This window comes from Lissotriton vulgaris, chromosome 5, assembly GCF_964263255.1.
Source record: "Lissotriton vulgaris chromosome 5, aLisVul1.2, whole genome shotgun sequence".
NCBI lineage: Eukaryota > Metazoa > Chordata > Amphibia > Caudata > Salamandridae > Lissotriton > Lissotriton vulgaris.
This window is the reverse complement of record NC_141693.1, coordinates 1,085,945,692-1,086,017,780: the sequence shown is the minus strand read 5'-3', so window position 1 is coordinate 1,086,017,780 and position 72,089 is coordinate 1,085,945,692. Positions and strand designations below refer to the sequence as shown.

General features: G+C 44.6%; 1 pseudogene; it reads left to right on the top strand.

Annotated features, from left to right (window-relative positions):
• Window positions 1-44,245: 44,245 nt before the first annotated feature.
• LOC147712039 (uncharacterized) lies at window positions 44,246-45,166 on the top strand (annotated as a pseudogene).
• Window positions 45,167-72,089: the final 26,923 nt, after the last annotated feature.

Sequence of the window (72,089 nt, the reverse complement as noted above, 5' to 3'; positions counted from 1 at the left end):
AATCTGATAGGTTCTAAGGCGTGGAACAAACTCCCAAACCAGCTCCACCAGTTTCAATCCAAGACACTTTTCAGGAAGATTTGGATTTACTCAGCCTCCGATGCCCTAGGCAGAACTCTTATCTAACACCTTTTCCTCGCTCAAAGCCACCCAGTACGTTTTCAACCCCGGTTTCCGCTGAGGGCCATGATGCTCCTCGGGTGACATCTGCGCTCTACAAGTGTCCAGTTACATTATATTACATTAATTATATTAGCACATTCCCCAAAGGCTTTCAGCTTCACATCAGTTTGTTTCAACACAATTTGGATCATAACTTTCAAAACATATGATCAGAACGTATTGTGATGGAGAGCCTGAATCGGCCATAATTCCTGGATTTACCGACCCAATCATTACTTCACATAAGGGTCCTTACATTTTCTTTGTTTAGACTCCAACATGTCTGCCTCGACTGTTATTAATATATTGTTAATATCTTTTCATAACTGATCTTCTTCCACACACTCCTGATATTAGGTTTGCTAGACCAATGCAGAGCCTGAAAATGTCCCATTTAAAAAAAAAAACTACATTTTTTACCTAGAACTGACCATGAAGAATTATTGCCTAAATTGAATTTGGAACCACATTAGTAACATTTTCTTAATCTTACTCTTATTCATAATGGCAGACACTTATACCATTCCGTTAGTCTTACAATCCTGCAATAACATTTTTAAGGAAATGAGTGATCGCTCTATGCTTCTAGCTATATCCATTACCTCATTCAGGGTAGGATTTTTGCAAGTCAAAATACATTCATGAATCTTTTTGTTAAAACTGTTAAAAACAAGTTGGTCACGCAAATTAATAGCTAAAATCAGAACCAAACTCTAATTTGGCTGCTAGTAGTCTTAACACTGCCAAATAATCTTTCACAAATTCCTCCAACATTTGTTTTCTTTTAAAGAAATTATGCCGTTCTAGCATAACAGAAGGCTCATCTGCATATTGTTTGCTCATGCGAGTGAGTGCCTCAGTATAGACATCCCAGGTATCATCTCTCGATGGTGCCAAAGCAGCTGGCAAATTATCAAACACCTGTTGACCAATGTCACCCAAATGGTTGAATAGTAAAGCTGCACAACGGCTAGGACTATATTTAGCTGCATCAATAGCAACTGCATAGTTCTCGAACACTCATAACCATTTCTTCCTTGTCATGGAGGGTCTCCCATGATTTTTCAGAAATGGTGGGGGTTGTACCACATTGTTGGAAAATTCCATAACAATAATGGGAAATGGAAAACAAATTAAACAAAAGAAAATCAATTGAATAATATTAGACAATTACTGTATTGCAGAACCTTGAAATGTAAATACTGGTTAATATAGCAGAGGAACAGTGTGATCAGTAAAGCAGGGAAGTAGGCAAGCAGGTGTGCCTATCATCATAAACAAATTGTACTCCGATGTGATAAAAATAAAATTGTAAATTGATACTTGTACAGCGCACTACTCACCCGGAAGGGTCTCAAGGCGCTTGTACGAATACCACTGTGGAACCCATCCTGGCTTTCCCTGTGAGGCGTCCATTCCTGGGCACCCCTAAGGTGGAGGCCAGGCATCCTTAGCATTGTGGGGGCCGTTGTGGAGATTAAGCAAGCTATTGCCGAGAGTTGCAGAGTGGGACTCTATGATTGGAATAGGCACAGAGGCGAGAATTATCAGGTCCGTGGAATTTTGAGCCCAAGACCCACCGAGGCGGGAAATTGAACCCTCGTCCCGGGCTAGACCTCTGCATCAGGGTCTGCCACTCTAATCATTGAGCCACACTTCTCTGTAAAAGGCTTTCACACGACTTGTAAATCTCACCACAATGGTATGCCAGTCACCAATTGTTAGAAATGGAGGTCTATAGTTGGCGGAGGTAGGTTCCTTTGTCCAAGTAGGGACCCTTGGTTATAGTCAGGGTAAGGGTATACACACTTTAGATAACCCCTGCTCACCCCACTCGGTAGCTTGGCACGAGCTTTGCTTATCCAAAAGGCAATGTGTAAAGTATTTGTTCCAACTAACACAGTAACAAATTAAAAACAACACAAAAGGACACCACACAGTTTAGAAAATTAAAATATCTTTATCTAAATTAAACAAGACCAAAACGACAAAAAATCAACATGCACAGTTAAAAATATGACGTTCAAAATGTTTTAAAAACTTGTACTATAGAAAACTAAGGATGACTGAACTTTACACAAACTACCTGTGGTTGCGTCAAAATTCACAAGGCCAAACAGTTGCAGAGTCGGAAACAAAGGGATGCATCACTCCTGAGATCTTGGGGAAGCGATGCGTCAGTCCCGCTTTATGCAGAGGAAGGGTTGCATCATATCCGTTCTGTATGGGGAGTGATGTGTCGATTCTTTGTGACGGTTCCTGTCCGCAAGTGATGCATTTGGAAAACTTGCCGCACAGGTGCGATGCATGGCAATCTGGGCTATGCCGGTGATCAATGCAGCGACATCCAGCAGCGCTTCATCTGTATTCTTCTGCCGTGCTGCCTCGATGCATCGATTCTTGCAGCGGTAACAGGCACTGAGTCGGTTCTCGCAGCGGCACAGAGATGCGTGGAAATTCTTCTTGCACCATGGAGTTGCATCAGAAAAAAAGCCGCAAGAAGAGTGATGTGGCGATTTTTGCATTTCTTCAAATTTCTTCTTTCTTTCAGCTCCCAAACAGCAGCAATAACCTCCAGATGTCCAAAACTAGCACAGACACCTCTGTGTGTCCCTGAGACTTCAGAACAGGATGCCAGCAGACACATGCCCTTGGAGATCTCCTTTAAGCAGGGGACACAGCACACAGCAAAGTACTTCTCCTTTCCTTGGCAGAAACAGCAACTGCAGGCCAACCCCACACAGCACACAGCAAAGGGGCAGTACTTCTCCTCAGTCTCTCCAGCTCTTCTCCTTGGCAAAGTGTCCTCTTGAATTCCAAGGATGATCTAAAAGTCTGGGGTCTGGGCCCCAATATTTATACTACAAAATACTTTGTTCTCTGGTGGCAGAGAAGCCATGTGCTCAGTCAAAACCAGTTCTGTCCTTTCTAGTGCAGCTTACTGGAAGGAGGTAGAGACAGTATTGTGGAAGGCAGACCAGGCCCATTCAGATGAAAGGCTAAGGTTCCTCTTGATTTCAAACAAGTAATCTAAAATTCTGGGGTCTGGACCCTCATTTTATACACCAAAATCTTTTGGTCTCCGAAGGCACAGAGTGTCTGAACCCAGCCAAAACCAGTTCTGTCCTCCCTGGTGCAGCTTACTGGCAGGAGGTGGAGACAGCATTGTTGAAGGCAGACCAGGCCCATTCAGGTGAAAAGGAAATCTCCTCCCTCTACTCTAAATGTAGGTCAGGTCTATTCAGCCCAGCCCTGAATTATCAGACTTCTGGACCCGCAGCTACTCTCCATCCCCTGTCATCCAAAAGCCAGACTGTAGTGTAGTTCCTATATTCCCAATAGGCTCTGCACATTGGAATAATAAAGCTTATAGATTCGACGTAGGACTTATGTCTACTAGGTCTCTATCGAATATATTAGACTTAACTGTGATTGCCAGCTTGCTCAGAGGTCGCTAGAAACTTTCTCGAATAAACAAGATGGGATTAGTTTCTGACAACTGCATAAACATGACAACTTTGTTTCCCCAAGAATAAAACTGATATTAAGAGTCATTGAAACAATAGATAGATATTTTACTGAGTCAATCATGCATGCTTCGTTTCATCAGAGGTGCAGAGAAATAGAGAGACGGGCGTTTTCAATAAAAGGATTTATTTAACAGTCTTCTTTCTCAAGCAAGTAAAGTGAATTGCTACAATCGTAATACTGGCTGCAAAGTGTAATGCGTACAGTAAGAAGAGTATTATAAAATAATACTGTAAAAGCATTGTATCGTTTCTAAACCATAGATAAATACATACATAAATAGCAAAGCTAAAAAAGTACTCAATTGGTGCTTCAAAAATACGCCTACCCCAATGTACCTAACCTAAGTCTAGTACGAGGGAAGAAGTAAGTGAGGTGTAGCATAAGTTTAGTTTTTCTTTGCCAAGAATCTAACCAAGATTTCTCTTAGGGTCTAATCAGCTCTTAAAAAACACAGTTGATGGACAGAATGCAGAACAATGTCTTACATTCACCCCAGTACAAAGATCTGGGCCTAAATCCATCGTTTTTTTGCACTCCACACCACCTTAGGTCAGACAATGGCTATATGCAAATCAGCCTTGACCCTGTGCCTCATGGGAACAGTCCAGCCCGAACTACCAAGCCATGTCTTTCCTAGACCGGAATCAAGCATCCAAGGACCGGTTTCTTGCTATCAGCCTTCTTCAGCCTGTATAGCTTGACTCCAGTGATGTGGAGAGCCTGGGACTCACGTCTGAGCAAACCCAGCCCACTCGGGGTGAAAATTGCAAAAAACACAGTTGATGGACAGAATGCAGAACAATGTCTTACATTCACCCCAGTACAAAGATCTGGGCCTAAATCCATCGTTTTTTTGCACTCCACACCACCCTAGGTCAGACAATGGCTATATGCAAATCAGCCTTGACCCTGTGCCTCATGGGAACAGTCCAGCCCGAACTACCAAGCCATGTCTTTCCTAGACCGGAATCAAGCATCCAAGAACCGGTTTCTGGTTATCAGCCTTCTTCAGCCTGGATAGCTTGACTCCAGTGATGTGGAGAGCCTGGGACTCACGTCTGAGCATACCCAGCCCACTCGGGGTGAAAATTGCAAAAAGCACAGTTGATGGACAGAATGCAGAACAATGTCTTACATTCACCCCAGTACAAAGATCTGGGCCTAAATCCATTGTTTTTTTGCACTCCACACCACCATAGGTCAGACAATGGCTATATGCAAATCAGCCTTGACCCTGCGCCTCATGGGAACAGTCCAGCCCGAACTACCAAGCCATGTCTTTCCTAGAACCGAATCAAGCATCCAAGGACCGGTTTCTGGCTATCAGCCTTCTTCAGCCTGGATAGCTTGACTCCAGTGATGTGGAGAGCCTGGGACTCACGTCTGAGCATACCCAGCCCACTCGGGGTGAAAATTGGAAAAAACACAGTTGATGGACAGAATGCAGAACAATGTCTTACATTCACCCCAGTACAAAGATCTGGGCCTAAATCCATCGTTTTTTTGCACTCCACAAAACCCTAGGTCAGACAATGGCTATATGCTATATGCAAATCAGCTCTGTACCTTGGTTTTAGAATGAAGGAGGTCTGATACCTCTGTCTTGGGACTCGATTTCCCAAAACCCGCGAGGGGAGCTTGGAAACACTGGAGCTGGATTCTCAGCGAGAGAAAGGCAGCCTCCCTGTCAGTGTGTCAGCTGGAAGGTCGGCTTCCTTATGCACTTGCTTTAGCGAGCTGCGTCGTGCAAGTGGATAGTCGAGCTGCTCTGAACCCCTGTGTGTTTGCTAGGGCAAGTGTAGGCATATTTATACCTTGAAGGGCCTAGTTTGACCTAAGGTCGGACATAATAACATCACCAAAGAACCCCAAGGGAATGGTAGTTCTTTGAAAATGCCATGATTTCTAGGACAAATCAATATTCAAGTAAGGAGATGTCCCTGACAGCTGAAGCCGAGTTTTCCAAGAAATCGTCTTGGCTTTTTGGAACTAGTGGAAGTAGCCATGCCTGTATTTGGACTGGATGGGTTATGTCTAAGTATGAGTATGATTTCTATGCCTATGTAAGGGCAATGTGAATTATAGATATATAAGGGCATGAATCTGTAAATTACGCTTGATTCTAAAATGTTTCACAACACCCACTCCACTTTATTACGTTCGATATGACTAAATTCCAAGCATCTTTAAACATATCTAAAGCAAGATGTGTAAAAAACCCTCCCAAAAGACATAGAATGTATTCGAAATGGGTGTACACGAAAGATGAGCAATGTGTGGTACGCATTTAAAAAGCAATATTTTCATTCAAAGCATGTAGTGTGAAACTTAGAAAACAATGCTTATCAGAATGAGTAATGAAATATTATTTATGAAATGGCTCTTAAATACAGAATAAAAAGTCAAGACCATTCCATGACAGAATGTATAAACTGTTTAGGTGTGGACAAGGTCAAATATTGTCATTTGGAAGTGTTTCAAAGAATTCTTGTTCTCTAAGAATAGTTTTACTTTAAGCAGGTTACTTTGTGCCAAAAAAGTTCAATTTTGGAAAAGTCAAATCGTAGAAAAAATAGAGTTCTTAAAGTTGGAAAGCTTGTTTGAAAAGTGAAGGTCGAATACATAGTCCCTTAGAACACTGTGTGCTAACTTCAAAAATCATTCTCGTTGTTAGGAGAAAACATCAAATCTTCTAAGCTGGCAAAGATATTGTTTAACTCTGTAGTGTAGTTCCTATATTCCTAATAGGCTCTGCGCATTGGAATAACATATACTATAGTTTAGACGTAGGACTGAGGTTGACTAGGTCTCTATCGAATATATTAAACTTAATTGTGAGTGCCAGCTAGCTCAGAGGTCACTAGAAACTTTCTCGAATTCTCAAGAAGGGATTCGTTTCTGACAACCCCATAAACATGACAACTTTGTTTCCCAAGAATGAGAAATCAATCTCTAGAGTTGCGAAAACAATAGATAGCTGTTTTACTCAGTTAATCGTGCATGCTTCGTTTCACCAGAGGTGCTGAGAAAATAGAAAGACAGGCGTTTTCAATAAAAAGTATTTATTGAACAGTTTTCTTTCTCAAGCATAAGAAATGTACTGCTACAATCGTAATACTGGTTATAAAGTACAGTCCATATAGTACGAAGAGTATTATGAAATAATACTGTAAAAGCATGGTATGGTTTCTAAGCCATATAAAGTAATATATAATACATACATTTTTAAATAATGACTAAAAGTACTCAACTGGTGCTTCTAAAATACGCCTACCCCGGTGTACCTAACCTAGGTCTAGACAAGGGAAGGAGTAAGTGAGGTGTAGCTTAAGCTCAGTATTCTTTTGTCAAGAATCTATTCCAAGAATTCTCTACGGGTCTAATCAGCTCCGTACCTTGGTTTAGAATGAAGAAGGTCTTGTATCTCTCTCTCAGGACTCGATTTCCCTGCAACCCGCAAGGGTAGCCTGGAAACACTGGAGCTGGATTTCTCGGCAGGAGAAAAGACAGCGTCTCTCAGCTGGAGGGTCGGCTTCCTTCAGCACTTGCTGCTGCAGGGCGCTTCGGGCAAGTAGATAGTCAAACTGCTCCAAACAACTGTGTGTTTGTCCGGGCAAGTGTGGGCATATTTATACCTTGAAGGTGCCGAGTTTGATGTAAGGTTGGACATAATAACGTCATCAAAGACTCAGTTCTTTGAAAACTCCAGGAGTTCTAGGATAAATCAATATTCAAGCAGGGGGAAGTCCCTGACTGCTGAAGGCGGGTTTTTCCAAGAAATTGTTGTGGTTTCTCGGAACTAGTGGAAGTAGCCATGCTGTATTTGGGCTGCATAGGCTAAGTCTAAATATGGTTATGATTTCTATGCCTATATAAGGATAGGGTTATTCATACCTATATATGGGCATGAATCGGGAAAATGTTACTAGTGTCCTAGATTCATATACAACACCCACTTCACTTTAATATGTTCAACATTACTAAATTATATGCAACTAAACATATCTAAAGGATGTGTTCACAATCCCAACCAAAATACATTAAATGCATTTGAAATGGATGTACACGAAAAATGAGTATGTTTATAGTACGCATTTAAAGGAATTGAAGTCATTCTTAAGCATAAAGCATGATATCGGTAATGCAACTGAATGAATCATGAAATTACATTTATGAAAATGGCTCTTGAATACAGAAGAAAAGGTCGAGACCATTCCATAGCAGATTATATAAACTGTTTTTGTTTTAGAATATAAAGCCAAATATTGTCTCTAGGAAGTTTTCAAACAAATTCTTGTTCTCTAAGAATAGTTCTACTTTAAGCAGATTAATCTGAGCCATAAAAAAAGGTTTTATTTTTGGAAAAAAGTTCAAATTTTAATCGTAGAAAAATAGAGTTCCCAGGTTAGAATGATTGTTTTTTGAAAAGTGAAGGCAGAATTCAGTGCTCATGGTACGCTGTGTGCAGATTTCAAAAGTTATTCTCGGTGTCAGGAGAAAATATCAAATCGTCTAGGCTGGCAAAGCAATCGTCTACCACAGTAGGTGAAAGTGGAACTACTTCATCAAGTAGATCAAAGATGCACAAATGAGGATCATCGCCGTCAGCGGTTGTCGCATTAGCAATGTTCGCAGTAGCTGGTACCTGGGTGCCTCTAGTTACATTTATCTCACCCTCAGTTAGACTTGTCGGTGAGACTTCAATGAATGCCGTCATCAGGATTGAAAGCCGTTGGGGGCAATACAATGCATGAGTCGTTTCTGGACCTAGCAAGGCGTCAACATCTGACGGCAGGACTGATAGTAGTGTAAGACAGATGTCTAACACACCTTCTTCTCCGCAAAGCAGGCATCGTAGAACAGGTAAGATGCAATCTTGCCAGATTGGTATGAATAAAAGGAACCAAGTGGTATTCAGATCTCTTAAACACGCCAAGCCAAGAATCTGTGTAATCCTCTCACAATACTGCATGACTAGGAGGGCTTGTTCCATGGTAGTCTGGGTATCACAGGTGACTGGACTTGCCATATCGGAGCAGAAGGAATAAAACCAGATATCCTGCTACGAGTCCCAAAATGAGAGGCAGGCCACCGAACACAGAGTGCACGTAATTTGGAAAAATGCAGAGGACTGCTTCAAATGGTCTCGAAAAAATTGTCTTAAATACATGTGCGATGTCGCTGGTATCAGACATGTTTAAGATTTGACCTAACATTTCTGCGAAATGTACTCGGCAGTTTGTTGATAATAATGCATGTATCTCTGCAGAAGTCCTTGCAACTTGTAGATCATACGTTTCTCTGGACGAGGTCAGTGGCACCGTTTTTTGCAAAAGAATGACTTTTATTCTGCTTAAAGTATCAATTTGTATAGAAAAGATATTCAGTGAAGGCCATAACGCCGTCTCCCTGTCTGTCTTGCTTTTTGGATAGAATACTTGCATACAACAAGTGACCCTGGCCGTCACACTAACTAGATACGCTCTTCCTGGAAACATGCCACAACAGCTGTGATCATTGAGGATAACGTAGCAGCCATTGGAAAGCTGCCTGAAAACAGGTTCTATCAAGGCTGCTGGTGACCCGTGCAGGTGGCAAGAAAGGTTATTCGAAGAACCTTCGCAGGCTCTGTGTAAATTAATACCTTGACATAAAAGTGTACCACTCAGTGAGTTCTTACAATTTTTACCACTAAGAAATACTTCCTTTCCCCCACTCTAACATTTGTGTGTATACGGTAAATTCCAGGTTGACTTAATGTATTCTCTACCCAACTTTTCATACAGGCCTACTGGTATGTGTCTTAAGCAATACTGAAACTGAAAAATTGTCACTGATATCGTGATGGTGCCATGTATTATCCATTCCACAATTGGATTCTCAGAAACAGTTAATAGTAATCTTTCCAGTTTTTCTATGCTCAGCACCGTATAGTCTGCTCCTCTTTGTGCCAACGAGATTTGTTTATCTGTAAGGTTAAATACAGAAAACAATGACATGGTATTGATTAGACTCATGGTACGTAGCCTGAATGGAGATTTTGTAATATCCAGCCTAGCTGCATCAGGCGCGCAACACCCATTGAACTCACCGGGCTTCAGCCCCCCCCCCCGTCGTGTGTGGCAGCCTGGGATGAGACAGATCCCGGGCACACACAGAACCGCACCCGAACGTTTCACAGGTCTTCAAAAAACGATTTGAATGTTAATTAGGCCTTGCAGTTGTTTCACCCCTTCTAATAGCCCCTGCAGCTCCACTCTGCCTACTGAATAAAAGATTCAGCCCCCCCCCCGAAATTTTTTCTTAGCCCCCCCCCAACATTTGGCTCTAGTTGCGCCTCTGAGCTGCATTATAGAACGTAAGTGGGACTGGCCATGTTGCAACATTAGCAAGTCCTGCTCTATTATGTCAATGGCAGTTGATGCAATGCTGTCTAAAGAATAAATTCTGGAGGACAGAGTCGTTAACCCATTGTCCACTACAGAGAACGCTTTCTTTAAATTAATATGATCAATTTCTAGTATTTTCTCTACAGTTTTCATTTGCGTGATTTTCCATGCTTCATTGTAAGCAGCGTGTATACCGGCATATATGAAAAGTTTTTGTCGTTGTTTGCGAGGTCCAAGTAAAAAGTCTTGTAAGTCAACGCCTTTTTTAAGTAAATATAAGTGTTGTTTAATTTCAGGAAGTGTGGATTTTCCTACCCACTCAAGGCATAGTTTTCCTACACTGTATGTTGTAACTATCCCTGGATGTTGCCTCTGGGAATATCTTGGATCTGGCCTATTCACTGTGAACCCTTTTGTTTTGTTCAGGAATCTATCTTGACAGTTATTAGTGTCTGTGGGCCAGATCAACCATTTTTTCCAATCAGGATTAGTTCTGTTGTGCTGTAAAATCAGTGTTTACGTTGACCCCCCCCTTCTGAAGTATTTTTGTTATCAGGCGTAGGTGTAGGTATAGACGGTTTGCTTAAGTCTTTTATCTTGGCTGGGCCAAGGAAGGATGTCTGTTGCACAGTTTCGTTTGAAAAAATATTTTTTGCTCAGGAATAATGCAGGCTCAAAATAAAGCTTCTATTCCCTGCACTTGCCAGTCTTTTGAGCCCCAGACAGTTTTTGTTTCTATGCTGTCACTCCAAAAGTCGAAACCTAACGAGGACAGCTGGGCATAAAAGGCTTCTGAATAAATTTGCTTTGTAATGGTCAACATACTTTTCATTCCTGTCCTATTAACATTTCTAAAGTAAAATGTTTCCGGATTTGTGGTATTAAAACCTGAGAAGTATGGACATTTTTCATAGAATGTTTTTGAGCTACCTTCTGGTGGCATTGGACAATGTTCCCATTTTTGTGCAAGTAATGATGACCATAGTGATTATATCAATACATTTGTGCATAATCTGATGAACCTTCTAAGTATTCATGTTTTGTAAATTTAGCAGACATCTCTAAATCTGACTTCATATTATTAATAGTCTCAAAGTCCCAATCATCAGAAAACGTGCTTTGTGAAACAAAGTCGCTCAAGGAAACCTTAAATTGATGTGGAATCTTCAGCAGCTCTGCCGGACCATAAATGTCATAATCAGTTCTATCCCAAGCTATACCACCAGGTATAGGAACAGCTGTGATGTTTACTGATGTCAACTCTCTTTGTTCACGATGAGATGATTTGTGTGGCTTCAGTAGCAAGTTGATGTTCTTACTTGCTGTGTCCATTTTACTATATTTTCCATTTATCAGCATCCCCAAAGTTAATACCATGATTAGCCAAAGTAGGAGAAAAGGTATGCCATGCTCAATCCAAAGTTCAACCCATGGTGAAACTAGATACGTTTTTTCAAGTTGCTGAAAGAGTTCTGTTACATGATCTTTAAAAGTTTTATTTGCTGGCGTTATTTCAGGCTCACTGGGATCCTCAGAAAACGTATCAAAGTTAATGAAATAGCCAGAGGCAGTTCTGTCAATTGTTGGAATTGCATCAGGATTTTTTTAAATCGCTGGGCCTACCGGATCCTTTGTCATATTAGTGCAGTCCAATGCTACATCATTGTAGACGGGAGTGTCTTGACGAACTGTAATTTGTGTTTCAAGAGGCACAAGTTCCATAGCTTTATTGCTTAGTCCTTTGGTTTGTGCTGCAGAGTCTTCGAATGTTATCAGTCTCTCAGTCTGAACCTCTTGGATAGTAGCAAGATTTGGTCTTCTGCTACATCTTTGTAGTCCACTGGGCCTAAAACGTATTATCGGCCACATGATGTGGTTTGACCAGGTCAATGGATAAGAACCTGTTCTCTTTTCTTCCGGCAAGGGGTGGCAGTAGCACTGTTCTTGATTCCGTGGATTGCTAGTACAGGTACTGGTTTTCTGTAAGAAGCCCCAAATTCCTTCTTATCCACGATCTTTTCTCTGATCAGATCCCCAATCTTTGGAATCTAGACAGGCCTTGCTGGGATGGGTGGTTCTCCTTCAGTGGTTGTTGGCTTCTGTATTGTGTTGCTTTGACTTCTTCTTTTCTCGTTTAACCCTTTCCCGTGACCGGAATTCCGCTCCTGTGCGGCACATTCCGATCAGGGGTGTGATCATGACGGTCCTCAGCCGTCATCAGCACACGAGCACTGTGTGCCATGACGGCTGGGGGCCATCATCAGCATCAAAGGCGTTAAGTCCGGCAAAACAGCCAAACGGTATTTGATATCAAAGGATTTCTGTTCCACGACTGAAGTGTGACAATAGAGGTCCTGGACAAGCATTCTAGTACCAAAAAGCATTTCATATGCAGTGATTCCACCCAGTGAATTTCTTGGCAGATTGTTATGACTACGTTGGACACTTATTAGATGTTTGACCCATCCGTCACCCGAGCCTAGTACCCTAGCGTTTATAGATTGCTTTATGTCACGGTTTTTTCTTCCCACAACCGAATTTCCCTCAGGATGGAATGGACTTGAATACCGCAATGCAACGCCCAGATTGGCCATGGCCTCTTTGTAAGCTTTGGAGCTAAACGCAGGACCCTGGTCAGAATGTAGCGTGCCGATTGCGTATGTGCCGATAAAGACTCGCAAATATTTTATAACAGTTTGAGCGTCAGCCGAGCGCTGAGGCCACATCCAAAGGAATCTTGAGCATGAATCCACTGCAACTATGATATATTTGTAGTTACCATCCCTTTGTAAGGGACCACAGTTGTCCAGGTAAACACATGCTAATGGTTTATCTGAAATTGAAAGGGGCGTCACTGTTGAAACTTTCAATTTTGTGCGAGATTTCACATTCCAAAAAATAGTTTCTGGTCTGTTTCCTCATGCGCGGCCACCAGTATCTTTGTTTTAATAATGACACTGTAGCGGAAACATATGCATGTGCAGAGGCTAGCCCTTCATGTGCTGCTAAAATTAGTCCTAATCTGTGTTCCAGGGATTTGATCAAAAGGAACATTATTTGTATCAGCTATATATGAGTACTTGAGTGGAAAGCCTTTTGGTAACATTTTACGGCTGTCTTTATTGGAAGTGCGACAGCCTGCATTATTTCGCTGCCTATTCTTGGTTTTGAACAAGTGATTACAGCTACGGAAGCCGTTTTCACAGCTGCCTTCGCGGCTTCATCAGCCAATAAATTCCCTGCAATGTGAACGTCATCATGCTGATGACTCAGTCTAATGATCATGTGAGTCTTTTGTAGTTCTTTCTGTAATTGAACTACTTGTTCCCAAAGCAACTTATGCTTGATTGTGTCACCTTTTGCATCTTTGAAACCATTTTGAACCCAGTTCTGCAAGTATTCATTGTATGACTGGACGCAGTAATACGAATCGCACACTATCAGTGTGGGGAATTCACAATCAGTATTTTCAAGCGCCATCTTGAAAGCTTGTAGTTCAGCTCGCTGAGCTGTACAGTCTCCCGTGAGATTGCGTTTCCGTGACCATAGGTCGGAATTTACCATCGTGCCAGCGACCTTTAACGATCATGCACGCCACAATATAAGCTTGTTTACCCCCAATTGCGGGTTGTGCTGATCCGTCTGTATACATTATACATTCATACTGCTCTAGAGGCAGATTCTCAGTTGGCAGGGGACATTCTTGTTTATATTGTAGAAATTCTTGTGTTTTCAAGTAGGGGTCAAAAACGTATTCAACGTCTGTTGCAGCAAGAGAGTTAACCCATTGTATCTATCTTGGATGTAAAGTCCAAGCATTCGGAATGCTTGCTTTTGTCACTGCCTCTAAGGCAGGTACAGGAGTAATGACCATTATGTGCTTACCCCGTGCAAGAGCTTTTTCTTTTGCTACTGCAGTTTGAACCAGAAGTGAATTTCATTTCAGCTTGTGTGTATAAGTGCGATTTGTAAGCAATTGGTACTTTTTCACCTTCATTAAAGGTTGAGTACGTAAATCCGCATCTTCCTAGGATTATACTAATTACAAGGTTGCGTACGTTTACTCGTGTTTGTAAATGTGTTGTTGCTAACATGTCTGTTTGCACTGAACGCAAAATTTCTGTGTGTTTTTGAGTCCATTTAGTAGCTTTGAAATCAGGTTTGAACAATTCATAGAGAGGTTTAACCCTCTCTGTGTAGTTTAGAATGTATGTTCTTCCGAAACATAAGCAGCGCACACTTTTCTAAAAAGTTGGCTGCCAGGCTTTTGCCTTCACTTGATAACTCGTATCCTAGAAAAAGGACATTGAGGTGGGCAATTCTTGATTTCTTAAAGTTAAATGTGTACCCTTCAGAAGTGAATCCAAGTATAATGGTATTCACTCTGTTCAAGTGCCTGTCCAAATCATCATCTGTTAGTTAGATGTTATCGACATAAGATAATGCCTCATCATCATACGTTTGTAGTAACTCTGCATCTCTGGCTGAAAATAGCCCTGGACTATTCTTGAATCCATGGGGGAGATGACAAAAGTGACGCTGTCCCCATAAGTGAGAAAGCGGTCAAGTTCCAGCTTTTAGGTGCAATGTTTTGACAGAAGAAACCGTTAGAAATATCTAACTCCGCTCGTTAGGAGCAGGCCTTCTCGCTGTCCCCAGACACAAGAAAGCCAGAATGGGAGGAAGATCCTTTCGTACTTTGGCGGCACACAAATGGAACTCTCTCCCCCTGAGCTTAAGAGTGGAAACCTCGGAGCTCATCTTCCGCAGGAAACTTAAAACATTCCTCTTTCCTAAAGACTAGCCCGTCTTGTTCTGACTGACGGAGTATCTGGCTCTTCTGACAGCGCGGGGACACACTGACAGTGTAACCAGGCGCTTTACAAATTCAGAAATAATAATAATAATAATAATAATGTGGTTTTGTATTTTTTACGCGCAATGGTATTCATCAGTGCTGCACTGTGTGCATTTTGTACTGCAAAGGTTTTGCAACAAGAGTTTAAATGTCTGTAGTCCAAAAGTAGAAGATATGTATTGTCTGGTTTGGAGACAGGAAACAATGGATTGTTCATTGATAAAGTGCATGTTTCAATCACCCCTTGGTATTCAAGGTGATCTAAGATCTCCTTGACCTGTTTTTTAGCTTCTTGCTTAGCTGGATACTGCTTCTGTGCAGTAGGTTGAGTTTTTAACTGGATTTTATGGTGAGGGGAATCCTCATCCCATCCAACAGGATTTTTCTAAAGTGCCGGAGCTTAGGCTACAGCCCATTTTCTGGCCTAGGTGTATTTTAAAGGAATTGGAACATGATTCGAGAAGCCTGGCATAATGATGTCTTCACCGTGTGGTCACCCCCTGACAAATTTTGGTGTCCAGTCTTTTACAGCTAGAAGAATGTCATAACCCTTAGAGAGCTTCTCCCAAAATAGTGCTCTTATTTTCCGAGTTATGTCCCCCTCCATACGGAGCATTACTTCATATAACTTATGGGGTACACTAACCCTGGTATCAGCTGTTTCTACTTCAATGTACTCATTCAAGTCCACTGTCTCCAGATGATACTTCAAGATCTTGTGAGCTATGGTGACCTCTGCTGCGCTGCCCAGCATTGTCTGGGCTCACTCCTACCTTTTTTTGGGTGAATTGGGTTTTCTTATTTTTTGAAACGGGTTGATCGTCTTTGGACTTCATGAGTTCTTCCTTGTGTTCTGACTGTCCTCTTCTTTCCGATTTCTGTGAGGAAGTCTGAAAGCTACGAGAGGAACGTGTATCAGTATCAGGTTTTCTCAAATTATCACTTTTCAGAGGAGACCTACCTCTTGACTGAGAATGCTTCTCATTAGAAGTTTGTTTAGTATTTTCCAACTTCTTTTTAGGAGTAGTGAGAGTTTTTTTAATAAAGACTTCCAGGATTTTCTGTTAGTTGGGGTTTAACTGGTTTCCTACCCAAATTTTCTCTTCCTAGTTCTTCGTAGGATTTTTCTATTATTCTGGCCAGTTCATATGGTTGCTCAGTTATATCTAGTTTCCTTATTTTTTGGCGGATTGCCAAGCATGCTGGTTCACCTTTAATATTAGCTAATATTATAGCTGAGACCTGTTTGAAATCTTTCAGTAATTTCATACCCAGATTTAAAGCATGCTCTGCCCCATATTCATTTTGAATCTGTTTCAGGACATCTGGTATCACCGCCATGGACGGAACACCATGCGTTTTTGTGTAGATTGCAGCAAAGACTGTACCCCAAGTGTCGCAGTCCTCCAGGTGTGGTGCGACCCCCATTGGTAAACGGATTGTTAAAATTAGTTTTTTCTCATGAGGTGTACTATCAGGAAACTATCAGAAAATACTGCCTCGATTTGAGTAATTTTTTGAGCTATCCAGAATGGAATTTGTTCCCTTTTTTGCGGGCAATTTACCAATGACTGGTTGTATAGTCTGTGGAGTGCCTTGGGCCTACCTTAGGGGTGACTAATATGTAGAAAAGGGAAGGTTTAGGGACTGGCGAGTGTGTGCACTTGCTAAGTCGTTATGGCAGTCCCAGACTGTACACAGGCTCTGCAATGGCAGGCCAGAGTTAAATTTTACAGGCTGCTTCACTGAGCGGCGCGATCAGTGCTGTAGCCTACTAGCAGCATTTGATTTCCTGGCTCTGGTCACACACTGTGCACTATACTAGGGTCTGACAAGTAAATAAAATATGTCAATCATGGAATCACTAATCCATAACATCCATTTACAAAGGGAGCACTTGCACCTTGGCACTGAACAGTAGTGGCAAAGTGCCCAAAGCATCTAGACGAGCAAAACAGAGTCCAACATACAGCAAAACACAGGAGGTAGAGGCAACAAAATGGATGGGAGACCCATGCCAATAGTGCCAGGACACTATGGCTTATGAAAAACATTATTGCTGCATGAGTTGCTGGGCTATTGCTGATATAAAAATTGATTTCCTTAAAGCAAAAATCTCATAAATCATACATTCACATAGTAGCTCCCGGAACATCGTGTGCAGGTGTTCTTCTTGTGAAAATTCACTGTACTATCAGTCAGAGTGAAGTTAGCCAACAGCAGAAGTAGCTACACCCATTGCCCCATGCTGCACTCGGTGGAAGAATAATGTGAGTGACACAACAGACCAATGGATGATTGTGTGTTTGACACTGGGGGGTGGGGGCAATTGACACCAGGGCGGTCGCCAGTAGGTAGTTATAGTTAGGATTGGCTACCATAGGAAATCCGCAACATTCTATTGGGAATAACTCTGGCGCTGGTTGAGGAATTTGTGTGTAATTTTTCAAAATTTTGGCCAGCTCCACTGCGCTCCTTCCGTGAAAGTTTTTGGCGGATTCGTGAAGTGGGGGCTGAGAAAAAAGGGGGGTTCCAAAATGTGTTTTCCCCATGTTAATTTCCATAGGACAGTCTGACAAGTCTACAGCCCGAACCGCTGAACGGAATTTCGCCAAACTTGGCAAAATTGTAGGGACTGGTACGCAGATGTGCCTTTGCTCTGTTTGGTGTAAATTGCTTCAGTGGTTTTTACGAAAATGAACTTCAAAAACACATATATATCTATAGGCGCTCTCTGAGCTCTCACAGGTGCGCGTACCATGGAGCGCACCCGGCGCGCTACGGGAGTGCGCAAGCGGAAAGCTGATTGGCTGTCGGGTGTCTGTCAACATTCTAAACAGTCAGGAGAGTCCGCCATCTTGTGTCTCGGTAGAATCGAGACACAAGAGGTGAAAAAGAAAGGGGGAAATAATTAAAAGGGGGCAGAGTAGACACCCCCTGACCCCCTAGGTTTTCTGAGGGGGGCCTAGAAGGACCTTGAAGGGCAAAAAAAGTTTTGTTTTTTTATGAAATTTTCGCGGGGTAAGCGCTGGCGCGCTACCCGGTACGCTCTCCGGTACGCGCACCATGGAGAAAAACAGTGTAAAAAATAGAGAAAAAAAAAAAGTAGAGTGTTTAGAGGAAAGTGATGCATTGCTGGAGTGTGTCACAAAAATGATGCAACTCCAGCAATGCATCCTTTCACATGGGGCTTGTCCCATGTGAAAGGGCCTGCATCAGTCTCACGCCTGCTGTGAGGCAGGCGCAAGATTAAGACGCAACAGCGTCGTAAAAGTGATGCCGTGAAATCTCACAGATTTCACTGCGTCACTTCTACGACCCTTCCTTACGTTAATACGCCCCCTTTGCATACATTACAAATGGTGCAGGTATAATGTGGCGCAGGGGTTTACAAAACGACGCATCTACCTAGATGCGTCACTTTGTAAATATGACTTAACAAGGTGCATTTTTTACACCACTGGTGCATCACAAAAAGTGACGCACCGGCGGTGTAAAAGTGACGCATGGCCTCATAAATGAGGCCTTCAGTCTTCTACTCATGGGTCATATTTAATGTATGACGCATTATGTCGCAAGGAGTTACAGATACGTCAGTATTTCTGACGTATCTGTAAGCGCAAAAGTGATGCATTGCTGGAGTGTGTCACAAAAGTGACGCAACTCCAGCAATGCATCCTTTCACATGGGGCCAGCCCCATGTGAAAGGGCCTGCGTCAGTCTTACGCCTGCTGTGAGGCAGGCGCAAGATTTTGACGCAACGGTGTCGTAAAAGTGACGCAGTGAAATCCCATAGATTTCACTGTGTCACTTCTACGACCCTTTCTTACGTCAATACGCCCCCTTTGCATACATTACACCTGGCGCAGGTAAAATGTGGCGCAGGGGTTTACAAAGTGACACATCTACCTAGATGCGTCACTTTGTAAATATGACTCAACAAGGTGCATTTTTTACACCACTGGTGCTTCACAAAAAGTGACGCACTGGCGGCATAAAAGTGACGCATGGCATCATAAATGAGGCCTTCAGTCTTCTACTCTTACTTTTTCTTTCACTTTCTCTGTTTCTTCACTGCCTTATTCATCTTGTCTCACACTCAATTGTCTTTATCCAGTCTGTATCTCTACTCTTTCCCAAATATCACTCCTCTTTTCTTACCCTTCCACACCACCGTTCTTTTACTACATTTTCTTCACTTATCCACATTCCCCATGTTCACTCTCCTTCTCCTCACTCTCGTTCCCCACACTCACCTTCTTTCAGTCCCCTTACTTCACTTCCCTTCCCCTCTCGTCCCTTTCTTTGCTTTCTCACTCATTTTCCTCTCTTCTCTCATTGCACTCCACTTCAGTTACTCTTTTTCATTTTTTTAAGAATACAGCTCTTTGATGAGAATTGAAGGTAGTTCTGAAAATAATTTTTTTTTCTTCTTTTTTTCCTTTTTTTTAACAAAAACAAAAACAGGGAATAGGAAACTGCTCAACAGAAGCAAAAAAAAAATCAAAATTAGGAGTGGGGTTAGCAGCGGTGGTTGTCTAATGCTCGAACCATGAGCATAAGACTTTGTTCCCCATAACAAAGTAGCTGATCACATTTTCTGCATTTAATTACGGCTTCATTAAAAGCAGGCTGAATATTAGGGATCAGCTCTTCTGCTCGCCCCCTCAACGATGTAGTTGGTCCTCCGGTTGAAGTAGAGGCACCATCCCTGGGAGCCTCTTGTGCCAGAGCTCTGACACTCTCCCAGGCATAGTTCTGGGGGTGCCTCCTTTCGACGTGGCGAATCATGGTGGATATGGAACCAAGTGAATATTTTTTGCTGGGGTCACCCCATGAGAGGACAGTGTGACAAATTCGGCACTCCACCTTTGGAGCATTTACTTTTTTTTATCATCTGGAATGGAAAAAAAATTCCTTATGAAGTGTTCTTTTACCCGGGGCTGAGGAACCTCTTCATCAATAAATCTCTCTGTGTCATCTTCGCTGCTGGATGTTCTGGCAACCATGGTAATCCAACAATGATCCAAGAGCAAACAGACAAGTCTTGCAGTCACAAAAGTGAAAGAAGAAGTGAAGGAAATGGGTGGGGATTTCATTCTATGTAAAAAAAAACTGTTAGCAACCAATGAAAAGAGTTATTTTAAGGTCACATGACTTGACGCGCTTACGCTACGCGCATCAGAGCACTTCCGGGGGCGCTTACAGGGCGCGAACGAAGGAGCTTCCGGGGGCTCCTACGCGGCGCGCTTGAGTGACGTTTTGATAGCTTTATTGAAATGTAAAATCATTTTCATTTTGTAAATCAAAAATACTGCTTTAATAAGTATGGTACTAAATGTTTTGCATTATAATTTACATTTCATACATATTTTTTTTTACAAACGCGGAAATAGCGCTCTCGGGAGAGCTTGCCGGTGCGCGCACCCTGAGCGCACCAGGAAAAAATGTTTAAAAAAAATATATACATTGAACAATTGTTGTAAAAAACAGCTAATAAAAAAAAATCGTAGGTTACAAAGTCGATATACAAAGGAAATAGCTTTTAAAAAAACTATGAAATTCACTGAAAAAACCATAAGATTCATAAACGTTATAGTTAGGAATTCGTTTTTAAAAAACCTTTGAAATTCACTAAAAAAAACATAGGTTTCACAATCGTTATAGTTAGGAATTAGCATTTAAAAAACCTTTGAAATTCACTGAAAAAAACATAGGTTTCACACTCGTTATAGTTAGGAATTAGCATTTGAAAAACCTTTGAAATTCACTGAAAAAACCATAGGTTTCACACCAGTTATAGTTAGCTGAACATTTTACTCATACAAAACAATTGAAATTCCCACGTTATAGTTAGTTGGACTCACTATAACTCGCGCGCCCACAATCCACTGCTGATGATGTCACATATTACATCATTCATGACATGGTCAGTGACATCACTGATGACATCACTGATGACATCTCAAATGACATCACTGATGACATCACTGTTGACATCATCCATGTGATAATACGATGCACCTCCTCACACTCTAATCTAAGCTTTGATACACCCAGTGTTAAATACAAACTACCATTCCTGAAATTATTGACACACCAATACCAGTAACTACGTACACACTCACTGATTTCTGAATGTATGTATGTATAGGCCTAACAATCAGTGTGTGCGTATGTAGTAACTGGTATTGGTGTGTCAATGGTTTCAAGAATGGCAGTCTGTGTTTAACACTGGGTGTATCAAAGGTTATATTAGAGTGTGAAGAGGTGCATTGTCTGCTTCGAAGGTTTTGCTCCTGTTAGACCTGTCTGCTTCTGGGAAGACTCTAACCATCATGATTTATTTTTGTCCCCCTTAGCCTCCCAGACTTTCTATTTTTATTTTTACATGTGTCCATCAGGAGGTTTTTTTATGCTGTCAGGGGGCTAGGTGTTCCTTGGCGATGACGCCATTTTTCCCTCATCACTTGTGAGGCCTAGTCACCCCCCTTGAAACCTTAGGGATCTCCAGGGACCTAAAATGGTGTCCACCAACTGTCATAACGGACACTACTGGAGGATAGGTCCATAGGATAGCATTAAGGAACTTTCTAGAACCTACTGGAGACTTCTGCAGGTCTCAGGCCAACCTATATAAGGCCAGTGACCAGCAGCCATTTTGTGTTGACCCCAGAGTAGAGGAGTGAGGCAGTGGTGAGAGGAGGTGGACACACTGAGAGCAGCTAGTTTGTCATTGAGGCTGACAGTTACTTCAGAGGATTGTTCCCCCTTTAGCCCTTGACCGATCCCTCTCTCAAGACATCAATTATTGGCCAAGAAAACAAGCTACGTGAGAAGAAAGACCCTTCTGGATCAGCATTCCTGTAAAAACTGACAGGACCTGTGTTCTGAAGCTCAGCCTTATATGCCCTGCCCAGCGCTGCACCTACCAGGGTGTCGAGCCAGTCGTGGACCCCCTTGAAGCGCCTTGAGGTGGTTGGGGAACTGCGGAGCCTGAAACGCCTGGAGGAGCGAGTGCCCGATCAGTAAGATCCTTCCTGTGAAGCCGGCGAGGGAAGTAACTGGAGAGGAGCAGCGGCGCTGCTTCAATCGGCTGTGGGACCCCGGGGGCACCGGCCGCGGAAATTGACGAAGTAAGCGCTTCCGCGCATGTCCCCCGCGAGAACACCGCTGCGGAAGCAGGCCCAGAAGTGCAGCGTCTGTGGAGGTGCAGTTTCCGGCTGTGGTTGCGCAGGCTCCAGGGAGTAGCGCGACTTGTGAGGAGGCGGAGACGACGGTGAGCTACGCGCATGCCCGGGAGACCAGCGCGCACCTCGAGGATCGTGTGAGGAGGCGTCGGAAGCTTCCCCTGGCCGCTGCAGCAACGCCGAATCCCCGGTGCGCCTCAAGCGCTCAACGGAAAGGCGAGTGTGAGGAGCCAAGACGCCAGACAGCTGTTCTAAACTCTCTCCCCGCTTGAGCGCTAGCAGTAAAAATAGCGCGAGCGGGAGAAGAGAGGAAAGTCTACCAAGTGGCTGCCGGGTGTCTGCAGTACTGAGTCTCCCCTGATTTGAAAAGCAGGTTCTTCCCCTGGACCACGCAGTTAAATCTGCTGCAAGTAAGGAGTGTCATCCGAAGGGAAGGGGAACAGCTAACTAGGAAGGGGAAAGTGGAGAGTTCTTGCCAGAGTGGGTGCAACCTCCCTGTGAGAGGAGGGACAGTTATAAGCCTGAGGAATTCATCTGCCAGAGTTAACCCTGAGGGTGGTTGGTGCTGTGAGTGTCCAGTAATGGGCATCGTGTAATACCCTATTGAAGCTGAGTCTAGAATCTGTTGAGGTGGTTAATTAATGCTCAACCTTGAGTTAGACTAACTAATTGGAAGTGTAATTTTCATATTTTTGTAAAGTGAACTGTATTACTGGTCAACTTTGAAGAGTGGGTTTACCTGATCTCTAGAAAACTGTATGAACTGTTATTGGGAATTGATTTGATAAATTGTTAGAGTTGAAGAGATTTAATTGCTGAAATGTCGATAATTTGAAATGTCATAAACTGAAAATTTTGACCACAAAGAAGATATTATTTTTATAAAATAGTACGTATTTTCCCACAATTTTTGGTGTAGTGTTTTCTTTTTGTGTGCTATTGCGTAGCTTTACTTTTGGGTGGACTGCAACCTTCACACAGAGCCTCTGTATGTTAGTCTTGCCCTAGGCCAGGCTACCCCAGGTCCAACATATTGGTGCCTAGCGGTGGGATACTGACTTGGTTGCAGCTACTCACTAGTAATTCGACGCAATACACTAAACCTACACCAGGAGTTTTCTCCTTGCGGCCCTCCTGATTTACATTTTGATTTTTCTAAATTTACTTCTGGCGGTGGGTGGAGGTTGACCTCAGGTCACTCTGTGGATTTCTCCTGTATAGCATTTTATACTCCAAATAGAAATGGAGATAAATGTGGAAGAGCTAGAAAATTATACTGTGACCCAATTGAAGGAATGGTGTCAGCAGCAGGGGGTGTTTTTCAAGAAAGGCGCCAGGAAAGTTGAGCTGCTGACCAGTATTCGGGCATGGGTAGAGGCTCATTCCGGGGAGGAGGTAGATCCTGAAGAGAGTGACAAGGACACTGTCCTGGAGACCACAACACTGTACCAGGCGGGAGGGGAGAACCTTGTAACGGGTCCTAGAACACCTTCTAGAGTGGGCAGTAGTGTGTCAGAGAGGGGCCTGACCGACGCCGAGTTGGAAGACAGGAGGGAGGAGAGGAGGATGAGAATAGAACTAGCCAGGATGGACATGGTGAGGGAGGAAAAGAGGTTGGAGCATGAGCGGACCATCAAGGAGATGGATTTGCAAGCCCTAAACTTACGTACCCCCAAAGCAGAGAATGGTGGCAGCGATAACCAAACCAACCCCCGAGAACCTAGACCGTACCTACCAAAAGACATTATGGCTTGTTATGTACCCAGCGACGACATTGCTAAATGGTTAGCCGCCTACGAGGTCTCGCTGAGGGCCCATGGGATTCTGGAAGTCCACTGGGGAGGTGGGTTATACAAATACATGCCCCCCACTGGCAGGGATACCTTATTGGCCCTTGACACAAGTGAACAGACCTATTATCCGGCTATGAAATCAGCACTGCTTAAGAAGTTTGGGTTGACCCCTGAGAAATATAGACAAAAGTTCCGGGGCAGCTACAAGCTGGGCACACAAAACTGGGTAGATTTCTTGGACTACGCCAGGAAGGCCCTGGAGGGTTGGGTAAGAGGCAGCGATGTAGGGGACTATGAGGGACTATATGACCTCATACTCAAGGAACACCTACTCGAGAAGTGTCTTCCTGAGCTTAGACAGCATCTGGTGGACAGCAAGCTGACCAGCCCCAGGAAGCTTGCTGAGGAGGCGGACATCTGGGTTAGTACCCGGGTGTCGACTAAGGGGACTGGAGGGAATTCCCAGAAGCAAGGACAGGGCGCCCCCCAGAAGAAAGAGGGAGGGGAAACTAAGAGGGAGTTCTCTAAAGGGCCACAAAATACTTCGCAAGGAAGGGGCAGAGGATTCATCCCCAAGAGTAACCCCCCTCGCAACCCTACCCCTGGCCAAAGCCAGCAGCCAAGGGTTGTTCATTGTTTTGAGTGTGGTGGTGTGGGACACTATAAAGGAGATGTGAGATGCCCAAAGAGACCACCCCCTCCCACTGGAGGAAAAGCCCCGGGAATCACTAGTGTAGTGCTCGGGGAGGAGATGCCTTTGGTTAATGGAGGGGAGCGGGCGGGTGTCACTTTAGTGTCCCTGGGAGATAAGGAGATGGTTCCCAAGACCCAGCTGCCCTCTAATACTATTAAGTATGAGCAGTGGGTCACCATCAATGGCCGTAGAGGGGAGGCTCTGAGAGACACAGGAGCCAGCATGACTATGGTAAGGAGTCAGCTGGTGTCTCCAGAGCAGGTCATCCCAGATGTACTCCATCCCGCCGTAATGGCTGACGGCAGATTGGGCCACTACCCTGTGGCTGAGGTTCCCTTTGAGTGGGGAGGGGTTGCAGGTCCACTTCGAGTTGCCGTAAGCCCTGCCGTGCCTGTTGACTGCCTGTTAGGGAATGATATGGAGCACAATGCTTGGAGGAGGGTGGAGTACCAGACTCACTCTGCGATGCTGGGACCCCCTGACTGGACTTGTGTCAGCACAAGGTCAGCAACTGCCCGAAGGGAAAAGTTGCTTACGCTGGAGCCTGGAACAATGGCCCAGCCAGCTGCCAGAGAGGAGAAGGACAAGAGGCCGGAGGACCCTGCCTCGACATCTCCGCCTCGTGAGACAGCTGGACCACCTGCGGAGGTGGATCTGGAGTCCACAGGGGAGAATGTTGCTTCCCTGGAGAACCTACCCATCCCTACTGAATGGCATGTGGAGGGAGGTCCTTCCAGGGAAGAATTCTGTGAAGCTCAGAAGGAGTGTCCTACTCTCGAGGGGCTGCGGCAACAGGCCAACGCCCAGGCAGCAGGAAACATTGAAGGGAGCTACCGGATTTACTGGGAGGATGGACTCCTCTACAGTGAGCCCAAGGCACCTGGCCACGGTTCAGCCAGAGCCTTGGTGGTCCCTCAGTGCTTTAGAGCCTTTCTACTGGAATTGGCTCATGAGATACCATTGGCAGGACATCTAGGGCAGGACAAGACCTTTGCCCGGCTTGTCCCCCACTTCTATTGGCCTCGAATGAAAGTGGCGTCTGACACATACTGTCGGACGTGTGTGTCCTGCCAAGCTAGTGGGAAAACAGGAGTGAAGCTTAAAGCTCCCCTGGAACCACTACCTGTCGTTAGCACCCCCTTTGAGAGGGTGGGCATCGACATTGTTGGGCCATTGGATCCACCAACTTCAGCTGGTCACCGGTTCATACTGGTTTTGGTGGACCATGCCACACGGTACCCAGAGGCCATACCTCTGAGGACCATCACTGCACCTGTGGTGGCAAGGGCCCTGATGGGGATCTTTACCCGAGTGGGTTTCCCCAAGGAGGTTGTGTCCGACAGGGGGACTAACTTCCTTTCAGCGTACATGCGGGCTATGTGGAAGGAGTGTGGAGTTACCTATCGGTTTACCACTCCTTATCACCCACAAACCAATGGTCTTGTGGAAAGGTTTAACAAAACCTTGAAAGGTATGATCAGGAGTCTACCTGAGAGCCTGCGGAGGAAATGGGACATCCTCCTACCCTGTCTCTTGTTTTCTTACAGGGAAGTGCCACAAAAGGGAGTGGGCTTCAGCCCCTTCGAACTTTTGTATGGGCACCCTGTACGGGGACCTCTCAGCCTGGTGAAGGATGGATGGGAACGGACTCCCAGAAAACTTCCCCAGGACGTGGTGAGCTACATGCTGGCCTTCCGGAGCCAAATGGCTAAGTTGTGGAAGCAAGCTTCAGACAACTTGGAGGCCAGCCAAGCGGTGATGAAAGAGTGGTATGACCACAACGCTCACCCAGTGGAACTGGAGCCTGGACAGAAGGTGTGGGTGATGGAACCTGGAGAGCTAAATGCCCTCCAGGATCGTTGGACAGGCCCCTTTGAGGTGTTGGAGAAGAAGGGGAAGTCCACCTACTTGGTGGACCTTAAAGCCCCAAGGCAGCCCCACAGGGTGCTGCATGCCAATCGCCTCAAGCCACATCATGAGAGGCCCGCGGTTGTCTTGATGATGGTAACCGATGGAGCAGAGGAAGAAGAAAGCGAACCTCTCCCTGATCTTCTCTCGTCCCAAGAAAAGGATGGGTCGGTGGAGGGAGTTATTCTCTCGCCATCCCTAACTCCTGAACAGCAGGGTGATTGCCGCCAGGTCCTGGGGCAATTTTCTTCTCTGTTCTCCCTTGTCCCGGGTAGGACCCACCTGTGTACCCATGACGTGGACACAGGAGACAGCCCACCTGTGAAGTCTAAAATCTACCGGCTGTCGGACAAGGTGAAGGCCAGCATCAAGAGTGAAGTCGCCAAGATGCTGGAACTGGGAGTGATTGAACCTTCTGGAAGCCCTTGGTCTAGCCCGGTGGTTTTGGTACCAAAGGCTGCCCCACCAGGCACCACACCTGAATTGAGATTCTGTGTGGACTACCGAGGCTTGAACTCAGTGACCAAAACTGATGCCCATCCTATCCCCCGGGCGGATGAGCTGATTGACCGGCTGGGAGCTGCTCAATACTTAAGTACCTTCGACCTAACTTCAGGGTACTGGCAGATTTCCCTTACAGAGGAGGCGAAGGAAAGGTCAGCCTTCTCTACACCTGAGGGACACTACCAATTTCGCGTGATGCCCTTTGGGCTCAAGAATGCCCCTGCCACTTTTCAGCGGCTGGTAAACAGGGTCCTTTCTGGAATGGAAGCTTTTTCTGCTGCATACCTGGACGACATTGCTGTCTTCAGTAGCAGCTGGGAGGACCATTTGCAGCATCTGCAAGCTGTTTTACATGCCCTGCAACAGGCTGGATTGACAATCAAGGCCAGCAAGTGTCAGATCGGACAGGGGTCGGTGGTGTACCTAGGTCACTTGGTGGGCAGAGGGACGGTGCAGCCCCTCCAGGCAAAGATTGAGGCTATCATCGCCTGGGAGCCCCCCAAGACTCAAACAGAGGTCCGAGCCTTCCTGGGCCTCACTGGATATTACCGTCGCTTCGTGAAGGGGTATGGCACTATTGTGGCCCCTCTCACTGAGCTTACTTCCAAGAAGCAACCCCGACGGGTAGTCTGGACGGAGGCTTGCCAGCGAGCCTTCATGACCTTGAAACAAGCATTGTGTTCCGCTCCCATTCTCAAGGCCCCTGATTTTGCTAGAGAATTCATTGTCCAAACAGATGCGTCAGAACATGGCATTGGGGCAGTGTTATCGCAGCTAAATGATGAGGGCTTGGATCAACCCGTGGTCTTCCTGTCCAGGAGACTACTCCCCAGGGAAAGGAGGTGGAGTACAATTGAGAGAGAAGCCTTTGCGGTGGTTTGGGCTCTGAAGAAGCTGCGACCATACCTGTTTGGTTCGCACTTCCTAGTTCAGACTGACCATCGCCCCCTTCGTTGGCTGATGCAAATGAAGGGGGAGAATCCCAAGTTGCTAAGGTGGTCTATCTCCCTACAGGGAATGGACTTTAGGGTGGAACACCGACCTGGGGCAGACCATGCCAACGCAGACGGTCTATCCAGGTATTTCCGCCTTAGTGATGAGGACTCCCAAGGGGTTGGGTAGTTCTCCCCACTTTCAGCTGGGGGGGACGCGTGTTAGACCTGTCTGCTTCTGGGAAGACTCTAACCATCATGATTTATTTTTGTCCCCCTTAGCCTCCCAGACTTTCTATTTTTATTTTTACATGTGTCCATCAGGAGGTTTTTTTATGCTGTCAGGGGGCTAGGTGTTCCTTGGCGATGACGCCATTTTTCCCTCATCACTTGTGAGGCCTAGTCACCCCCCTTGAAACCTTAGGGATCTCCAGGGACCTAAAATGGTGTCCACCAACTGTCATAACGGACACTACTGGAGGATAGGTCCATAGGATAGCATTAAGGAACTTTCTAGAACCTACTGGAGACTTCTGCAGGTCTCAGGCCAACCTATATAAGGCCAGTGACCAGCAGCCATTTTGTGTTGACCCCAGAGTAGAGGAGTGAGGCAGTGGTGAGAGGAGGTGGACACACTGAGAGCAGCTAGTTTGTCATTGAGGCTGACAGTTACTTCAGAGGATTGTTCCCCCTTTAGCCCTTGACCGATCCCTCTCTCAAGACATCAATTATTGGCCAAGAAAACAAGCTACGTGAGAAGAAAGACCCTTCTGGATCAGCATTCCTGTAAAAACTGACAGGACCTGTGTTCTGAAGCTCAGCCTTATATGCCCTGCCCAGCGCTGCACCTACCAGGGTGTCGAGCCAGTCGTGGACCCCCTTGAAGCGCCTTGAGGTGGTTGGGGAACTGCGGAGCCTGAAACGCCTGGAGGAGCGAGTGCCCGATCAGTAAGATCCTTCCTGTGAAGCCGGCGAGGGAAGTAACTGGAGAGGAGCAGCGGCGCTGCTTCAATCGGCTGTGGGACCCCGGGGGCACCGGCCGCGGAAATTGACGAAGTAAGCGCTTCCGCGCATGTCCCCCGCGAGAACACCGCTGCGGAAGCAGGCCCAGAAGTGCAGCGTCTGTGGAGGTGCAGTTTCCGGCTGTGGTTGCGCAGGCTCCAGGGAGTAGCGCGACTTGTGAGGAGGCGGAGACGACGGTGAGCTACGCGCATGCCCGGGAGACCAGCGCGCACCTCGAGGATCGTGTGAGGAGGCGTCGGAAGCTTCCCCTGGCCGCTGCAGCAACGCCGAATCCCCGGTGCGCCTCAAGCGCTCAACGGAAAGGCGAGTGTGAGGAGCCAAGACGCCAGACAGCTGTTCTAAACTCTCTCCCCGCTTGAGCGCTAGCAGTAAAAATAGCGCGAGCGGGAGAAGAGAGGAAAGTCTACCAAGTGGCTGCCGGGTGTCTGCAGTACTGAGTCTCCCCTGATTTGAAAAGCAGGTTCTTCCCCTGGACCACGCAGTTAAATCTGCTGCAAGTAAGGAGTGTCATCCGAAGGGAAGGGGAACAGCTAACTAGGAAGGGGAAAGTGGAGAGTTCTTGCCAGAGTGGGTGCAACCTCCCTGTGAGAGGAGGGACAGTTATAAGCCTGAGGAATTCATCTGCCAGAGTTAACCCTGAGGGTGGTTGGTGCTGTGAGTGTCCAGTAATGGGCATCGTGTAATACCCTATTGAAGCTGAGTCTAGAATCTGTTGAGGTGGTTAATTAATGCTCAACCTTGAGTTAGACTAACTAATTGGAAGTGTAATTTTCATATTTTTGTAAAGTGAACTGTATTACTGGTCAACTTTGAAGAGTGGGTTTACCTGATCTCTAGAAAACTGTATGAACTGTTATTGGGAATTGATTTGATAAATTGTTAGAGTTGAAGAGATTTAATTGCTGAAATGTCGATAATTTGAAATGTCATAAACTGAAAATTTTGACCACAAAGAAGATATTATTTTTATAAAATAGTACGTATTTTCCCACAATTTTTGGTGTAGTGTTTTCTTTTTGTGTGCTATTGCGTAGCTTTACTTTTGGGTGGACTGCAACCTTCACACAGAGCCTCTGTATGTTAGTCTTGCCCTAGGCCAGGCTACCCCAGGTCCAACAGCTCCCTATATATTTTTTATTACAGGGGCATTCAATTAGATATACCACATATGAGCTTTTGCATGTCAGATGTTGGGGTATTGTCCATTTTGTTCCTTTTCTGATTTCTATTTCTTTAGTTGGTTTTGCAATTTTACACACTTTGCAGTGTCTGCATGGGAAGAAACCTTTTCGTTGCAGCCAGTCGATCTTTGGTGTTTCTTTTTAATGGCTGTTCACTAGATGATCTCCCAGGTTTCTTGTCCGTCTGTAGGTCGTATCTACTTGAATGCCCCTGTAATTAAAAATATATAGGGAGCACAACCTTCGAAGCAAAGAAGAGGATACTAGAAGACATGAGGGCGACAACAAACAGAGATCGTTCCTATGCAGTGGCGAGACATATGGAACAATCGCATGAGAGTAACTGGGAATTACTCAAATTCAAGTTCCACAAACCGAACGAGGAGGTGGCCGCCTCACAAACCTGAGACGAAAAGAGTCGAAACATATCATCAACTTCAGGACTCTGGAACCTAGAGGTTTAAATCTGATGGAAGAACTTTATGTACACCTCTAATCTGGTTGATAGAAGTATGATAAAGTGGACCCCTGAATTCAGCATTTTGAGCTTGGCCACTAGAGGGCAACACGCAGAAAAGACAGCAGAACAAACCAAATAAAAGATTCTGTGACAACAATGCTCACCAACAGTAAATCTGTGAATAGCAACAAGTGACACCAGATTTTCAGCCCAATGGGCTCATTGGAGAGACAAAGAGGACATTACAAAACTCACCAAAGAGTTATTAATATTGTCTGCACACGAATAAATGCACTCCCCCATCCCCTTTTTCTTTCTGTTAAAAACTGTAAAAGGACACACAATGGAGCAAACTGGTGATGAAAAGCAGTGGAAACTACATTAACCAGCATGCATCCATTGACAACACAGGAAGTCACATGACTCTGTGTCTTAAAAGGAGGACTTAGAAACTGGCTCAACATCCCGTGAGCAAGCTTTGTAAGAAGCGAAACGCGTTGGGTACTGGTTGCTGAATAAACCACTGTAACTGAACTGAGACGAGAGAGTGCGTTTTTATTTCCCTGCTTGGAACCCTGAGCAATATTTTAAAGACTAGCCCAGTTGTAGAAAACACGCACCACGCCATTAACAGAGCGCCGACACCGGCTTGGGCTACAACTGCTTCATATATATATATATTTATATATATATATATATATATATATATCCTGAACTCCTTATCGCTCAAGCTCGCGCTGCTTCCTCAGCCAGCAAGTAGGACACCGGACACGGACCTCGAGGTGCTTACAACTTTTTATTCAGCAGAAAGTGCCACAGACGTTTCGGCTCAGCGGAGCCTTGATCACATGATCACATATATATATATATATATATATATTTATATATATATATATATATTCCCTGAAAAAACCATAGGTTTCACACATGTTATAGTTAACTGGACAAAACTCATTTCACTCAAACAAAACCATTGAAATTCCCCCGTCATAGTTAGTTCAGCTATCTATAACTTGCGTGCCCCAATCCACTGCTGATGACATCACATATTACATCACTCATGACATGGTCAGTGACATCACTAGCCAACTAGCGCACCAGGAACCTCCAATATGTGCCGTATGTGCCAGGGGGCTGCGTTGCAGAGAGGAGTATTGAGACCACGGCCCTTTTTACACCTCTCTGCAATGCAGCACCCTGGCAGGTTTGCAGAGGAGGAACTAATTCCCCTTGCATACTGGTGGTCCCTGGGGGCCAACTAGCCCACCAGGAACCTCCAGTATGTGCCAGGGAGCTGCGTTACAGAGAGCTGTAATGAGGCCTTGCCCCTTTTTACACCTCTCTGCAACGCAGCCCCCTTGTGCGTTTGCAGAGGAGAAATTAATTCCCCTTGCATACTGGGGGTCCCTGGGGGCCAACTAGCCCACCAGGAACCTCCAGTATGTGCCAGGGAGCTGCGTCACAGAGAGCTGTAATAAGGCCACGCCCGTTTTTACACCTCTCTGCAACACAGCCCCCTGGTGCGTTTGCAGAGGGGAAACTAATTCCCCTTGCAAACTGGGGGTCTCTGGGGGCCAACTAGCCCACCAGAAACCTCCAGTATGCACCAGGGGGCTGCCTTGCAGAGAGGTGTTCTGAGGCCACGCCCCTTTATACAACTCTCTGCAACGCAACCCTCTGGCGCATAATAATAATAAATAATAATAGGGGCATTTGTAGAGCGCTGAGTTACGCGCACCGGCGTGTCCCCGCGCTGACAGTGAGAAAAACATAAGACCGGGAAAACAGTGCTGGCAGATCAGGATTATCTAGAAAAGAGGTGAGTTTTTAGCTTAGCTCGGAACTTCATTTCCACTGGCTCCAGGCGAAGGTCCACTGGAAGTTTGTTCCAGTAGTTGGGGGCCAGGTGCCTGAAGGACCTACCTCCCATACGGGCTTTCTTTATCCTGGGAGTCCTCAATAGTCCTCCTCCCGCAGATCTGAGCACTCTAGATGGTTCATAGGCTTCGATCAGTTTCTGCAGAGGTCGGGGCGCCCTATCCTGCAGAATCCGATGACATGTGCAGAGGGCTTTGTACACAACTCTGCTCTTTACTGGAAGCCAGTGTAATTTTTGGAGTGCCAGCTTCGAGGGCGCCCTTCTGGGCAGCCTAAGAATCAGGCGTGCCGCCGCGTTCTGCAGCACCTGAAGGCGTGCCACACTTTTAATCGGTGCCCCAAGGTACAGCAGGTTCCCATAGTCTAGCCTTGCGGTCACCAGGGCATGCACCAGGGTTTGGCGGGCTTCCACTGGCAGAAGGTCGAGAACTTTCCTTAGCCTCTTCAGGACCCCAAAGCAAACTCCTACCACCCGATTGATCTGAGGCCCGAAGGTCAGAGCCGCATCGAACCAGACGCCCAGGTTTTTGGCCTCCTGACAAGGGGCAGGAGTTGGTCCAAGACAGGATGGCCACCAGGCTGACGACCAGGCTGACTGGGCCCTCCCTACCACCAGCACCTCTGTCTTGCTGCCGTTTAGCTTCAAACAATTCTTGGCCATCCAATCGGCAAGATCTTTCATGCACGATTGGAAGCCATCTGCAGCAAGGCAGGGCGCGTGCGACAGGGAGATGACCAGCTGCGTGTCGTCAGCGTAGGTTACCAATTGGAGGCCATGACTCTCCACTATCGATGCGACAGGTGCCACATACAAGTTGAAAAGGGTCGGGCTCAGGGACGAGCCCTGAGGCACGCCCTGGCCCAAAGGTACCCCTTTAGAGTAATGGTCCCCCTGCCTCACTTGAAAGCTCCTTCCTGTAAGGAAGGACTGGATCCACCTCAGCGCGGTACCGGCGATACCACCTTTGCTCAGACACTGCAGCAAGGTGGAATGTGCTACAGTGTCGAACGCCGCGCTGAGGTCAAGCAGGATCAAGGCCATGGTTTGCCCCTCGTCTACGCCCTGTCTCAAATGTTCGGTTGCCATGAGAAGGGCGGACTCTGTGGAATGACGCGGCCTGAAACCAAACTGCGTGTCATGGAGCAAACCCACCTCCTCTACATGCTTCATGATTTGGGTGTTCACTACCTTCTCAGCCACTTTGGACAGAAACGGTAGGAGTGAGATGGGCCTCAGATTTTCCAACACCTCAAAACCAATGTGAGACTTCTTTCGAAGGGGGAGTACCACCGCCTGTTTCCACCCCTCAGGAAGCATGCCCGATTTAAAGGAGATATCCAAGACGTGCCTAATGTAAGGCTCCAGGACACTCAGGCTGTCCCCCAACCGCTTAGGAGACACCGGGTCCATAGGGGAGCCAGATTTTACCGAGAGGCATGTCCTGACCAGTTCCTCAGGGGGTGGCGTGATGAAATTTGTGAGAGATCCCAGAATCTCCATCCCCACTGCCGTGGTTTCAAACTCAGCCCCCGTGGGAGGCGGATTGGGGAAGGTCGAGTAGATTTTCTCGACTTTGGTGGAAAAATAGTTGGCGATGCGGTCACATGTTTCAACCGAACAGCTCTTCGGGTCAGCGGACGAATCGATTGTAGTCAGTGACTTGTAGATACAGAAGAGCTCTTTAGCAGAGTTTTTTGCCCCTAGAATTTTCCCTGCATAAAAGGCAGCCTTCGACTTTTTGATCAGTCTGTGATGCAGCCGCCTCTTCGCCAAGAACGATTCCCTGGCATTAGCATCATAAGATACCCTCCAGGCTCGTTCAGCACGCTTACACTCAGCCTTTGTCCGCCGCAGCTCTCCGTTAAACCAGGGAGCAGATCTTTCCTTGCGGCCGCCCTCAGATGTACGGCAGAGTGGCGCTGTCTGATCTAGCGCCTCGGTAATGCGCCTATTCAGGTTGAACACAGCCGATTCAATGTCCGCACCTCCAGGCTGACCTTCCCTTGTCAGTGCTAGATTAAAATCCTCTAAGGAGAATTTGGCCCACTTCCTACGGGAATAGTTCAGGGGTGCCTGACTACACTTTATTGGTTTTATATTATTTATCGAGAATGCCACCAGAGAGTGATCTGTCCAGGGAATCGGCTCAATTGTAGAGACTTGCACCCCTCCCCAGTTAGCAAACACCGGATCCAGCAAATGTCCTTGACGGTGCGTGGGACGAGAGAGCTTGAGTTCAAGCTGAAGTGCTTGGATGTCCCTACAAAACTGCTCCGCTCCTTTGTCCTCTGGGCTGTTAAGGTGGAGATTCAAATCTCCCAGTAGAAGAAATTTGTCCCTGCGTAGCGTTGCCTCGGTAAGACTCTCTACCAGGCTCTCTCTAAACTTGGTGCAAGGCCCAGGAGGTCGGTAGACCAAATAGCCTTTAATCACCGTCCCCCCATGAGTATGTACGGTAAAAGTGCCTGCCTCACTCTCTGCATACTGTAGGTGCAGGGAGGGGGTGTGGCCTCCTCCTGATCCCGTTTTAAAAAAAAATGTACTTTCAAGAAGGGGGGCTGCGTAGCCCCCCTTCTTTTTCTTTTTTCGGCCCTGGGGACCCCATCCCCCAGGGCCTCTCCTCAATTCTTATTTGGTTTTTTTACAGGAAGGGGGCCATGTGGCCCCCCTCCCGTGGCCAATTCCAGCCCCGGGGGCCCCATCCCCCGGGGCATGGACAACTTTTATATTATTTTTGTGTCTGGGTTGCATAGCCCCCTCCTACGCCCACTTAAGGCCCCCCATCCCCCGGGGCCTGTCAATCTTTTTTTTTAAGGTTTAATTGTGGAGGGGGGCCATGTGGCCCCCCTCCTGGACAACTTATGGCCCTGGGGACCCCATCCCTGGGACTTGCCCTCTCCATTGGGGACCGTGGGGGGGTCCCGAAGCCCCCCACGGTCCCTGCCGGCTCCCCCCATCCTGCAGGAGCTTGCACTGCTTTTCTGCATGGGGAAGAGCTAACATGCTTCTCCCCATTCAGAAAAGCAAACGGCTTTGGTTTTTGGAAGAGAGAGAGCACGTTTTCTGCTCTCTCTTTCAAAAACCAAAGCAATTTGGGGAGAGCAGTTTTACGGTAACTCCATAACTTGGATAGAAACAGCTAACAGATCGCGTATCTACGACACAGTTTGTGATATAATGAGGGACTGGCCCTGTGTCTAGCTGGTAAATCATTGAAATCAGCAGTGCGCACTGTTCAAAAATTGCCTAAGTGATACATTGTGATAAATGATAAGACCGTAAAACTGCTCTTTCCAAATTCCAATCTAATCGATAAGTTAATTGCAAAGTACCCCAAGGCTCCGCATTAACTTTGGGCGGTAGTTCTAAAATCCTTAAGTAATCAAACCGATATGTGCCCTAAAAATATAAGTAGTATCTTTATAAAATAAAACATGATTGATATAAATAAAGTTGGATTGGAAACACCAACAAACATAAAAATATAATTTAAAAAACTCACTAATTAAAATGTATGTAAATAAGATTAACTACATTTCCCAAAATGCATCAGAAGGGAAATCTTATGGGTTAGTAATCACATGATGTGATAAATATGTTTTTATTGGCTATTTCGAATGCAACCAAGTAACCGTGATCAAGCTATCTGGTATAGCGAAACGCGTCGGTTGTCTCCGTATACCTTTCTGCCAAATGAATTAAATTTGAAGATTGGGGAACTCAAGCAACCCGTGAGTGCGTTTCATTTCATCTTCAGCAGGAAACTTTTGGGAAATATAAATGCGGTAAGGCTCTACTGCCGAATATGCACTGAATCCAGAAACACCCGTGGTCTGAGCGACATTGAGCCATCTTCAGGGGATGTTAAACAAGCCAGACTGGGCGACCGCCAGCAGAAACTAACAAATGGACGTTTGAAGAAGACACAGAACACGGTGAGCACACGCAACTGATCGCCGGCGGGTGGAGATGAGCGAGTGCTTCTATATATATAACCTACTGGCGGTCGCCAGTAGGTAGTTATAGTTAGGATTGTTTTCCATAGGGAATCCACAACATTCTATTGGGAATAACTTTGGCGCCGGTTGAGGAATCTGCCTGAAATTTTCCTCAAATTTGCCTCGCGGCGCTCCGCTCCTTTCCTGAAAGTTTGGGGGGGATTCGTCAAGCGGGGGCCGAGATAAAAGGGGGGTCCCAAAACATGTTTTTCCCATGTTAATTTCCTTAGGGCGATTGGACTCACTTTTAGCCCGAACGGCTGAATGGATTTCCACCAAACTTGGCAAAATTGTAGGGACTGGTAGCCCGATGTGCCTTTGCTATGTCTCAAGATATGTGCTCCAGTGGATTTTGAGTAATTTATGTTCCAAAAAATATATATATCTATAATCGCGCCCTGGTACGCGCACCGGGGCGCGTACCAGCGCGCTACGCGCGTTTGCGCGCGGAAAGCTGATTGGCTCTCTGGTGTCTGTCAACATTCCAAACAGTCCGGAGTGGCCGCCATCTTGTGTCTCGGTAGGATCGAGACACAAGAGGTGGCAAAAACAAAGGGGGAAATGACCCAAAGGGGGCAGAGTAGACCCCCCCTGACCCCCTAGTTTTGATGTGGGGGCCATAAAAGGGCCCCGAGGGGCAAACATTTTTTATTTTTTTTTCGATTTGCGCGGGGGAGCGCCCGGTACGCGCACCGGGGAGCGTACCGGGGAGCGTACCATGGGGAAAAAAGAATGCCAGTTTTTTTTTAAATGTAGCCTTTTTTTTATAAATTGGAGGTAAATTGGAGGTTGTTCTAAAAAGAACTGTTTTTTTTCTTCTTTTTGTTGTTTTATATTTTTTTATTGTTTTTTTGAACATTTTGTACTTTTTTTGGCTTTTATGAACAATTTTATTTTTATTTTTTATTTTTATGGGGACAAACAAAAAACAGGGAATTGTAAACGGCTCAACTGGAGCAAAAAAAAAATCAGGAAAAAATTAAGTTTTTTTGGGACAAATGTGGTTGTCACCAGCATGGTTGATGAGTTTAATGCTTCGCTCACCATAGGTAATTGTTTTTCCACAAAATATACAAACGATTTTGTATTGTCCAAACTGGGTTTGTATGTTTGGGACCATCTCCCTTGTCTCTGGACCCGATGGAGTGGGTTGCTTTTTTTTGAGGTGCTGGGAGAAGATTGGTGAGGGTTTCTGGTCAGTTCTCTGACCTCTGCCGCAGCATAGTTGTTAGGGTGCAGGCGTTGCATGTGGCGAATCATGGTGTTATTGCCAAAAGAGTACTTTTTGTTAGGGTTCCCCCTGGAAAGTACAGTGCCACAGATTAAACAAGTAACCTTTGGCGCATTTACTTTCTTGAGGTCCTTTGGGATTGAAAAAAACTCCCAGATAATGTGCTCCTTTGGCTTATATGGGGTAGTATCTTTAGGCAGGAACCTCCTCCTCTCCTCCTCCTCCTCCTCCTCCTCCTCCTCCTCTTCTTCATCTCTACCACTGTGGTGTTGTGGTGGTCCTATTGGTGGTGGTGGTGGTGGTGGCTGAGATGCTCCTGCTGCTGCTGCTACTGTAGCCATTTATGAGTACAAATAGGTAGTAATAGCTCTGGAAACAGGTCTTCCTCTCTCAAAGTACAAAGTGAGAATGAGGAAAAAAGGTGGGGGCTTTCATCAAAACAAAACTGTCGTGAACCAATGAAAAGTGTTATTTTCAGGTCACGTGACCAGGGCTTTCATCATTTGGAAACCAAAACTGTCCTGAACCAATAAAAAGTGTTATGTTTAGGTCACATGACGTGACTCGCTTACGCTACGCGCCCCGGGGCGCGCCCCGGGGCGCGTAGGGTGAGCACGTTGGATGCTTACGTTGCGCGATCGTATGCGCTCGAGTGCTTCCGGGTGCGTTTACGCCGTGCGTATCACGTGGACGCGGCTACGCGAAACGTCGCGATGATGTTTTCGTTCACGGCAATAGCGCTAACGGGACGCGCACCGGTACGCGCCCCGGGGCGCGCCGCAAGACTGCGCACCCCAGGAGCACTCCAGGGGGAAAAAAAACCCATGAACAATATACATAAATATACAATATAGGATTCATTATAAAAAATATGTCATAGCTATAGAAATTTGCTATTAAAAAAGCTTTGAAATTCACTCAAAAAATCATAGGTTTCACACCAGTTATAGTTAGGAATTAGCATTTAAAAAACCTATGAAATTCACTGAAAAAAACATAGGTTTCACACCAGTTATAGTTAGGAATTAGCATTTAAAAAACCTATTAAATTCACTGAAAAAACCATAGGTTTCACACCAGTTATAGTTAGCTGGAAATTTTACTGAAATAAAACCATTGAAATTCCCACGTTATAGTTAGTTGGACTCACTATAACGTGCGCACCTGCAATGCACTGCTGATGACGTCACATATTACATCACTCATGACATGGTCAGTGAATTTGCCTTTTTCATTGCAGTATATAGCATAGATGGTGTATACCCCCTGGCTATAAGTCTACACTTAGCATCCTTTTGTTGTTTGTCTCTAAGTATAGGAGAGCTACAAGTGCGATGGATACGTAAAAACTCTCCGTAAGGTATGCTGGCAATTGTGTGTTTGGGGTGGAAGCTTCCAGCATGGAGAATCGTGTTTCCAGATGTGCTTTTTCTGAAAATACTAGTTATTATTTCATTATTTTCAACTATATATATATATGCTAAGAAAATCCTTCAGAGAAACGATAGGAGGCCACAAGGGGAATTCAGAGCAGGAAACACCTTTATTTCAAACGTCCCAGCGGCGGCGGATGCATTTCGGCATGGTTGCCTTCCTCAGCGCCCATCACTGTAAAGGTCCCATTGATAATTCACTGCTACTGTGTAAAATACCTTCAAGCACCTAGGTCCCCTCCCCCTAATGCAGTCAGCACACCAATAAGAGTTTGTGTTGAGTATAAAGAACTTCATGTCCCAGCAAGCACTGTTTTGGCGGCGTCGAGTTGGTGGCATGGGGGAGTAGGTGAACAATCAAATCGGTGCAGCTTCAGGTGAGTCGGGTGGGTTCTGCCTTAGGTCCCCTTGATCTGCTGCACCAGTCCTTGCAGGTCACTAAATGAGTAGGAGCAGCCTCCGAAGTTTGAGAATCACTCGAACACCAGCAGAGATTTGCAAGCATAACTCTTTATTACAGGTACATGGGCCGTCAGCCTGCTTTCCATTCACAGGTCCTACTCCACTGCTGACGCGTTTCGAAATAAATCTTTGTCATGGGCTGTGGTAGACGAAGGGCACAATCTGGTCACAGCTGCTCCTAATTTCTCACGATAGCGCTCCCTTCGATGGGCTGGTCTATATAAAAACTGCGCAATGAGTTCTGGGAGTTGCAGTGCCAGATTAGTCTATTAATGTAATGTAATGTAATTGGTCTTTTATATCGCGCGACTAACGCTCCAAGGAGCATCTAGGCACCATTGAATGATCCAGCGATGTAGGAGATAGGTTGGCTGCTGGTAATAGCTCATCCACTATTACACTAGTGCTCTAGCGCTGGTGTCCTGTAACCTAAAGATCCAGGTTTTCAGTCCCTTTCTGAATTCCTTTTCCCTTTCTAGTGCCCATAGAAAAGGGGGGAGAGTGTTCCAGGCTTTTCCTCCAAGTACTGGGAGTGATTTACCACCTCTCGTACTAAGCCTGAAGTTGGAACCTACAGCAGGTTAGCATTAGAAGAACGGAGGGTGGGTGTTGGGTGATATCTAGCAAATCTCCGTTGTAGGTATTTTGGGCCTAGGGATATAATATAGTGCAATATTCTGCTACAATCAAGGGGCCCACAGATGAGCCCCCGCAGGCAGGCGCCCTCCTCAATCCTTGGCTGATGTTCCACAATGCAAGCATAACTCATTATTACAGGTACAGGGGCCGTCGGCCTGCTTTCCTTTCACAGCTCCTACTCCACTTCCAACGCATTTCGAAATAAATCTTCTTCATGGGCTGTGGTAGACGAAGGGCACAATCTGATCACAGCTGCTCCTAATTTCTCATGATAGCACACCCTTCGATGGGCTGTTCTGTATAAAAACTGCGCAATGAGTTCTGACTTGATTGAGCAGAGTAAAACAGTGCTGCAATATATACATTTAAAGGAAAAATAAGATTATACATTTTGTAAACAATTACATGGATTATTTAAAGCAATTAAACAACTCAAATGCCTCTGCCCAGTAGGGTTAAACATTTTGCAAGTCTCTTGCGTGTGTCCAATAAAGGCCATGTGGCTGTGACACAGCGACATTCAGCGTACTCTGGTTTACAGCAGGAATGGTCCAAAAGTATATACTATTTACAAAAATAAAAATAAAACCAGAACGGGGGATGTTTTCAACGTGCCCTGTACCCAATGAGACAAACAGTGCTCGTACTTGGGAAGGGAGGGGCGGAAAAGTGAGTGACGGCGAGTGCCCGTCGTGTTGGGTGGGTGGGGGTGAACAAAAATGTTATTTACAAAAAAGAAAAAAGGAAGTTATTTACAGTTCGATGCAGGCTAAATCAGGTTGCTGAGACTGGGGGGTTTAATGTATATGTGATGCGGGAAGAGGGGAAAACTGTAATCATTGTAGGAAATACAGGGGGAAATCTAAAGGGAATCTACCCATTCGTGGAAGGTCCAGTGGCCCTAGCAGGTAAGAAGCCTTACGTGAATGTTTTCCAACCTGCTGACACTGTGTTACGGTGTAGAGCCCTCCCCGCCACACAGTATGTACAGAGAAATCAGGTATCACTTATACAAGGCAGAGCGGAGTCCAAAAATCTAGGTTGTACTCATCCAATGTGGACTGAGAGTTCTTCGTCCTCATTCATGCCGAAGGGGTTCTTGATGTCGAGGAGCAAGATGTACCTAGACTCCAGCACTCGCAGTTGTTTCTCCCGGTTCCCCCCTCGGGGGCTTGCTGCCACCCTGTCAACACCAAAGAAATATAGGCTGTTAGCATTCTTGTCATGATGTTTCAACCAATGTTTGGCAGTAGAGTAACTCAGATCACTATTTTTGATCGCCCTGATATGTTCAAGAATCCTCTTCTTCACAGGGAAAATCGTGCTTCCTACGTACATTTTACTGCAGGGACAGACAATGGCATACACACAGTAGTCAGAGTTACAATTTATGAATCTGGATATGTTACCTGTCTTGCCAGTAGGCAAAGGGTATGTTTGCACCTGCCACACTTGAAGAAACCCTTTTGTTGTTGTATCCAACTCTGTTGTTTACTCCCACCCATATAGCTGTTAACTAACATGTTTTTCAGGGATCTGGATTTTCTGTAGCTCACCAGGGGGACTTTGCTTACTGTAGCTCCTATCACCGGGTCATTCTTAATAATATGCCAATGTTTTCTCAGAGTTTCCCGGACCTTGTCTGACTCTACACTGTACTCTGTTATCGGGCGGATCTCACTCCCTCCCTCTTTGGGTCCTGGTCTTTTAACTAGCAGGGAAGCCCTATTTCTGGATTCTGCTCTTTGGTCACTGCACTTAAGATTCTATTGGGATAGCCTCGCTTCCTGAATCTGTGGATCATGGTCTTTCTCTCCTTTTCATAACTGGTCTCTGTGTTGTAGTTACGTTTAGCCCTTATCAGCTCCCCGTTAGGGATGCTCCATTTCAGTTTGGGTGGGTGATGGCTGTTGGCATGGAGGAGGCTGTTCCCCGCTGTAGCTTTCCTATGTAAGGAGGTAGATAGGTTATCATTCTCCACTCTCACATGCACATCTAGAAAATCCATTTGACCTTTGTCACTCTTGTGTGTAAAGCGGAGACTGACTCTGTTAGAGTTAAGTCCCGTGAGAAACTGGTTAGTTCAGGTTCGCTCCCCCCAAATCATAAAAACATCATCGATGTAGCGGGTCCAAAAAACAACGTGTTGCGTCAGGTGTTCATTCGCATCACTCCTCACAATCAATTCCTCCCACCATGCCATCATCATACATACGTAGCTTGGCGCAAAGCAACTTCCCATAGCGTTCTCAACCACTTGCCAAGGATTCACCACCAGTGATCACCATGTTTAACCCTACTGGGCAAATGCATTTGAGTTGTTTTATTGCTTTAAATAATCCATGTAATTGTTTTCAAAATGTATAATCTTATTTTTCCTTTAAATGTATATATTGCAGCACTGTTTTACTCTGCTCAATCAAGTAGGGGCAGTGAGTCTGTCTTGTACAAACAAATTATTTGAGTATTTTTTTCATGTTGATGAAATTGAATGGTTCTACCTCTATGTTGTGTAAATACACTGTTTAAATGGTGATCACTGGTGGTGAATCCTTGGCTTGTGAAAAAGAGCTTTTGCTCGAAATGCGTCAGCCTAAATAAACAAACTTAAATTACAGTAAGCGTGGAGTGCGAGTCTCATCTTACCTGTGACCGAACCAGAAAGGGGAACTTTTCACTCATTTCCAGCCGGGATCCGGCACCTGGAACTTGCACCGAACTCGAGTGGATGGGAGCCGTCTTTGCTGTCAGAAACTTTCCTTCCATATATATATATATATATATATATATCATCAGCAAACAGACTAAATGTAGTCGAAGCGCGTAGGCCGTCCTTTTTTCAATTGCACATGGTGTTTGAAATAACAATAAAATAACTTAATTCACCTACAGCTGTGGTGCCGTGACTTCTGTCTAGAAACGTGGAGATGAGAGGAATCGAAGTATCAAAGTAAATATATATCCAATTAAATAAATAAAAATTGATCCAAACTATGCGTTCACATTTAATCAATGATGTTTTCCTTTTGCGGAATTTGCACATCACAGAGCGAATTTGCACGGAATGTATAAATTGTATATATATATATTTTTTTTTTCTACATGATTTTAACATATTATATACAAATTGTTTATTTTTCTAATTGATTGAATATCCTGATCAATTTATGTATATGGAAATAATCGTGAGGAATTTTTGGGAACAAAAGCTGAACTAACAAAGGAGAGTGATATTCTCTTTTAAATTGTTTAGTTTTCTACTTTTTAATTGCATGGTCAAACTTAAAATCTGTTTTGGATCACAAAGCACTTTTATGTAATTGAACAAAAAGTATTTTACAAACTAAGCGCTACTGAACCAGGCTAAAGTATGTTTTTTATTTCCACAGGCTGTGTGGTCAGCTGACTGTGTATTAGCACTTTAAGAGTGATGGGTGTACGATCAACCATGTCATGTGATCAAGGGGCGGAAGTCCCGAAACGCGTCATGGCGGCGTGTTCTATGCACAAAAGGATGGAATAAAACTTTAAACTTGCAAAATATCCGTGAGGGTCCGGTTTCGTTATTTCCCTGGAGTTTGATTTGGGGACTTGGCGGAGTTCGTGGCACGTTACTACACCGACAGCTTCTGGGTGTATACCGGACGCCATCAGCAAACAGGGCAAGAGCGGAAGGAAGCAGTTTTTGCGGGTCTTCCTGCAAAGTTCAGCAGCTCTGGTAAGAGCAACCGCAGCAGCCCCCGACGAGCGAGAATCTCCTAGAGCAGCGGCTGTACTGGTAGGCGAGGCTGTTCCCACGGCTGTGGTAGAACCGGCGCCACGGTAAACAGCAGAGGGCTCGGTGAGGAGCCGCGGGAAATTTGATTCGGGACTGAAGGAGGAAGCAGCACAGTGTGAGGGGTTATTTGAAAACCTTGTCGCACACAGTTGAGTGCATTAATTCATCCGTAATAACAAACAGCAAAACGTGCATAGACCATGGCCGCCGCTGATGTGGTTAGAAGCCGGGAGGAGGCGGCTATTGAAATGTTCGACGATGCCCCCATTGCCAACAATAACCCCATGGAGCAGGCGGCGCCATCAAGCATGGGGAGCAATGTGATGAAAGAATTGTTTAAGAAATTGGAGAAAGCCATGCGCACGGAACAGGCGAAATGGTGGGAAATGAAATCATTGTCCCGCTATTTATAAGTTGAGCGCGTTCCCCGTGGCTTGAGGATCATGTTAGCACCCAGCTTTGAAAACCCAGATCCGGAGATGCTAAACGAATGGGCAAGGTGTAACTTGGATTCTTCGAGTAGACTGTTGAGAATCCTGATTAAATATGCAGAGAGTGATGGAGTGAAATTGGGTGCAATAATAAGTGACCTCAATGAACAAATCAAGAAACTGAATGATACGGAGCAGGAAAAACGATTGCGTGAACTAATGACACAACGGATCACCAAAGAAGAGGAGGTAATCAAAAGGAGAAAAACCTTCAAATTTCAAAGGGACAAATTAGATTACCAAAACGGCCGGATTTTTACCTTTTCTAAGAAGTACGACCAACAAAAGGGAACGACCGGACCTCGCACAAGTGGTATGGGGCAAAGCAGCAGTAGGGGCATTAGCCCTTCTACTTCGGATTCCAACTTAAGCTCCATTCCAGGAAGTGAGTCGGAAAATGATCAACGCAATGCTGATGAGGCGGCGGGTTTTACCAAGCGGTCGTTGGGAGAGGAAGTGGAGTGCCTATGCAACGACCGCAGGCAGACCCTAAGATCACAAACCGCCGGCTCGAAAACAGGCGGAAACGCAACCTCAAACGCAAGTGGCGGAGGAGGAGTCGGGCAGCAAACCGGCACAGCGAAACCACCAGTGAAGGGCCGGGGACGCAAGCGCTGGAACCGCAAATGAGCGAACAAGTAAGCGACCAACTGTCTGTGATTAATCTTTCAGATGTTCATTTAACTAACAATGAGATTAAAACTTTATCACTGGGCTTGACTTATTGCCCCCCATGTACATTCAATTATGCGCAAACAAGAATGGATTTTTTTAAATACATACGCAAATTAAAACTGAAAAAGCTGCTCTTGCAGAACAAGTTAAAAACGCGCACCCCATCGCAGGATAACAACAGAACTGATCTGGATTCGGGCCCATGCCTGGCAGGAGAGGTCGATCTCTATGTGGGCTTGGTTGATTTGAATAGAGAAGGGGAAACTTTGGTTGATGCTGGTATAGAGGAGCATGTAAGAACTGATGCCCCAGGGGCTACGGGCTTTAAACCCAAATCGACATTTAACCCATATCAGCTTATGACAACATAGAAGTATTTAATAATCTGGTTGTATCTGATTTAAAAGAATTGCATCAGGCCTCTAGGATAAAAGACGCTAGACACAATAAAAATTGTAATAATGCCTATGGGAGCCTAATGAGAAAGTTACAGGGGGAGAACACTGTGATTATTAAGCAATCAGATAAGGGGGGCAACATTGTCCTGTGGCCAAAACAAATGTATATGGAAGAGGCTCTTCTACAATTGAATGACAGAAATTGTTATTGTAGGAGCGATTGGCGTACAGCTAGACAAGCGTGGGATGCTTTCCACACCAGATTATATGCTTGGAAGGGCATGGGATTATTAAGTGGGGATGAACAAAAATTCCTGAAGCTGAATTATCCTGTGATCTCTGTGTTTTATATGATTCCCAAGGTCCATAAGAGTCTGACCAAGCCCCCAGGGAGGCCTATTATCTCCGCCAGACAGGGCCCATTTGAGAATGCCTCCAAATACATCGATCACTTTCTGCAGGAGCATGTGAGGGCGCTTCCCTCGTACATCAGGGATACTGGTGATTTTTTGGATAAAATCAGAACTATTGAGTGGCAGGAAGATTACTTATTGTTAACGCTGGACGTAACTTCCTTGTACACCAGTATAAATCACGATGATGGCTTGAGGGCGGTAAAACATTACTTGAAGCGTAGACCTGCCTGCATGCTACAGCATAATAATATGGTCAGTGAGATGACAGAGATCTGCCTCAAAAGCAACTTCTTCTTGTTCCAAAAACAGGTTTTCCAGCAATTGAGGGGGGTTGCAATGTGGGGCCTGCTTCTCCCCAAGTTATGCCTGTCTGCATATGGGGCATTGGGAGGAGCAGGTCCTGGCAAGAACTTATGAGGAGACCATGGCTAATAACATCATAGCCTGGTATAGGTTCACTGATGACCTCTTCATTATTTGGAGGGGGTCAGAGGTAGAGGCAAATAGGTTCATAACCAACATCAATGTGAATGACTTGAACCTACATTTCACTGGTCAGATCAGCAGCGTTAAGGTTACCTTTTTAGATGTGGAGGTGAGCATTGTCAGTGGCAGGATAGTGACTGACCTACATCGAAAGGCAACTGCAGGCAATACGGTGTTGCACGCCATCAGCCACCATCCAGCGCATTTGATTCGAAGCATCCCCTACGGGGAGATGCTGAGGATCAAAAGGATTTGCAGCACGAGTGACAGCTGTGAGAAAGCACAGAAAGCCAGCAGGCAGAGATTCATTGAAAGAGGCTACGCACGAACGATGGTGGAGGGTGCTATGAGACGTGCCAATTTAACTTCAGGGCATAGTCTAACAACAGATGCTGTGCCTACACTGACCGTAGAGAAGGAGTCTGGTCAACCAAGATTGATAACGGCATATAGCAGACAGCACAAAGAAATATTTAACATCATTCGCAAAAACTGGCAAGTGGTTAAAGGAGATGCGGTCATTGGTGGGACCCTTGCCAGTAGACCAGCCATAACTTACAGTAGAGCTAGGTCCATGAGCGATATGATAGTGAAGAGTAGCCCGGAAGTAGCCGATGACAACTGGCTAGGAAAGAGCAAGGGCTTCCTAAAATGTGCAGTCTGCAAAGCATGTAGGATAGGTAAAAACAGGACTACCTACATGACTGCCTTCAATAGCGAGGGGAGAACGATCAAAAAGAAAATCACCTGCAAGTCAGACTTCGTGGTCTATGTGTTAGAGTGTGCTTGTGGCCTGCGCTATGTGGGCAGCACAAAGCTGCAGGTTCACAAGCGCATTCTCCAACACCTCAGGGCAGTAAGCAACAAAGATGAGGCATACCCTGTCGCCAGACATGTAAACTTGTGCCATGGTGGGGATATAGGATGTCTGCAGTATTATGCCATTGACATGATTCCGCCTCTTCGCAGAGGTGGTGACAGAGAGGCCCAATTGAGAGTTTTGGAAACACGCTATATTTTGGAGTTTAATTCCAAGGCCCCCAACGGTTTGAACCAAATGGAAGACTTACATTCTTGTCTTTATTAGGGATCTAATTGTTCACACCGGTGGGCCCAAGTTTGTCAGTAACTGCAGATTTCCGAAGGGGTAACAATGTATTTGAGTCGAACATGTAAATAGTCTGCCTCCTAATTTTAACTTCAACTCATGGTGAAGGGAGTAGCAATAATTTTAATCACCAGGTATAGGGTTTTGTTTATCATAATTATGTTTATGATAATCTTCTAAAGTGCACCAGCCTTTGAACCCATATTGTAGCAGTGTGGATGCAGTTATTAGATGTAGCAGCAAATGCCCACTGGGGCACAATTTTGAAAAATTGATCCAAACTATGCGTTCCCATTTAATCAATGATATTTTCCTTTTGCGGAATTTGCACATCACAGAGCGAATTTGCACGGAATGTATAAATTGTATATATATATTTTTTTTTTTTCTACATGATTTTAACATATTATATACAAATTGTTTATTTTTCTAATTGATTGAATATCCTGATCAATTTATGTATATGCAAATAATCGTGAGGAATTTTTGGGAACAAAAGCTGAACTAACAAAGGAGAGTGATATTCTCTTTTAAATTGTTTAGTTTTCTACTTTTTAATTGCATGGTCAAACTTAAAATCTGTTTTGGATCACAAAGCACTTTTATGTAATTGAACAAAAAGTATTTTACAAACTAAGCGCTACTGAACCAGGCTAAAGTATGTTTTTTATTTCCACAGGCTGTGGGGTCAGCTGACTGTGTATTAGCACTTTAAGAGTGATGGGTGTACGATCGACCATGTCATGCGATCAAGGGGCGGAGGTCCCGAAACGCGTCATGGCGGCGTGTTCTATGCACAAAAGGATGGAATAAAACTTTAAACTTGCAAAATATCCGTGAGGGTCCGGTTTCGTTATTTCCCTGGAGTTTGATTTGGGGACTTGGCGGAGTTCGTGGCATATATATATATATATATATATATATATATATATATATATATATATATATATATATATATATATATATATATTACCTACTGGCTATCGCCAGTAGGTATATATAGTTAGGATTAATTCCCTATGGGATTTCTGAAAATTCTATGTCTAATAACTTTGGCGTTTGTGGACGGAATCCGCTGAAATTTTCAGGAAAATGGCACATTTTGTTTCTGAGCAGCCCCTGAAAATTTGGTGGGGTTTCGTCAAGGGGGGGCCGAGAAAAAAGGGGGGTCCCAAAACGCGTTTTTCCCATGTTAATTTCCATAGGGCGGTTGGCCTCACTTTTAGCTCGAACGGCTGAATGGATTTGCACGAAACTTGGCAAAATTGTAGGGACTGGTAGCCCGATGTGCCTTTGCTAGGTCTCAATATATGTGCTTCAGTGGATTTTGAGAAATTAACGTTTAAATCAAGATATATATCTGTAACAGCGCTCCGGGCAGCGATCCGGTCCGCTTACTTTTCGCGTTTCGGAACTTTGCGCGCAGAAAGCTGATTGGCTCTCCGGTGTCTGTCAACATTCTAAACAGTCCGGAGCGGCCGCCATCTTGTCTCTCGGTAGGATCGAGAGAGAAGAAGAGGTGAAAAACGAAAGGGGAATTTAATGAAAGGGGGCAAGGTATCCCCCTCTTGACCCCCTAGGAATGTTGTTGGGGTTATTAAAGGGTCCCGTGGGGAAAAGGAAAAAAAAATGATTTTTCACGGTAGAAGTGCTTCACGGGCCGCGAACTGGGCCGCAAACTGGTAGCGAAACGGGAATTCGCCATTTTGTGCTTCGTTAATTAAATTACTAGGTATAAGGGGGTGCGGGAGACGTATCCTAATCCCCTATGTTTCCTGAGGGTGGCTGAGGAGGCTCATATATGTTGATACATCTCTTCCAGCGGCTGTGCAAGAGCTTTTTTTTATTTTGCTGCGTGACAGTCCGGAGCGGCCGCCATCTTGACTCTCGGTAGGATCGAGAGAGAAGAAGAGGTGAAAAACTAAGGGGGAATTTAATGAAAGGGGGCAAGGTATCCCCCTCTTGACCCCCTAGGAATGTTGTTGGGGTTATTAAAGGGTCCCGTGGGGAAAAGAAAAAAAAAAAGATTTTTCACGGTAGAAGCGCTTCACGGGCCGCGAACTGGGCCGCAAACTGGTAGCGAAACGGGAATTTGCCATTTTGTGCTTCGTTAATTAAATTACTAGGTATAAGGGGGTGCGGGAGACGTATCCTAATCCCCTATGTTTCCTGAGGGTGGCTGAGGAGGCTCATATATGTTGATACATCTCTTCCAGCGGCTGCGCCATCTTGCCTTTTTTCCAATGCCACAATTTTGTCGTGCACGGCAGCCATTTTAGATGCCAGGCTGGTCCCAGGCTATCACCTACCCCTGCGGATGTAGTTTATGGCCCCAGCTGTAGAGAATTCAGACATGCCAACCCTCCTGATTCAGGCGTGTGACTACTGATTTCAGTGCTAGTCTCCCGCCTCCCGATTTCTGCAAGCAAAAACCCGGGGGCATATTACGAACAACTAGCGATAATTTTTGTCTCTAACTTGTTTAGAGACAAAAATTATCGCCACACATCGGCGATTTTTATCGCAGATAAACCTTGCTATTATCGCAGAAAAGTCAGCGATATTCATGTATTATCGAGCAAATGCTCTTAGCCATGTTATCCACCTCCCATTGGATAACATGGCTAAGAACTGCTCAGGGCAGGTGTTAGATTTTGGAGATATTCGCGCTTAGCACGAATATCTCCAAAAGTTGGTAATAGAAGATAGCGATGTTAGGGACTGTTTCCAGTCGCTAACATCTTGGTACGCCACTTTGCATGTCATTAGTGATAAGTATCACTGACATGCAAAGCGGGGCTCAAGATGGTCACTATCTCCTTTTAGCTGTCACTAACTGGTGTTAGCGACAGATTGGTAATAGGGAGATAATTTTATCTCCGCTTTCATGGCTTTTAAAGCCAAAAAAGCGGAGATAAACCCCCTTGATAATATGCCCCACGATTCCTTGGGGGTTTCAGCTGACAGGGCTTGGTATTGTGTTACATGGTAATTTTTCCAGGAAACGTCAGAGGGTCGATGCAGGGGTTCTAGAAGAGGTGATAAACCATTTAAGCCTCTTGAACAAGCGCATGGTCTTTTAAAGATTTGTGAAGTACTCGGGGCGGCGGTGTGTGTGTGCCCTCTTTTAGGAGCGGGCGGGGGGGCACTGCCAGCAACTTGCCAGGTCAGGTAGTGTTCAACACGTGCATCACCCTTTCTCTGCCTGCTATTGCGCTCCATGCTTCGGAAAGGTAAGAAAAAGAACGTGCATTTGAGTTTGAAATGTCCGATCCTGCAGCAGCACACTTCCAAAGCCCACACATGACAATAACCCGATTCAAGGCCCCATTCACCCGTTTAAAAAAAAATAGATAACACTCCAACAAAGTAAGATTATAAAACTTTATTAACTATTAACTATAACGAACGGAACAAAAACTAAAAACATTTAAACATTTTTCAACACAAAAAGCAACAATGGTTAGAAGCTGTCTTTTGTGCGAATAGTCCCAAGGCAGCACAACGTGCAGAGTTCTGGACGGCACCCAGGTGATGTCGCCTGGGTGCCGCACTGGTTTTGGGATCCTACAATGCAGCACGGAAAAACAGCGTGGGGCGTCCCGGGTGGTGCGGGGGGAGGCCTCGTCAGTAGCGGTCTGTTGTGCGAATAGTCCCAAGGCAGCAGAACGCGTTGAGATGTTGATGGGACTGTGTCCAGTGTCACATGGCTGACACAACATGTACGACAGGCACCCAGGTGATGTCCAGTAAACTGCCGCACTGGTTTTGGTATCCTACAATGCTGCTCCGAAAATTGGCGTGCGGCGGCCCGGGGGTGGGGGAGGCGGCGTGAACGGGCCTCCCCAGGTGGCGGCCATCTAGCTGAGTTGCGCCCGCACTTGCGGCTACAGCGTCTCGCTCACCATGTTGTTGAGTTGCTCCCACTCTTGTAGTGCAGCGATAGGCGGCTGCCACATGGCTCTTAAAATGGCGGACGGCTCCTCGGTTTTGGGCCTGGTCCACTGAAATGGCCCTGGGACACCTTGGAACTCGGACGCTTGCCTGCTAGGGCTTGGGCTCCATTCTCGAAAAGCGTCCCCTCAGCCGTGAAGATTCTACAAAAGTCTTGGGGGCCCCCGACTCCCGCAGGCTGCCATGATTGCTCGCGGAATGACCACGACGGAGCCACGAGATGGTGGTGCTCTCATGCTGACGCCAGCTTCAGTCTGAATCATCCAGAAACAAGGTGGGGCTTTCATCGTTTGGGAAAAAAAATGTTCTGAACCAATGAAAAGTGTTATTTTTAGGTCATATGACCAAGCCTTCCATCTTTAGGAAACCAAAAGTAAAATGAACCAATGAAAAGTTTTATAAACAAGTCACATGACCTGTTATGCGGCATAGGGCTACAAAAAGCGTAGAAAATCCGTTGGCACGTGAGGCGGCGTCAGTAGCGGACCGATGTGCGAATAGGCCGAAGGCAGCACAACGCGCCGAGATTCGGATGGCACCGAGGTGGTGTCCAGCAAATTGCTGCACTGGTGTGGCCATCCTACAATGCTGCGCCGAAAGACGGCGTGTCCAGCTGAGTTGCGGTCACTGTTGCGGTACAGTGACTCGAACGCGCCGAGATCCGGATGGCACCGAGGTGGTGTCCAGCAAATTGCCGCACTGGTGTGGCCATCCTACAATGCTGCGCCGAAAGATGGCGTGTCCAGCTGAGTTGCGGTCACTCTTGCGGTACAGTGAGTCGAACGCGCCGAGATCTGGATGGCCCCGATGTTGTGTCCAGCAAGTTACCGCACTGGTGTGGCCATCCTACAATGCTGCGCCGAAAGTCGGCGTGGGGTGCCCCGTTGGCTTATGAGGTGATGTCAGTAGTGGACTGATGTGTGAATAGGTCGGAACCAGCACAAGGCGCCAAGATCCGAATGGCAAGTCCTGGATGTTGAGTGCCTCAGTTGAGAGTTCTGAGCAGTGCTTGTAAGACTGTCTGAAGCTTATTTGCACCTGCTGCGGAACTTTTTGCCTTTTCCCTTCTGCTTCTTTTCCTACAATCCGTTTCATCTGAAGACACGACCAGGTCCCTGAATGTGTGCAGGAGGACGCTATTGATTGAATGAAAATGGTGGCTTGACACAAAGCTGACTCAAGCGTTACTGTTGATGCTATACAGACAAAAATTGGTTTTCAGTTTGTACATTCTTCAGGTTTTTTTTTTCCATCCAATTCTGATTGAGAGTTTGTAGAAAAATGGCTTCAGATTTTCCACATACTACTCTTCAACATTCTTCCTAAATGTAACAATGTGAAACTCACTAGGAGAATGGCTGTTTCTGTTTCCTTTCAAAATGCTGCCAACAATATTTTCTGAATGGAAGACACCATCTTGTAGCATAAAGGGACGAAAGGGGTTCTGGTCTGGCCGATGGTTGGTGGAGACATTTTGACTATATCTTGGACCTGCTCGGCCTCGCCCAAAATGGCGCCGGTATAAATGGGACTCGTAACTCCTTGCCCGCAAATGTATATCTAGAAAATGTTATTGTAAGTGGCCGTGTCGTATTTTAATTACAAAATGTACGTCCACCGATTCCGCAACTGTTAGACACCTTTGTTCTTGCAACCTAATGGCCCGCTCGTTACGTTCTTCTACAGTGTAAATGTCTCCTCATCTTATACGATTTCAGTTTGCTCCGTGGCCGGCCCACGTGGTTATAGGCCCGTATTTGTATACTGACATTTTCACAATAAAGGTTTTTAAAACAAAACACGGTAGTAGTATTTACATTGGTAAAGTTTTTACTTTTAGTCACTGTTTTCGAATCAGTAAAGGCAAGTGAAATAAAGCAGTCCAATTACATGATGGATAAAAGGTATAATATGTAGGAACGCAGTAAAGATAAATGCTTAATAGCAGTTGTGTTTTTCATGTCTGCAATATAAAGTGATCGATAAGAATCTGATAATCAGGCGTATCGGCGACTAAGATAGCAGGCCGAATCTCTTTTACTCAACGGCTCCGTCATGGAAGGAAGAAACGCCCTTTTTCTCGAAAAAGGAATATATTTTACTTACAAGACAGTTGTAAATTTTCCGGGAAAGTACATTAGCCTGGAATATTATAACATATGTTTGAAAAAAAAATATTGTTCGAAAACAATAAAAAGCGTAATTTTTAGGTCATATGACCAAGCTTTTCATCATTAAATTAACAAAAGTAAAATGAATCAATGAAAAGTTTTATTAACAAGTCACATGTCCTGTTATGCTTACGTTACGCGCTGCGCGCCGCGCCTCGGATCACTTCCGGGTGCGGTAACGCGGCGTGTCATATAACGCATTACGCGACAACGTAGGTCAAGAATATAGTCAAAATGTCTCCACCAACCAGCGTTCGGAACACAACTCCTTTCAGCAGTCCAAAAAGTTCTGTTAAATGACAACAGAGGGGACAGGCAACAAGAACCATCAGTCAAAGAGGGGAGGGCAAGTTCTTCTCTTCCGGGTCATGTTGGGGCGCTACCGGAACTGATCGAATTGGTAGTCTACAGTGTTTCTGGATGTTTCAGACTAAAGCTGGCGTCAGCATGAGACCACTACCATCTCGTAGCTCCGTCGTGGCCATTCCACGAGCAATCATGGCAGCCGCTCCCCACCAGAAGCCTGCGGGAGTCGGAGGCCCCCAAGACTTTTGTAGAATCTTCACGGCTGAGGGGACGCTTTTCGAGAATGGGACCCAAGCCCTATCAGGGAAGCGTCCGAGTTCAAAGGTGTCCCAGGGCCATTTTAGTGGACCAGGCCCAAAACCGAAGAGCCGGCCGCCATTTTGAGAGTCCTGTGGCAGCCGCCTATCGCTGCACCGCAAGAGTGGGCGCAATTCAGCTGGATGGTGGGCAAGACGCTGTAGCAGCAAGAGTGGGCGCAACTCAGCTAGATGGGACAAGGTTCAGAATTGAAGAGGCATCAAAAGGCAAAAAGTTCCGCCGGATCCCGGGAGCCGGCCGCCTATGTCGGGGGCGATCTCAGGCTACACCAGTGTTATAAGACTTGGGGAGGGTGTTGGAGCCAAGCGTCTTCTCCGAGTCCATGGCCATCACACCGCCCCTCAGGGGCCTCCGTCAAGCTGTTTAGGAAGGTAACATATCACATTGTTTTCTAATGCAGTCAGGTCCACAAACGACACTCACTTACTTTGAGAATAGTGAAGCTGCAGTAGGTGGAAATAAGCTTCAGACAGTGTTACAAGCGCTGCTCAGAACTCTTAACTATGGCACCCAACATCCAGAACTTATGCTATTTGAGAATGGCAGTGACATCGAAGCATCTCAGGGACCAAAACCATTAACGTACTTTCACGTATGAAAATCTTACTTGGGGAGGGGGCAGGAGCGAAGCGCCCCCTCCCAGTCAGCGCCACCACACCGTATGTTGAAAATTTGAAGCCATCGTTCTACAAAGTCAACCAAACTTGGATTAAAAATCTAGAAAAATGTACAAACTGAAAACCAGTTTTGGTCTGCATAGCATCAGTAGCAAAGCTTGAGTCAGCTTTGTGTCAAGCCGCAAATTTGATTCAACAAAGCACAGACATTGAAAAAGGCTCAAATTCAGAACTCTAAACTATGGCACCCAACATCCAGGAGCTTGCCATCCGGATCTTGGAGCCTTGTGCTGCTTTCGATCTATTCACACATCGGTCCACTACTGACATCATCTTATAAACCAACGTTATGTAAATAGTTTTTTAATAAAATGTTTTACCCTGTTTCTTTGCTGGTGTGTTGTCTATATTTTTAATATTTGCATAGGGTTTGTCGTTATTTTGTGCGGGATGGGTGATGGAGCCGAGCTGTCTTTCAGCCCTCATGGTGTGGAGCTCAGTTCATCTCACTATTTTCGTATTTCTCATGAAGGGTTGTTCCTAATATTTTTATTTTAGCGAGGTCAAAAAGAGATCCAATTAGTGGCCTACTGATTTTGCTCGATTACTTTTATTTTTTTTACACGATTTTTCACTATCTGCAAAGACTAAACAGAGTATTGCGACTTTGTGCTTGTTTGTAAATAGAGAATGATCCAAAGAGAACCAATTCTAAAACAGTAAATGCTTGGACAACAATCAATCAAATGGAGAGACAAGCAGCCACGACGGATTACAACGGGGGTAAAGGCCTGCGTTAACTACCCTTCAGTATCTGCAAAGAGAGAGTACTACTAAGACAAAAGAGGGGAGGGGGGGGGGTGCAGCGTTCAAAGCACATCAGCGTGCATAAATACGAAAATGTTTTTATTTATCACGTACTTGACATTTTTAAGCTTTTCATATTTGCTATTAAAAAACCAATGAAATTCACAGAAAAAACCATAGGTTATAGTGGATATATAGTTAGGAATTTGCATTTACAAAACCTTGAAAATTCAATGAAAAAACCATTGGTTTTAGGCCATATATAGTTAGGGATTTGCATTTACAAAACCTTATTTTACTCGCATAAAACCATTGAAATTCCATATATAGTTATAAGCGCTAACTATATATCGCGCACCCGCAATCCACTGCTGATGATGTCACATATTACATCATTCATGACATGGTTAGTGACATCACTGATGACATCACTGATGACATCTCAAATGACATCACTGATGACATCACTGAAAACATCTCATTTGACATGACTGATAACATCACTGATGTTATCATTCATGTGATAATACGATGAATCTCTTCAGACTCTAATATAACCTTAGATACAATCAGTGTAAACAGACACTCACAGACTGTCACTCATCCATGGAGTTACTCACACACCTAGTCAGTCATGCAAAGAATCAATCACACCTCCATTTCCTCAAATATACAGTTATACAAACTTTACTTATTCAAACATATACTAACACATATTTACTCTCTTATACAATCCCTGATACAAGTTCACAATGATCCATACAGCCACTCACACATTCACTGGCTCTTATGCACAGTTATTTATATATGTCAACTCTCACATGTACTGTGTTTTACATATGTACTTACTTTGACATGTAGCACTGAGATATCCATTCACTCACCAATACACTCATGCACACAGTCAACCGCCCATACAGCTGTTTCCACATGCACTTTTGAAACCATACATCTAGTGAATCAACTGCTCACACATCTATGCACAGAGTCACACACCTCCCAGCTACCCACACACACACTCAGTATCCCATACAAATACTTGGGCAACCAATCAATAACCCATATAGTTACTCATATAGCTACTTATCAACACATGGAACAGTTTACAGAACAACAGACATAATGATGCACAAATTAAGACAGTTTAGTCATTAACCCATGCACTCAGTGAGACACATTTAATCACTCACTCATACAGTCAGTCATGCACCTACTAAATCCTTCATCCAGACACTTATATATCCACTCATTCTTCAATATGTAAGAGATATTTTAACTTTACAGAAACATACAGTCACTGGATGATGTCATCAGTGATGTCATCAGTGATGTCATTTGAGATGTCATCAGTGATGTCATCAGTGATGTCACTAACCATGTCATGAATGATGTAATATGTGACATCATCAGCAGTGGATTGCGGGTTTTTTACTACACTTATATATGGCCTAAAACCAATGGTTTTTTCATTGAATATATATATATATATATATATATATATATACGCATTTCGATCTCCCCTGAGATCTTGATCACGGTAACGCCCCATGTTTTTTACTACACTTATTAAGTGTTGTCACTCTGACATCATTTCCTGTAGTTACTAAAACAGGGCATTATGGTACTTGTAGTGGCATGGTAAAAACATAAATAAAACACATTGCATTTAAAGAAATAAACCTAAATCTTTTGTGAGAATTACATAACAGTTTGATGCCAGCCTTGCATCTTTATGACCTGATTGTAAACATTTGTTACATACGCTGTTCTTTTTGAATGGGGTGCCAATTCTTCTCTAATCTAGATCTTTTTCCCGTTACTATCTGACCTACTTGCAGACATAAATGCCCCTAGTGGCATTACTTTGGCTTGTGTGTATTACACCTTTTAGATAAATATCTAAACATTTCCAACTAGTTGTCCATATCGTTTTCTGCCTCCAGTGGCATAAAATGCATTCTCATAAGACAATATTAGTCATTAGATTTTGAAACTTCTCATATTGCCCCCTTACGGTTATTGTTTCTGGTCTTTTCAACTACTTCACTTTAATTAACTAACAACAAATTAACAGAAAATTATTGTGAAACCCAATGTGACTGAAACAAATAAAAATCACCTTTAAAAATCTACTTTTCCGAGACTTAAAAGACTGACCAGTCTTACTACATCATCTTTTCCTGAAAGGAAAAGGAAAAACATTTCTTAATTGATTTACCCTGGGATGTTATGTACAAAATTATATTTATAGATGTATGTACATTTCTTCACTCTGGATAAATCCATGCGGGGTCAGTGAGCGTAAACTTAAAATGTATCTTGATTCTTTTTGTCTCAAAGTTCTTTCTCTGTCCCCGCCTCTCGTCTGCTTCTTTACTGTATCAATGCCGTAGAAACTTAAAGTTTTCCAGTTGCTGTCATGATGAGTTACCATATGTTTGGCAACTGCATTGCTCCTGTCTTTGTGTACAGTTGCCCTCACATGTTCCAGAATACGCTTTTTTAGTTCACATATGGTGCTGCCAACGTATTTAAGTTGGCACGGGCATTTGATTACATAAACAACGTATTGGCTCTTGCATGTGTTTAATTCCTGTATATTCCAAACTTTTCCACTTAGCACATTTGGCACACCTTACAATATTAACATTTCTTGGACCCCTTACTTTGTAGCCATGTTCTACTCTCTTCCTTGTGAAAATGACTATGTGTTAATCGATCTCTTAGGTTGGGTGCTCGATGATATGTTACCTGAGATGCATTACCTACAGTAGGCCCAACAGTTGTGTCTAATTTCAAGATCTTCCAATTCCTCTTCAGTATTTTTCTGATCTGTGTGGATTCTTCTGAGAAGATAGTTATGAATGTTATTGGTTCAATTTCACATTTTTGGATGGCATGTTCCTGAGTTGGTTGTAATAGTTAATTTCTACTTTTTTGATTCTCTCTCTCCCATCCTTTATTTATATGCATTTTTGAATACCCTCTCTTTGTGAATTTTTTTGAAGTGGATGCACTCTGTTCCACCCATTGCGTTTCTTCTGAGCATATTCTGCGCAGTCTTAAATATTCACCATATGGGATATTTTGGGATAGACATTGCTGATGGAAACTGCTTGCATGCAGTGTTGCATTTGTAGCTGTCATTTTTTTATGCAACGTTGTTTGTATTTGACCTGCATCAATGTAAATTTCTGTATCGAGAAAGGTGACTTTTTTTTCACTAAGCTCATATGTGAATTTGAAATTTGCTGGTGTTTTATTTTAAATTTCAAAGTATTCCTTAAATGAGTTTTCCGAACCAGCCTAGATTATAAGGAGGTCGTCAAATCGCAACTATAGTATTGTTTTGTTCAAAAATACGTCATTGTCTGCTTGCCATACCCATTTCTGTTCCCACCATCCCATGGTGAGGCAGGCAAAACTCGGACTGAAGGAAAAACCCATTGCAGTGCCTTTGGTTTGGGCAAATATTTCTTCACCAAAGTAGAAGACATTTTGCCTTAGGCACATCCTTATCATTTCCTCCAGCATGTTGTTATGTTGGGTATAATTAATGTTTCTTTCCTTCAGAAAAAAGTTGCAGACTGAGATACCAGTTTCATGATCTATATTTGTGTATAACGATTTGACATCCATCGTTATGAATTTGTACATGGGCAGCCAGGGAGTTCTATTAAGATGTCTTAACTTGTCTGTCGTGACTCTAATGTAAGAACTTAATTTTGAAACAAAAAGCAGCAAAAAAATAGTCAATATAGTTGGCCATAGGTTCAAATAGAGATCCATTAGCGCTAACAATTGGGTGTCCTGGTGGTCTAGTGTGGTTCTTATGTACTTTCGGCAGAAAGCACATTGTGGCAGTCACAGGATGTTCTACTGTTAAGTACTTGCATTCATCATAATCAATCAGTCCTTGATCTAACCAATTTTTCAGTTTTTTGTCCAATTCCAATTTCATTTTTCCAGTGGGATTCAATGTTAATTTCTCATATTCTCATATTAAGCTGTGGCAATTATTAGCGGTGTAGCTCAACCGTGAGGCTACGCACAGCAATAAGCAGTGCCACGTCTGTGAGGAGAGCTGAAAGTGTTAATATATATATATATATATATATATATATATATATATATATATATATATATATATATATACTCAAAATCAAACAAACGTAAAGTTCATAACCCACGCTCTCAGGAAGCAACGAGGAGACACCAAAATCTGGCCAGTGCTGTTTAATCCACAACGCGTTTCGCCGACAAACGGCTTGATCACGTGAATTACCGCTATCGAATCAATGACATATATTTACAAAATAAACATGGACAGCAAAAGAGGACTTCGCTAAGTCCTCTTTTGCTGTCCATGTTTATTTTGTACCTCTATACTAGGGTACCTCTATACTATGCATAGACTGAATTTAACCCCTTTTCCTTTTGATTGTGTGCTGCACTTGCACATGTGCAAAGTCAGAAACGGAAGGAGTAATTAAAGCATTTCCTCTTCAAAAGGGCGGAGTTTTCAGACGCTAAACCCTGTCTACTTGTTTTAGTAAATAGGACTTAGCATCAGAAACCTTGAGTGATGGCATCGGAACGCTCATGCTATACCCATGGTACGCCCCCTTGGCACACAGTAATGCAGAGCAACGCTATGCGGTGCTTTGCATTACTTTCACGTTATTTCCTGCGCTAAACAAGTTTAGTGCTGGAAAGGAAATCAGAAATAAAGATTTTGCGCCAATTTGCGTCAGTTTTGTGACAGAGTTATGGCATAAAATCTTAGTAAATTACCCCCCCAGGGCTATAAATTACATCGAGCACAACATAAACATCAACTATCTGCTCATGCTCTCTCTGCATCACCTGCTTTCAATATTACATCTCAGAGCCATTTATATTGACGAGAGACAATAAATGTGTCTTTCCAGTTTGTTACAAACCCATCATGTTAACTCAATTCTGTACAGTGATGCTGTTCCTTTTATGTGATTTCCGAGATTATACAAGTTCATCCATATGACATTTTGCATTGTTGCATTGTGGCTCGCACTGGTGCACAGCCTCAAAACGCAAGCCAGTTTCGTAATTATGGAAAAAAGAACTTTTGTACTCCCGAACAATGCCAGTTTTTCTGACAGCCCCACCAGTTCTGGCCGGGACAAGGTATCCAACTGAAGCCCTGACGAAAATGTTCAAAACAGCTACACTCCTCTGAACTACGTCTCTCATTCCATCCACCCGTGACCTCTCTCTTCCCCTACTCTGATCTCTTTCTCTCTGCCTCCTCTTCTTTTTCTCACTCTCTTGAAGCTTCCCTGTGACTGCTGCAATTAAGAGAGGTCAGGAGTGGCCCAGAGCTTCCGAAACGGGCCTACATGCCCAACAGGGGAATGCCCTGTGCGCACCTGCTTCTGCGAAACCGAACAATAATGCTCTAGAATGAATAATTTAAATTGCATTGCTGTCACATTACTGAATTGGTCCAAATAGCTGCAAGCTAGATTTTGATCGAGATTTCAAATTGCAGTTCTAGTTCAGGGCTCCGTTTTTGCTGGTTGATTTCGCCAGCTTGCTCAACTCAGCAAAACATATTATTCTGTTTAGTACTACTCAAATGTAGGTTTGATAAGCAGTACACCCATTAGAGAAGAATGTGGGCGTTTGCACCCATGTGATATCCGGTCAGATGTACAAAGGCTTCTCTGTCGTCGCAAACAGGCCGATTTGCAGAATCAGGCCATTTGCAAACGCAAAATGCTTTTTCACATGTACAAAGCCCAATTTGCGTTCAATAAGTTATTATCGAACAGCCAATTGGGTTTGCAATTCGGTATCAGGAAGGGGCATGTTTAGACCGTACCTTCTCTACTACCAAATCGCAGTGGTATGTGTGAATGTTTTGCAAATGAAATACGATTGCAAAACATTCACATTTTACCATCTATTCAAGTAGATGGTAACCCATTTGCAAATGGGAAGGGGTCCCACGGATCACTGCCTACTCTTAAACAATTAAAAGAAAACCTTTTTTTATTTGAATGCATCTTGTTTTCCTTTAAGGAAAATGGGCCAAATTGCAATAAGAAAAGATTGCTTCATTTAAAGGCATTCACTGACATGGCAGGTCACCATCATTGTGATTTTAGTGATTCCCGATAGGTCGCTAACTGAGACTTACCTCATTAATATTCATGAGGTAGGTTTATTTGCAAACCAAAGGGGAATCGCAAAATGTGCCGAGGACACATCTGTGCATTGGTGTTTGCGATTACCAAATAGCGAATTGCAAAAAGTCACTATTTGGTAATTGCAAACGATTACCTTTGGACATGCGACCCGTTAATTCTTATTTTCCATGCGGTATCAGTATTTGGAACCCAAATGGAACACATGATCTACAAAGATATGTTCACCTCTCCACTATTGGAGGTGATTACGATCTGAGTCAAGGGTCATGCTTAGTAGGATACTGCTCCATTTACTTTAAGTGGCCTGCTATTCCCAATCCAAGATCTTCAGTGGACATAATTTTACTAGCCAGAAAATCCAGCAGTAAAATCAGTGACAGCATGGGCTGTAACAGCAGATAAGTCACTCCACCCATTTGTGTCCTTTGTCTGGGTGGGCCCGTAAAGGTCTCCACTGCTTTCTTGCATACCTCATGCCATCCACACCACCTCCCAACTCAGCCCCGTCTCTCCCTTCGACAACCTGCTTAGGGAAGGTTATAAATAGAAGCAGTAATACCCATGGAATTGGAATTCTCTGTAGAATTCTAAATGGAAAAAAAGCATGTCAAATGCAGGGATTTCCCATTGCCCCATGGTAAATGTGTTGAGGTATGCAACATTTCCACTTGCCATTATTGTGCTACTGTGTATCATTTTTGATAGTGGGAGAGTTAAGGATGCTGTTCACGTTGCGCAAACTCAAATCTTCCCTACGTCCATGGGATGCATATTAATCTTGAACTGACACTAAAATATTAAATTCAGCAATATATCAATGACCATGAATCAAAATTATTCTCACAGGAAGGACAAAGAAAAGCATTTTTGCAAAACATGAATGTTTATTAACAAATTAGTAAAGGTACAATCTCAGATCGGATCAATTAAGCATAAATCAATAGTCATTTGAATACAGCATATATGAATATAATCCAGGCAATTCAATTTGGCAAATTTAAGTGTTCTTTATTAAAGACAGCATATGCAAACTAAGATAATTTCGTGTTGTGTGTATGTGTTACCAAACGAAATGGCATTTAAACAACAATTCCAAAACTCATGATTTCTCTATTTTTATAAATCGATTCAATCGCCTTGCTCTAGGCAGATCAAAACAGATAGAAGTTTAAGAATTATTTCTAAAAGACAAGGCAAGTCCAGAAAAATGGAAGCGCGGGCGGACACCCAGGATTTCAAATGTTTCTGACATGCCACAATGTTTGACTATGGCGAAGGCGAATGCAAATTGTGCAGTCTGGTTAATGGACGCACCTGACTTTGGTACTAATGTTTGAATTAAGGAAGGCAGAGCTTGGCTTACAGAGAAGATGGCCACCTCTGTGTAGAGCTCCTGAGTGGTGTCCGGCCGAGCAACGATTCCTGAGCTCTTATGTGACACTCTGTGGGATAATGAGGCTAGCAATTGCCATGTGTAGTGGCGCAGTCTAGTGGTTGCACGTCAAGTCGGCGACGTGACGTGCTGGCGGCCATGTTCGGCTGCGCGCGCATTGCTAGGCATTAGCGCGAAGAGCCGGTACGAGCAGCAGAGGCTCGGCGCTCTTTAGGGAGAGAAATAAATAAATATAAGAGTTACCTACACAGTGGCTGCAGCGTCTTCCTTGGGGGTTCGGGCAACATTACATCATGGTCCCTGCCTGGAGTGCAGAGTTAGAAACAGAAGGGTAAAATGTCTCCTGTTTGTGATGTGCGCAGTACATCGCTCCTTCCCATACCGGAAGTAACGCTGGATGGCAAAGGCTGTTGGAACTAATATGGTTGGTAGAGGGTGCACTGCTTATGATTCCTTCGAATATTATGTTAAATGAAATTAGTGGAAATGTTTTTAACTGGTTGGGTGCTCTCTCAGGTAGCGCCTCCGTCCGGTGGGCGCATAAGTAATACTGTAGAAAAGTGCACGCTAAAGATGCATGTGCATCCCTGTGTTAGAGGCACACCCTTAGGTTTGAAAAAACTCCAAAGTTTGTTTTAGATTCTTTTTTATTCTTTTTCAATTTTCTTTCATGTGTTCATGATATTATCAACATATCATACAGTTTTATTTCATGAATCAAAACGGGTTGAATTCCGAAAAAGTAAAGCTCCGATGCATTTCGGGCTGTACTAGCCCTTTGTCAAGGAGTACTGAAAATAAAGGAAGATACGACAAACTATCAGTGAAATGAACAAGACGAGGGATCGATAAAAGAATCCACATATCACCAACCCTTAACGTGAAGGGAACGAGTAAACGGTGTGTTAAATCGCGAGAACGACTGTGTGGGGATTATTATCTTGTGCTCAAATGGGAGTGTGATTGAAACCTTAACTTACGAGTTGCGGGCCTCCTCAGAGGGCATAGCGATCTGGAAAAACGGGGAAAAGGAGTGGGGAACTCATTAGCGCTGACCTCGTAACCGGCCGTGTTGTTAACAAACGTCAAAAACATCAAAAGCATGTGCGGTGACAAATCTTACTTGGGAGCGTAAACGCTGTAGCTGTAGAGTGCTGCCGGTTTGTCTGTTAAGGTGAATTTGCGCGGAGGTGTTTGATGGGATATATCTCATGTGATTGTGATTACTACGTGAAGGTGGAACAAACTAGTAATAGAAAACGGACTCACGTTTAGGTGTAAGCAAGGGGAGTGTGTTAGTAACAGTGTGTATCTATTGAGAAAGACAAAATTAAAAATGAGTAAAGGACTAAAGTAAAAAGTGAAAACATAGAGCAAAGAAAAAGGTAAACAATGAAGGTTAAATACGGAGGAACACATATACAGGGCAATGCATATATCATATTTACAAGTAACAACTAAGTTCTATGCAATCATTAAGTCCGAGTGGTTTCAGTGTTTGAAGGCGATATATCCATTCTGTTTCTCGTTGTAGAAGGAATTTGCGATTGTCTCTACCTTCAATTTCTGTGACAGTTTCCAGAATGATGAATTTTAATTGGGCGATGGTATGTTTGAATTCTAAAAAATGAGTGGCTACGTTGGATTTTTCATTTTTGGTACGAATACTTGACTTGTGCTCATTGATGCGCACTTCGATTTTTCTTTCCGTCTTGCCTACATAGAGTTTCCCGCAGGGACATTTGATGGCGTAGATAAGGTTGGTGGTATCGCAAGTGGCATTCACGTTGAGTTTGATGACGTAACCTTTCATAGGGTGTGTGATGTTATTCCCTCTGATGATGCAGTTGCAGTTACTGCAGTTCATGCATGGGTAGGTTCCTTTGGAGTCTTTAACAGTGGTTGTTTTCTTTCCCAGGATTTCTTTGATGTTGTTGCTGCGTGTATAGGCAAAAAGAGGTTGAGCTTTAAAGATGTCATTAAAGTCGGGTTCCATCTGTAAGATGGGCCAATGTCTGAGGATGATTTTTTTTAATTTAGCGCTGGACGTTAAGAATTTGGACACTAGTACAGTACGAGACTCTTTAGGGGTGATGACTTTTCTCAGTGCTTCTTGTCTGCTGATGGTTTCAATGAGTTTGACGGCATCCTTAAGAACAGTTTCAGGGTAACCTCTTTCTACAAATCGGTCGTGCATTTCAGTGATTCTTTTATTGAAAGTGTCTTCATCAGATACAATGCGTTTGACTCTGAGCATTTGTGAATATGGGAGATGTTTTTTTCAATTATCCCTCATGGAAGCTTGTGTAGTGCAGGGTGTTGTTGCGGTCCGTAGGCTTGCGGTGTGTGTCAGTTAGAAATACTTGATTGGTGACTTTGATGTTTACATCCAGAAAGGAGAGTGAAGTTTCACTGACTTGCCAGGTTAGTTTAATACGTTCATCTTTAGTATTCAGTACACTCAGGGCGTCAAGTAGAGAGTTCTTTGTGTCTTTCCAAATTATAAAAAGATCATCAATGTATCTTACGTATAATTTGATCCTGTCGTTGAGGTAGCTGTTACCATAAATATGAGTCTCTTCAAAATTCGGCATATAGATATTTGCGTACGTGGGAGCCGCACAGTTCCCCATCGACATTCCTGATAGTTGGAGATACCAGTTGTTATTGTGTCTAAAATAGCTGTGATAGAGTGTGTATAACATGAGTTCCATGAGGAATTCCTGCATGGGGGTTTTGATGTCGCTGTTAAGAATGGCCTTTTCAAAGGCTTCAATTCCACCTTGATGGGGGATAGACCTGTAGAGGGAACTGACGTCAGCAGTGCATAGCACTATGGATTCTGATTCATCGATTTTTAATAGTTTCAACAAGAATTCGGTGGTATCCTTAATGTAACTTCTCATTTTAGTGATTAGTGGCTGCATTTATCGATCTATGAATTTACCTACTGGTTCATGTAAAGATCCTCTAGTGAAAACTATCAGTCTGAAAGGTGGATCGTGGAGGTTTTTGTGTATTTTTGGATATATTTGGATTGAAGGGCTTTTCAGATGTTCACATAACAGGTAATTTTTGGTGCAATCTTCAATGGTTCATGCTTCGTGAGCTTTATACACCAGAGTTTGTAATGTGGTTTGGAATTCACTCGTAGGATTGTAATCCAATCTCATGTAGGTAGTCGCATCATTGATATGTTCATCTAATTTCCTGTTATACATTTCTGTGTTGAGTATCACAAGGGCACTGCCCTTGTCAGCTTTTGTGCATCTGATTTCAGGATTTTTGGCCAGACTTTTCAATGTGTCTTTGTCTTTTTGAGTGATATTGCTTTGTACCGCTCTTCCCTTGAAATTGATTTTAGTTAGATCCTTTTTGACTAAATTTTCGAATAAATCAATACATTTATGGCTACATGGTTGTTGGTAACTGCTGGGGGGTCTCAAGCCTTTAAGTTGGTCTTGTTTTTCTTCGGTGTTAGGGGGTAATACATTATCGAAGAAGTGGCGTAATCTTAATTTTCTTTTTAGCTTAAATGTGCTGACTTCTAGTTCCAATAAGTTAGTTTGGGTGGTAGGTATGAATTACGTCCCTTTTTCAAGGAGATGCATTTGATTTGTGGAAAGTCTGGTATCTGAAATGTTGATGACTAGATGTTTTTCTTGGGTTTCGGATCTTTCTTGGTAACGGTACTCCGTGTAGTTGGTGGACTTTTCTCTTTTTCTTTTTTTTTTACTCCTCCTGAGTCTTCTGCTTCCACTTGGCCTGATTCTAAAAAACGAACCAGGGGAGATTGTTGTCCTTCACTTGAGGTGGTAGCCTGGTTGTTTGGGTGTTTGGGTGTTGGTCGGTTGTAGGAACCAGTGATGTCTGTGTCGAAGTTTTTTTTGAACGATAAGAGGAATCACTCCCTGATGATGATATATCAGTTTGCGCATTATAAGGTTTGTTGTGAAGTCTTTGGGCGTATACTTCGACCCATGTATAAACTTCAGCGAGCTTATAATCTTGGGTATCTCTCCTAAATTTCCTCACTTTTCTTTCGTTTATTTCTTTGCTATGTTTGTCTAAGATGAGGTTGATGTCTTCCAGAGTTTTTTTTTTATTCATCAGATGTGAGTAATTCAGTTAGTTCATTTTCGACTTCTTTGATCTCCTTGTCCAAGTCTTTCAAAATTCCGGATAGTTCTTCAACTATTAAAAGAATCAGGTCAAGGCTGCATTTATTTAGGATGCCGTTCCATTTTTCTTTGAATGCTTTTGAATTTTTACACAAGGAGGGCTTAAGGGCTATCCGTAGGCCGCGGGGAATTCTTAGGGCTCGGTGATACTTCAGTAGCGTGCTCACGTGGAGCTTTTGATAAATGTGACGCTTTGAGAGGTATAGGAGTTGTTTGTAGCATTGCTCTTTAGTCACTGGTTCCTACAACCGACCAACACCCAAACAACCAGGCTACCACCTCAAGTGAAGGACATTTGCACAGGCCCCAGGAGGAGTTGGTCCAATGCGATACAACACAGGAATAACCTGCTTAGGTGTACAGGCCCAAGGACGTAAGAAATGCTTGACCCCACAGGCACCAGAGTGCAGAGATACAGCGTGACAAACCCACGGCAACTAATGCCCCATTGTACCCACACAGGGGTGCGATGGTACCTTGCGATGCCACACGGACATCCAAGTGCACAGGCTCAATACATGATTGTGCACCATGCACAGGGATACCCTTGAAGATGAGACAAGAAGGCCTGAGATGTACTGAATGACGCCATAAACGTTGAAAGTATACTTGAGAGAACCTTCAACAAGGGTCGTGCAAAGTAAGCCTGACCTCCAAACCATGAAAACCATGCAATAACTTGCCTAACTCCCCCAGTAAGTAATTTGACCCAATATGGAACCCTGGAGCCTACCTTAGAGGTAACATATGTAAAAAAAGAAGGTTTGGGCCAACCTGGCAATGTACCAATTGTGTGCACAGACCCTACAGTGATAGGTCTGACATATTTACATGGCTACCCCAGCGGGTGGAACAAACCGGTGGTGCAAGCCCACTAGCAGCATTTAGCTTACCGGCCCTGACACACACCCATGTAGTTCCAAGAGAGTTATCAGTAAATTCGCTAAGTTAACCATAAGACACCTGGCCACCTTCACAATTTCCACAGCGGACATATGCATTAATGAGTGCATACCATAGCACCAGTTACCTTATCGTGTGACGTTTTGTTCAGTAAGAATATTGTTGGATGACTACATAGTGCTGCTAATTAATTAGCAATCAACTGGTAAACCTATTTATGCTATCTCTCTTCCACACGTCTTCCCTGAGTTTATAAAGCAGCGTACCACAGTGAGGGATCTAATCCGATCATTGCATCTGCAATTGCATGGAATACAGCTAACGGTTTCTCAGTGGTTAAACAAAAGGTAGGATCTGGGATCCGCCGGCTAAATGTAGCTATTAGAACCAGGTGGCGTGGCCCTGTCCTCTGTTGAAAGCTGAACAACATATCGCCTGTGCCCTAAGTACTAGAGTTATTACGCGACAGCAATGGAAACATATGGAAGCTAACAAACTGCCTTTATATTAAGGCCTTAGTTGCATTATCATCCGGCTAGCAACTGAGAGCACCACGCACAGCATCATTTGTATGACCTGGGGAACATTGAAAAATTAGGCTGACGGTATGGGTGCCTAGCAAAGCCCCAGTTGTATACGTGGGGATCTCTTCATAAATAACTGCAAGAGATTAAATGCTTTCCCCCAGCCTCACTTGTGTTGAGTCAATGTCATTGATACGGCCCGTTAAATGAAGCCTCTGACATCTCCCATCTTGGACCCCTATTGAGAAATGCCTGCCAACAAAGTGAAATGTCCATGGCTGCCCCCATGTTAGAGATGTTTTGTTTGATTTAATTTCTAGTTTAACAGAAGGCTCTCCGTGCAACTCACCACTGGCAAGACACGTGTTGGCTATGCATGGCATTTATGTATGAGACGGGGAAATACAATACAGAGATGAAATACAAAGGATTATCACTCATATGCAAAATAGGATGATTTAGCTCATAACAATATCATATCATCATACTTATTTGGGAAGTGGACTGTAGGTGCAGCCTTCCAAATTTGCATAAGTAACTTATTCACTGTATACACAGGTTAATAGCGGACTGATGAACGAATTGCTCTTAGAGCTGACAGTCTGACCCAGTAATGGCAAAGTATAGGCACGTCACTGTACTTACATTAGATCATGGGACATAAACGCGGGTTCAGGTTTCCTGGAAAGGCACCTCTTAGTCATACGAGTAACAGACCCGGACTATGAAGCCATTGGGTCTACCCCATGTGCATTCAACCTCTGCAAGAATTCCATCACTGCTGCCCCGGACAAAACATTCACCCAGCTCACAACAAACAGAACCCTATCGCGTGCAAAACAATACTGTGCATCCCAGTGCTGCGCAACAGCTCCTGTCCTGTTCCTGCAATAGATACCATTGAGACCTCCCTGACACTATAGTCCAAAAATTCCGAACTCATTCTTAAATCATGAGCGCGGACCACGTTACACACAATGACACATTCATACCAAGTCACCTGCACAAATCACAGAATGTGGACGCGACACGGAGGCTCAAACCCTGGTCTCCAGCGCCAAAGTCGGCAATCCCACTGTCAGACCAAACCCCCCCCCTCAAAAGCCTTGCGGGAAACAGCAGCTGCATGCGCCAGAAAGGACACTGGAGCCCGGTGCCACAAAATCGTTGCACGCTGACAAAGGCTAGTGCTGCGGTGTCTTTTCCCACTTTGTATGCATGCTGCATAGTGCAGCACGCATGCAAAGTCAGAAAAAGAAGGAGAAATTAAAGCATTTCTCCTTCCTTGCACCATGCCTGGAAGGGTATAAAAGCTCAACTTCCTCATTTTTCAGGTCAGACTACTTGACCAGAACGCGCGGCTGTACTCATTACTGCATTGCTGCTGATTTTATCTATTTTAAAAAACTTAATTTCTTTAGTGCGCGCTCGCGCTGCTGCTCCTCGGCGCACTCTCGCCTCAGCGCTATTTAGAGCAACAATCTCCCCCTCTTACCTGCACTATAAATTGTGTCCTCATTCCGCACTTAGCGGGAATTTCAACTGTGCGAGGACTCAGGGCTCTGTGACATCGCGTAGCGGTTTTGGTAGCCGCCATCTTGGGTGAGTGAGGGAACCAGGAAGTGCCGATTTGCGGGCGCCATCTTGGTTGGGGGGCATAGTGATAGCTGGACAGGACTCCTGCGCCTGGAAGGGTATAAAAGCTCAACTTCCTCATTTTTCAGGTCAGACTACTTGACCAGAACGCGCGGCTGTACTCATTACTGCATTGCTGCTGATTTTATCTAGTTTAAAAAACTTAATTTCTCTACTGCGCGCTCGCGCTGCTGCTCCTCGGCGCACTCTCGCCTCAGCGCTATTTAGAGCAACAATCTCCCCCTCTTACCTGCACTATAAATTGTGTCCTCATTCCGCACTTAGCGGGAATTTCAACTGTGCTAGGACTCAGGGCTCTGTGACATCGCGTAGCGGTTTTGGTAGCCGCCATCTTGGGTGAGTGAGGGAACCAGGAAGTGCCGATTTGCGGGCGCCATCTTGGTTGGGGGGCATAGTGATAGCTGGACAGGACTCCTGCGCCTGGAAGGGTATAAAAGCTCAACTTCCTCATTTTTCAGGTCAGACTACTTGACCAGAACGCGCGGCTGTACTCATTACTGCATTGCTGCTGATTTTATCTATTTTAAAAAACGTAATTTCTCTACTGCGCGCTTGTGCTGCTGCTCCTCGGCGCACTCTCGCCTCAGCGCTATTTAGAGCAACAATCTCCCCCTCTTACCTGCACTATAAATTGTGTCCTCATTCCGCACTTAGCGGGAATTTCAACTGTGCTAGGACTCAGTGCTCTGTGACATCGCGTAGCGGTTTTGGTAGCCGCCATCTTGGGTGAGTGAGGGAAACAGGAAGTGCCGATTTGCGGGCGCCATCTTGGTTGGGGGGCATAGTGATAGCTGGACAGGACTCCTGCGCCTGGAAGGGTATAAAAGCTCAACGTCCTCATTTTTCAGGTCAGACTACTTGACCAGAACGCGCGGCTGTACTCATTACTGCATTGCTGCTGATTTTATCTATTTTAAAAAAGTTAATTTCTCTACTGCGCACTCGCGCTGCTGCTCCTCGGCGCACTCTCGCCTCAGCGCTATTTAGAGCAACAATCTCCCCCTCTTACCTGCACTATAAATTGTGTCCTCATTCCGCACTTAGCGGGAATTTCAACTGTGCTAGGACTCAGGGCTCTGTGACATCGCGTAGCGGTTTTGGTAGCCGCCATATTGGGTGAGTGAGGGAACCAGGAAGTGCCGATTTGCGGGCGCCATCTTGGTTGGGGGGCATAGTGATAGCTGGACAGGATTCCTGCGCCTACGACTATAAATAATGTCCATCCCTAAAGCATGCAGCGTAGGCTTGCAGCGGGAGCGCCGGTGGAGCGCCGGAGGTGCGCCAGAGGTAAGCCCGTTTGCGCCTGTTCGTGCTCGGTCGGGCTCAGGGACCAGAACCTCTGACCGATCATCTAGCTGCTTACAAACTTACTCTCGCTCGACTCTTCTTGCACTCAAGGGTGTCCTGCCATCTTCTTGCCCTCATTCTGTGAACCTAGCGATGTGTCGC